The 70,204-nt window shown below is 43.0% G+C and overlaps 7 protein-coding genes across 7 annotated transcripts; 6 read left to right on the top strand and 1 right to left on the bottom strand.

Annotated features, from left to right (window-relative positions):
* Positions 1-20,734: 20,734 nt before the first annotated feature.
* LOC136449968 (respiratory burst oxidase homolog protein B-like) lies at positions 20,735-26,536 on the top strand. Its single transcript, XM_066450208.1, has 14 exons — positions 20,735-21,001; positions 21,141-21,201; positions 22,090-22,665; positions 22,750-22,909; positions 23,144-23,192; positions 23,281-23,394; positions 23,469-23,900; positions 24,102-24,488; positions 24,569-24,661; positions 24,923-25,038; positions 25,130-25,232; positions 25,412-25,491; positions 25,582-26,093; positions 26,226-26,536. The coding sequence occupies exons 3-14, from the start codon at positions 22,128-22,130 to the stop codon at positions 26,333-26,335; spliced, it is 2,694 nt and encodes an 897-aa protein (XP_066306305.1). The 5' UTR covers positions 20,735-21,001; positions 21,141-21,201; positions 22,090-22,127; the 3' UTR covers positions 26,336-26,536.
* Positions 26,537-26,827: 291 nt separating this feature from the next.
* LOC136449970 (uncharacterized) lies at positions 26,828-30,795 on the top strand. The gene is made up of 4 exons (XM_066450211.1): positions 26,828-27,238; positions 28,170-28,286; positions 29,086-29,663; positions 29,768-30,795. The coding sequence occupies exons 1-4, from the start codon at positions 26,864-26,866 to the stop codon at positions 29,781-29,783; spliced, it is 1,086 nt and encodes a 361-aa protein (XP_066306308.1). The 5' UTR covers positions 26,828-26,863; the 3' UTR covers positions 29,784-30,795.
* A 182-nt stretch (positions 30,796-30,977) lies between these two features.
* On the top strand, positions 30,978-34,039 carry LOC136449969 (respiratory burst oxidase homolog protein B). Its single transcript, XM_066450210.1, has 8 exons — positions 30,978-31,448; positions 31,651-32,037; positions 32,118-32,210; positions 32,472-32,587; positions 32,679-32,781; positions 32,961-33,040; positions 33,131-33,642; positions 33,775-34,039. The coding sequence occupies exons 1-8, from the start codon at positions 31,110-31,112 to the stop codon at positions 33,882-33,884; spliced, it is 1,740 nt and encodes a 579-aa protein (XP_066306307.1). The 5' UTR covers positions 30,978-31,109; the 3' UTR covers positions 33,885-34,039.
* A 442-nt stretch (positions 34,040-34,481) lies between these two features.
* Positions 34,482-39,588, top strand: LOC136452174 (uncharacterized). The gene is made up of 6 exons (XM_066452815.1): positions 34,482-34,816; positions 35,748-35,864; positions 36,664-37,250; positions 37,355-37,936; positions 39,147-39,254; positions 39,345-39,588. The coding sequence occupies exons 1-4, from the start codon at positions 34,685-34,687 to the stop codon at positions 37,368-37,370; spliced, it is 852 nt and encodes a 283-aa protein (XP_066308912.1). The 5' UTR covers positions 34,482-34,684; the 3' UTR covers positions 37,371-37,936; positions 39,147-39,254; positions 39,345-39,588.
* A 640-nt stretch (positions 39,589-40,228) lies between these two features.
* On the bottom strand, positions 40,229-43,131 carry LOC136452173 (small ribosomal subunit protein eS4). Its single transcript, XM_066452814.1, has 5 exons — positions 43,015-43,131; positions 41,674-41,751; positions 41,392-41,572; positions 41,205-41,302; positions 40,229-40,824 (listed from the first exon to the last, which is right to left on the bottom strand). The coding sequence occupies exons 1-5, from the start codon at positions 43,015-43,017 to the stop codon at positions 40,387-40,389; spliced, it is 798 nt and encodes a 265-aa protein (XP_066308911.1). The 5' UTR covers positions 43,018-43,131; the 3' UTR covers positions 40,229-40,386.
* A 2,795-nt stretch (positions 43,132-45,926) lies between these two features.
* LOC136452172 (protein LOW PSII ACCUMULATION 1, chloroplastic-like) lies at positions 45,927-50,192 on the top strand. The gene is made up of 9 exons (XM_066452813.1): positions 45,927-46,237; positions 46,983-47,086; positions 47,375-47,510; positions 47,659-47,890; positions 48,191-48,348; positions 48,466-48,651; positions 48,770-48,870; positions 49,589-49,685; positions 49,887-50,192. The coding sequence occupies exons 1-9, from the start codon at positions 45,974-45,976 to the stop codon at positions 49,959-49,961; spliced, it is 1,353 nt and encodes a 450-aa protein (XP_066308910.1). The 5' UTR covers positions 45,927-45,973; the 3' UTR covers positions 49,962-50,192.
* A 6,261-nt stretch (positions 50,193-56,453) lies between these two features.
* Positions 56,454-57,889, top strand: LOC136452171 (rapid alkalinization factor-like). Its single transcript, XM_066452812.1, has one exon. The coding sequence runs from the start codon at positions 56,598-56,600 to the stop codon at positions 56,925-56,927; it is 330 nt and encodes a 109-aa protein (XP_066308909.1). The 5' UTR covers positions 56,454-56,597; the 3' UTR covers positions 56,928-57,889.
* Positions 57,890-70,204: the final 12,315 nt, after the last annotated feature.

Here is a 70,204-nt window from a genome sequence, read left to right as displayed (position 1 = left end):
CATGTGTCTTTGTGCTGATCGACAAACTTTCTAAGTGGATAGAGTACATGCCCCTAGTACAGGCATCCTCAGAAAAGGCTATTACGTTCCTCGACTAGGTCATCCACCGCTTCGGCATACCTAACAGCATCATCACTGATCTGGGTACTCAGTTCACTGGAAACGCTTTTTGGGACTTCTGCGATGAAAGGAGCATAGTAGTAAAATACATTTCGGTGGCGCACCCTAGAACTAACGGACAGGTCGAGTGGGCGAACGGTATGATTTTGGACACATTGAAGAAGAGGATGTACAGAGAAAATGACAAAGCTCCTGGGAGATGGCTCAAAGAGTTACCAGCCATGGTCTGGGGCCTCAGAACTCAGCCCAGTCGTAACACCGGCGTCTCACCATACTTTATGGTTTACGGTGCTGAGGCAGTCCTCCCAGCAGATATAGCTTTCAGATCAACACGGGTAGAGAACTTTGACGAAGGCAAGGTCAATGAAGTACGGGAGCTAGAAGTGAATAGTGCAGAAGAGAAGCGGCTCGATTCTTGCGTACATACAGCCAAATACCTTACTGTTTTGCGCAGGTACTACAACAAGAACGTTAAAGAGCGGTTCTTCATGGTCGAGGACCTGGTCCTGAAGTGGAAGACGAATCAGGCTGGTGTCCATAAACTCGCAACTCCATGGGAGGGGCCCTTCATGATCAAGGAAGTCACACGACCAACGTCTTATAGGTTAGCTCACCTGGACGGCACGGACGTACCAAATTCATGGCACATCGACAAGCTTAGGTGTTTCTATGCTTAACTACTGAGATATGTACTCCTCTTGTACTTTCGATTTAATTCAATAAAGCTATTATGATTTCTCCGACCACTTTGATTGTGTCACTTCGAATTTTACGGTTATTCTAACTTAGCCAGTCAAAGCCGACCACCATTCCTTCATGGGTTTTTGGAGCAGGACCTGTCTCCAGTTCCTCTCAACGTGTGCATGGGATCCACTCTCTACGCTATGGGTGATCGATAGGCCCCCCCTAGTTTGACTTGTTCGCGTCTACGTGTGCACAGGTCACGCACCTCACACTCCGACCACATGCCAAATCAGGGCCATACAAACTTTTTAGGATGACGTGTCGAGTAAACTGGTACAACTAAATAGAACGCTAACATGTTCTCACTTAGTTACGCCAACACAAGTTTCAAGCTTAAATATGTTTTATACAAAACAAATAAGCTTATAATGATATACAGTTACGTTATTACAAGCTTGTCTGAAGAGGCACAAGTTTACAATAACACAACTACATCCTTCTTCTACAGCTCTAGCCTATCCTGTTGGCTGGTCGGGGCATGCGGCACCTGCTGCTCGCTACTTCCGACATCCCGCTCGAGTCTCGGGGACTCTTGTACTGGTCGAGCTGAAGAGGATGGCCCCGCCGATGCCTGGCTGGTCGAGACCGCAGGCTTCACTGGTTAGCTCACAACTGATGGCGTTTCTAGCTGGCTTATTAATGGCGTACCCTGTATAGGTGCTGCCCCACCTCCACACAGGTTAATGTCGCCAATTATCTTTGAAGACAGGTCTAGCTAGATCATCCGAAGCTCCTCAGCCTTGTCTGGATTTACCTCCTTCGGGTACCTAGCCTCCAGGCGCTTGAGATCGATCAGGGGGTAGTGGGCACGCACCATGCTTAGCACATGTGCACCTGTGTACTCACCCGCCTCCTTCATGAACTCTTGGAACCATTCCCATGCCTTTCGGCATCTCTCGACCGGTCCGAGCTATGGCGTCCTTGGCGTTTCCTCTGTAAGCGCTGGGTCGATAAGGTTGAGGACGGGCAAAATGCTAGTTGCCACTTCCTGGCACCGGTTCTTCCATGTGTCCCAATCCTCAGTGATCTCTAGGCATCGTGCCTTCCAGCCATCATGATCTTTCATCATGGTTTCTAGATGCTTCTTGGCATTGACTTTCAAAACTGCAAACCGCACAAGATATTAAAATGTCACGCCACGACAAGATAACGCGGGCAACAGAATGAGCAAGGTGGTCTGGAACACTTACTTTTCAGTTCCTCCTTCATCTTGGTTGTGCGGTCTCGGAGTTACGACTAGTCGTGCGCTAGTTTCTTGTTATCCTCCTTCAGGCGACCACACTCTATGGCCACACGGCTATTCTCCTCTTGGAGACGGACTACTTCAGCTTCTAAGCCTACACTACAGCTGTTATTACCAACAATGCAACAACACGTGTCATGCACTTGCTGTGATAAAGTGACAACTTACTTGTTTTTTCCTGCTCTTTGTTACTGAGCTGGACGACCAGGTTCTGGTTCTGTGTCTCTTGCTCCGTCCTCTCTTGGTTGGTGGCTTTAAGTTGGTGGCGTAAGCATTCCACCTCGGCCGCCAGTTCTCTATTGCTTGCTGTGATCCCCTCAATCTGGTCGAAGCACTTCTTTCGGTACCTTGCGGTCTTCATCAAGTCCTGCATGTAAAAAAGTTAAGTCAGATAGTGTGACTGGATAGCAGGATCAAGTGGTCAAGCAAAACATACCTGGACTTCTGTCACCAGACGTTTTGCCGCTCGTTCAACTTTCATGGTCTCTTCGACCTCTGGGATTTCCTCATGCATAACCCATTGGTCGTTCTGCCAGCGCGACACATATACATGTTGTCGCTTGTCCTAGGGGATGGCCCAGGACCTCTTCTACTTCGTCCTCTTCAGCCTCTTGTTCGAGTAGCGGCGCTGGTCTAGAGGTTGCAGTCTCTGTGATCACTATGGCTTTCCCATGGGCTGTAGCATCGGCAACGTGCTCTGTGCCACCTCCGGCTGCTGCTCCTTGGTTTGGTCTGACACCCTTGGCACCGAAGTATCCCCCCCAGTAGGGTTAGTGCTCGGAGCACTTGTACTTGGCTTGGCTCTCCCCTCGACCAGCTACTCGGGGACTGTCGTTTGGCCGCTCATCTGCTGAGGCTCCGGCGGACTTTCTACTACAGGTTCCTCCATAGCCGGCTGCTGGGCAGTTTTCTCCACCATTGCTGGCGGAGCCATGCCGCACCTGGCTAGTTGGTCAGGATTTTCGGTGGATGCCGACCTAATATATCAGAGATAAGTTCAGAAGACAACAGTATTCAATATAAATTGTAAGCTTACATCAAGGTTACAAATACTTACAGCTTGGAAGCACGAAATGAGGTGGCGAAGGCACGTCTCTTCATCCATGCTTGCTCCACGTGCTCTGCAGGTGCCACCGGATCTCTTTCCACGACCAGTGCCAACGCCGGGGCTTGATGCTCAACCCCTTTGCCACTTGTCCTCTGCATTGCAGTGGTCGGTGATGCGAGTCCCACTGGCACGGAGGAGCCACCCTGCTCCATCAACTCCAGTTGTCTCCTCTTTCGAGGGATGAGTCGAAAGATGTCTGCATCTTCTGTTTCATCATCTATCAGTGTAAAGATGGCCTGACGACGCTTGCTGGCCGCCGGCTGCTTGCTAGCAGCCCTGGCTGTTGCCTCCTCCCCAACCCCGAGTATGGCCCAGTCGATGTCTTCGATCCTGGCGCTGGTCTAGGTGGTTGAGCCAGCAACTTGCGGCCAATCCACACCAGGGGGTGGAGACACGAACACTGCTGCTCTATCATGACCATTACTCTGGGAAACATAAAGGCGACAACACAGTAAGGTTCTGTTACAACACAACTTTATGGGTACAAGGCAGCATAATTTACCTTTGGGGGAGGTCGGGGCAGCTTGAAAGCGTGCTCGATGTCGCTCAACCTAACATAATTTGGATCAGAAAGGTTGAATAGCTCTCCAATCCTAGCTTTGACTTCTATCTTGTCAAGCGCCTCTTGCCTGGTCCTAGTTGGGTCTACGCTACCTTGGTACTCGTAGCCGGGATGTACCCTCCTCTGGCAAGGCTAGATCCTTCGGCTGATGAAGTTCCCGACCACGCTCGGACCATCCAATTTCTTCCATGGGATCATCTCAAGAAGTTCTAAGATTTGTTCCAGGTGCTCGGGCTTCTCCGACCAGCTGTTCTTCTTCTCCAAAATGAACCCCATGTCACACAATGTGATCGTGTTTGGCTCTTCGTGGATGTAGAACCACTTCTTGTACTAGTCGTCCAACGATGTGTTCCAAGGGCAGTGCAAGTACTAGGCCTTCATCCCGTCACGCAGATTGAGGTACACACCTCCGGCTATCTTCGAGCCACCGCTTCCTTTCTTCCGCAGATAGAAAAGGTGGCGAAAGAAGTGGAAATGGGGCTGGAAGCCACCATACGCTTCGCAAAGATGGATGAAGGTGGAGACAAGAAGAATCAAGTTGGGATGCAGATTGCAAATCCCAATCTCGTAATACAAACAGAGCCCCTGAAGGAAAGGGTGCACTGGAACCCCAAAACCCTGCTTGAAGAAATCTTTGAAAACCACAATCTCACCTGGTTGTGGATCGGGGTACCCTTCTCCTTCCGGCGCGCGCCATCCTATGAGTGCCTTGTTGTGGAGTACTCCCATATTGACGAGGTCTTCGATGGTCTGCTCGTTGCTTCTTGACTTCCACCACTCCTTCGCCATGACTCCGGCTTTCTTCTGAGCGTCACTCTTCGCCATGAATCCGCCCTTGATTGATGGAGGTGGATATGGTGGAGGGTGATTGGAGATGATTTCAGAGGTATTAGGGTTGGCAAGAGGAAGAAGAAGGCTGCGGCGGCGAATGGTAATGGGGATCGGTAAAAAGTAACTTACCAGTTCTATATTATAAATAACCAAGAGTTCCGTCATTTCGTCCGCCCAAGATTCTTGGGAGACGTGCGCACGCGCCGCAGATGGTTGTTTTCACAACCTTGAGATCTATGCCAATATACGCGCCCCTTCGTTACCAGTGTACGCGCCTCTTCGTTGCTAGTGTGAGAGGGCCCACACTAACACACCTCTTTATAGGTGCCAAGCGACTGTTTGCTTGAAAGGACAAGAAGGCAGTATGACGTGCTATACCCGTCCACTTTTTTGACCAGACATGTCAGATTGGACTTGATAGATTAAGAAGATAAATAAATACACCAAATAATAGTACAAGCGGCGTTCGTTTCATCGCTGCATGTCTCGTGCTCAGGGACTGCTCCGACCACTACCGTGCTCAGGGACTGCCCCGACCACTACCGTGCTCGGGGACTGCCCCGACCACTACCGTGCTTGGGGACTGCTCCGACCACTACCGTGCTCGGGAACTGTCCCGACCACTGCTCGGAGACCGCTCTCCTCGGCTACATGTGATTTGTACTCACATATAGCTGAGAGACTTTTATTAAGACCTTGCTACAAGGCTTATACTTTCCCTTCCAGCAAGCTCGAGGGCTACATCGGTACGATGCACCTGCCGGTGCATCTCGTATTGATTATACGACGATTGGATTCTTAACTACAGTAGAAATTCTTTTTAGACCCTGGCACCATGTGCCTGCGTCACCTACTACCAGGCTCGAGGACTAAGTGGGCACACTTCACCTTGCGGTGAATGTGTTTATTTAATCGACCTCTATGCTTTGACTGATTGTCAGGATTACTATCGTGCTCGGGAACTATCCCGACCACTGCTCGGAGACCGCTCTCCTTGGCTACATGTGATTTGTACTCACATATAGCTGAGAGACTTTTATTAAGACCTTGCTACAAGGCTTATACTTTGCCTTTTGGCAAGCTCGGGGACTACATCGGTATGATGCACCTGCCAGTGCATCTCGTATGGCTTACATTATGATTGGATTTTCGACTTGACTAGGAATTCTTTTTAGACCCTGGCACCACGTGCCTGTGTCACCTACTACCAGGCTCGGGGACTAAGTGGGCACACTTCACCTTGCGGTGAATGTGTTTGTTTTTCGACCCCTACGCCTCTGGTGATCAAGGATGCTATGCTTCAAGACGCACTTACATTTCTTTTCAGAAATACAAGTGGGCACACTTCCTAGGACGGAAATCTTTTTCTTTTTTCTTAAGAGCACCATACATTCTTTGGACAACCTACTTCTCTGGTTACAACGATGGTCAGAGATGTCAAGAACTCAAGCCTCACTGTTCGGAGAAGGTTAAAATGGCACGTCGTAGCATAATACATGGTGCTCGGGGACTAGCTGTGGGGATATTAACCCCTATACCCTTACGGCTAGGCTTGGGCCGGCCCAGATCAGAGGGTCTGGTCCACCAAAAGACGACGTGCGGCCCGACCAACCTGTTCGGAGTCCCGCGCAAGGAGTCAAGACAGATTTGGCGATCAAGCAAGATCCTGGTTGGTTAGAATAGGAATCCTTATCCGGCCACCTATGGCAATTGTAACTGGCTAGGATTAGTTTCTAGATCTATAACCCTACCCCCCGGACTATATAAGGCGGGTAGAGGACCCCTCTAAAAAACATCTCTCATTGACATACAGCAATACAATCAGACACAGGACGTAGGTATTACGCCTTCTTGGCGGCCGAACCTGGATAAAATCTTATGTCTGTCTTGCGTCACCATCTTGTTTGTGGCTTGCGCATCTATCTACCAACAATCTACTACCTTGGGCATACCCCTAGGTAGACTACCGACCATATTTCATCGACAAAGATCAATGGCAAAAGATGGGGCAAGAGAAGATATGAAAGAGAAATGAAGAAGCAAGAACAAGAGAAGCTCTCTCATTTTATGTGCTTCAAGTGCCATGAAGTGGGACATCTTGCAAATGGTTGCCCTAATGAAGAAAAGCTCAAGTTGAAGAAAGAAGAAGAGAGGCTAAGGCATGTGAAGTGCTTCAAGTGCCGTACTTGGGGTCATCTTACCTCAATGTGCCCAACCAAGCAATTAGTGAAGCAACAAGTGAAGCCTCAACCAAAGCCATAAGTTGAGCAAGCGAAGACACCCCAAGTTCAAATCAAGATCAACCATGAAGATGGTGGTGATTTGATGATAAATAAGAAGAAAACAAGAAGGGGTGGAAAGGCAAGGCATCCAATGCAAACTCAAGATGCCAAGATGATGAGCAAGAATGAAGATGAGAAGAAAGATTATGCTCACATCAAGTGCTTCAAGTGTGGAAGTGTGGGACACTTTGCCTCTAAGTGTCCTACCAAGCTTGAGAAGAAGGCTCAAGCAATCCATGAGAGGCAAGGCAATGAGAAGCACCATATGAGCAAGGAAGAGAAGGCTCAAGCAAAGAGAAAGTGCTACTCATGCCGGGAAAGGGGACACATGGCACATTCATGTCCCCTAGGTGATATTTCTAAGCCTATTTCAATTAATGATCATGATATGCTTAGAAAGGATGGTGATGGTACCTCTATGGTTGCTATTGCAAAATATCCCGCTACTCATACTAAGGCATCGCCTAAGTATATCGCTCCTAACTTGAGAGGACCCAAAATTGTTTGGGTACCATTAAAAAGTGGATGAATGTATGCAGGTACCATCGGCATTGGAGACTTGATTCAATTGATCTCACATTGTTCATCATATGTTGAATCAAGTTATGAAGCTTAGTGCACATCCGAACCCAATGCCAAGAGAAAATTGAGTGAAGTCCAAGCGTTATCAATGTACAAGTGCTATAATTCAAGTTGTTGGTAATTCATTGGATATATTTGATGACTTGCAAATATTTGAGTTGAAGCTTGCTAATTGGATGATCATGAGCTAACCAAGGTATATTTCTTGTTGATCATTTCATTTGGGTGCATATGAGTTGATTGAATTGGATAAATATGCAATGTTGCTTGCTATGAGATGATTAAATGGATAATTGATTAGTAGTCAAGTTTGGATTGATTTGTATTGGATAAGTTCATAAGATGACTTTTAATAAGTGGTTTGAATGGATATATGTCTTATGGAAGTATTCAAACAAGTTAGTTTCAAGTTTGATTCATATTTGATGAAGTATAGCTCAATTATTGAAATCTGTCCTATATTGTAAAATCTGAGCTAGCTGTGATCTTAGCCATGTTTGAGTGATCAAAACTTATTGGATTAGCATAAAAATTTGTGTACATGCTCTAGACTTATGGTATAAGATGCTGTAAAATTTTCATGAGAATTGGATAAGAAATGCTTTAGTTTTGGAGTGGATCTTATCAGATATAGTGCAGCAGTTTTCAGCATGTAGCTGTGGTGGAAGAATTGATATATGGCAGCAATCTAGAAGTCAAATAAAGCTCAAATTTTACAACTGCTAGATAACTTAGTAAAGAACATCTCCACCAAATTTCGTGGTATTTGGATTTGTACTTTGGGAGATAGGCTTATTTCTTTGAAGGGTACAAAATCTGTCAGAAAAGTAACAAATGTTGGATTGATCTAGAGTCACTTTGATTGAAAGGTCCTCAAGTTGGAAACATGTTTACAAGTGTTTGAGGTACCTAAGTTTGGTTTTTGAGATGATCTAAAAGCATGACAAACAAAGAGTACAAGGCCATTTGATTGTGGAGTGTACTTTGCATACATTTGGTACTCAAATTGGAAGATCAAGATCAAACTCAAGATGAAGTTAAAGGTTAAGTTCTAGTGATTATTGGAGATCATTTGGTAGAAAGAAAAGAACTTAAACAAGAAGAAAGAAAAGGACTTAAAGAAGGAATCAAGGTTACTCATCAAGTTAAGTCCATCACTTGGATCAATCAATCAAGTTATTTCAAGTGAGGATCAAGAATGATTCTTGAAGAGAGGTCACTTCTCCCTAGTGTAGGGGCTTGCCGCCTATGTGTAGGTAAACCAAGTGTGGTACTTGGAAGGCTAACATGGAAGTGGTGATCCGAGGAACATTTGAGATGCTTAGTTGAAGCAATCAAATGGGTTGATCAAGAAAAGCAAGCAACACCCAAAAGAGAGCTAATCATGATATTTCAAGTGGTATTCTAAAACTGATACTCTCATGCAAGCAAAGATCAAAAGATAAAGCAAGCCAACCACAACAAGAAAGTGCACTTGATCATAAGTGGTTTCATTTCATATGGGTGAAGAATGGAATTCAAAATGGTATCTATTGGTCTTCACCAAGCTTATAATTGGACTTCGTATTGCTATTGGAGTAATGAATTGGAATCTATGTGACTATCCTCTACTCCAACATAGCAAAGGTATCATTGTAATGTGCATGATCATTTCATCCCTTACTAGTATGCGATTAGTGCATATAGTACATACTTCATAGGATCATGCATAACAAATGAAATGTTTAAATTCATATCCTACCACTATTGCTTGAATGATTAATTGATCTAGTGGTTAGTATATGAATTTGTTCATGAGCTAGTAAACCCAAGTACTTGATTTAATTTGGATTGCCAATAAGTGACAAGTACAACATTGCCAAGATAACCCTTGCAAGAGGTGTGAAGAAGCTTGTCATTGGTTCAAACCGGACTTGGAAGCTTAGGCAAATCAATTTAGTTCAAGTCAATCATAGAAGCTCATGATAGTGATAAGAGTACAAGCACAAGACAACAATGCAAATGGATATCTAGTTCATTTGTTTTAAATAGTATCTAGACTCAAATATTTCATCAAGAATCTACAAGTTATGTCTAGATCAACTCACAAGTGATATCCTATAAGTGGTACTCATGAAGATAGCAAATGTTCAAGAAGTGGTTTATATTGAAAAATTCAACAAGTGGTTCCATACTAGAAGATTCTTTCAAGTGATATCACATCTACACATAATATCAATCATGCAAGAAAATGATTCCACAAGTGATCCTCAACTTTAAGTGATCATCAAATGAAGAATACATCCCTCACCTACAAGAGCTCAAGTGTATCAAATGGATGACCTATGCTATCATATAGGGGGAGGTGTCCCACAAATTGATATCAAGATCAAAGATCCTATGTGTGGTATCTCAAGAAGCCCTACACAAGATACAAGGGGTACAAGTTACAAGTGGTATCTACAAATGGTGTCATTCCAACAAACAAGTGATGTCCATAAAAAATGCAAGATTCAAGCCTCAACCATCTACCCCAAAATGCATACCCTTGCATCAATGAGAAACTCACCTTTTATGGAAATGATGACAAAGGGGGAGAGATTGTACAAAGATATGAAAGCTTTTATAAGGGGGAGAGATAAATTGTGTAAGGGGAGAGATAAGATATGAAAGCTTAAGAGGTTGTACATGGACATGGACAAAGAGGGAGCAACATTGAAGAAAAGAGATGGATCAAAATTCTTGGACAAGAGAAGCACACAAGTAGGGGAAGCAAGCTCATGAACTTTGATTGATTGCATTTGATATGTGCATATTCATGTGCTTGCTTGCATTGCATAAACTTTCAAATTTAATATGCATGCTTGTGTGGTGTATGCTAGTTGTAGAACTTTAATGATGATTTGACAACTAGCATGCATAGGATGATAGCTAGACACTTGGTATGTTTTTCAAGTAATGCTAGTACCTTGCTTTTAATGTTGATCTCACAAGGTATCTAGTGCTTTTATTGTCAAGTGATATCTAGCTAACCATGGTGCTAAGGATGAACTTCAAGGTGCAACTCCGATTGGTACACGCTTCAAAGGTTTATTCTATACACCTTAGCATCATTTGGTAGGAATTACTCTTCCATAATTTTAATCTATGCATATATGCGAGCTTCAAAATAAAACACTCTAGCACATATGTAGGGAGAGCTAATACTACCATTTCAGATTTATGGTACTTGTCCAAAATCATTTTCACATGGTAAAATTGCTTGGGCAAGCAACATGAATCCAAAAGAGCTTAATTTTCATATCTTTGTAGAGTTGTCATCAATTACCAAAAAGGGGGAGATTGAAAGATCCTTATGTGGTTTTGGTAATTGAGTGACAACCTAGGTGGACTAATTGTATTTATGTGAGATACACAGGTGATTAGTCCATAGGTACATATGTGTGAGCAACATATGCCATGAAGGTGAAAATGGCTTGGAGATGTTGCAAAGCTCACATATGTGATAATGAAGGAGCTCATTCCATATGAGACATGACATTGAGTCATGTGATCAAGGTGGAGAAGATCAAGACAAGACTTGGCTTGATGGACCGGTTGCAAGCATGAAGGGCAAGTTGGAGGCTTTGGAGTGATGGACCGCGTGGCAGAGCAAGACTTGGCACCAATGGACGAAGGCAACGGTGAAAAGCAAGTGAAGTCAAGATCAATGAACCAATATAATCACGTGATGATATGAAGTGGATCATATCATTGTTGATATTGTTGGTGCATGTGTTGCACCAACATTGGAGGAGATGGAATGGAATGCGCAAGGCAAAGGTATAACCTAGGGCATTTCATTTCACCGGTCATAGGTGTGTAGAGAAGTTTATGACCGGATTTAGGATAGATGGCCGTACTATCAAGAGGGGCAAACTTGTTTGCATATCGGTCATCTAGTGCCACTCGAGTGATCTAACTTTGCATCGTCGCTAGGATCGAGTGGCGTGGCAAGTTGAGTGGCTAACACCCTTGAAAATGTTTGTGAAAATATGCTAACACATGTGCACAAGGTGATACACTTGGTGGTTGGCACATTTGAGCAAGGGTGAAGAAGATAGAGTTGAAAACGAGTGAGTCGCGCTGGTTACAGAGTGACCGGACACGTCCGGTATGGTGACCGGACACGTTCGGTATTTGGCGACGTACTCAACGACCGGACACATCCGGACGTGTTCGGTGTGAATCAGCAAGACGGTGTTTGGTGGAACAGTTGATCGGATGCTGGCAGCGTCCGGTCCGGTGTGACCGGACGCATCCGGTCATCTGTGGGGGCTTACTGTACTCGACCGGACGCTAAGGCTCAGCGTCCGGTCAGTTTCTAATAGATGCATCTGGCTAGCCCTGGAGGCTTACTGGATTCAACCGGACACAGCGGCTGTGCATCCGGTCGTTTCGTGCTGAGTGTCCGGTCGTCTTGTCAGAGAGCCATTGGAGGCAATGGTAGGACACGTGGCGGTCAGACAGCTACCGGACACGTCCGGTATAGCGACCGGACACGTCTGGTATTCGCGTCCGGTGCGTCCGGTGCAGCGTCCGGTGCTGTGTCCGGTCGACCCAAAAATGTCCAGTGAAGGGGTAACGGCTAGTTTAGCCCTTGGGGCTATAAATAGAAGTAGCCTTCGGCCATGGCTGGTGCTGAGCACCTCGGGGGACTTTGTGTCCATGCTTGAGAGTGCTTAGGAGCCCTCCATCTCACACATACTTGATAGTGATCATCCGATTGTGTGAGTGAGCGATTCTAGTGCGATTGCATTGTGAGGTTGCATCGAGTGGCACTAGGTGATCGAGTTGCAAGCCAGTGGTGCTTGTTACTCTTGGAGGTTGCCACCTCCTAGACGGCTTGGTGGTGGTCTCCGTCGAAGCCCGCAAGAAGCTTGTGCGGTGCTCCAGAGAAGAGCTTGTGAGGGGCATTGTGCTCGCCCCGCGGGAGTCACGAAGAGCAACTTTAGTAAAGCGTGTCATTGAGCTACCCTCACCTTCGGGGTAGGTTCTTGCGACGCCCGACGTGCGGGCTTGGCGGGTGATGCCAATTTGCCGCCGAACCACCAAGTGAGAGGTCGACACAATGGGGACTAGCGTGTTGGCAAACACGTGAACCTCGGGAGAAAAATCATCGTGTCAACCTTGTTCTTCCCATTGGTTTGCATTCCCGTAACACAAGCTTGCGATTACTTTCATATATATTGAGCTTGTGTTGTTGCTTTTGTAATTAGTTAGCTTGTGTAGCTTGCTAGTTACCTTCTTGCTTGTGTAGCATAGAAGTAGCTCCCTTTGCGTGGCTAATTTGGTTTGTATAACCTTGTTAGTCACATTGCTTAGTTTGTGTAGCTAAGTAATTATGTTCTCTAATTTGGCATTGGTTGCCTTGTTATTGAGCATTGCTAGTGAGCTTAATTGGCTTTATGCTTTTGCTTACTAGCATGTGTAGGAGCTCCCTTGTTGCTTAAAGTACTAGTGGCATAGGTTTGTGTGACCTTGCTCCTAGAATTGGTTAGGTGAGCTCTAGCTAGCTCGGCACCTTTGTTGCTTGATTAGTATCTTTGGAAGGTGCTAGAGAACATAGATAGAGGGGTGTAGTCTTGGCTAGACCGATCGTCTTAATTCCGCAATTGTTTCGGTTAGCCAACATGATTAAGTTTTAAAAAAGACTATTCACCCCCCCTCTAGTCACCATCTCGACCCTTTCAGTAGGGCGTAACAACTGCTTTCGGCTCAGTCTGCCAAAACTGCCTTGGTCGCTTTCCAAAACTAGCCAGGCCGATTTCTCTTTAGGTCGCCCAGTCGGCCTGCTCAGGACCCAAAAAAACAAGTCAGGTCAGTTTTGGAACCGACTAGGCTGGTTTTTTGTTGATCTGAGTCCGGTTAGAGTCCAACTCGGTTCTGGCTCACATGTTTTAACGTTGGAAACTTGCAAAGCACATTTGAGATATGTTTCCTACCAGGATAAGACCACCCCTCCATATATATCGGATGATCACGACTGGTTAAGAGATCCAACATTCAAACTATCAAAATTACAATTCCTACCCTTTTGCCTAACTTTTTCAATCGATCTCCTATGGTTTGTCACATCTCTTTGTGAGATTCAACGATGTTCTAGGTGGCCTTGCGACCCTAGGACAACCTCGGCATGCATCTTCCCGATAGGTCTTCCCCGAAGGTGTTCTCGAGCTCTATCAACGAAGGACGAGATTCAAATTGGCCTAACCGATCTATTGATCGGTCTTGCTAATCTTGGAGTTGCTCGCTGCATATGATAGGTTGTATGTGACCTTGGATGTTTTAGCCCTTGCTGGTGTGATCCAATAACCAATTCGGTGTCAACACACTTTTTGGCGATTCTGCTGGGGACAAAAGATCTCAATCTTAGTTCAGGATGCCTGAAGATCATGGTAACAATGGGAAGGGTGATCTCATAAATCCATCTAATGAGAACATCATCCACCCTACAACTATTGATCAACTCCTGAGGAACTACGCAAGATGGAGGAGAAGAACGCTGCTAATCTAGCGGTCGCTTTATCGAGTTGCTCGATGGATCGATGATCAAGCAGCGTGGCAACACAATTCAAGACTTTGAATATCACCACCTTCACCTCTCCAACCACCGCTGCACCCAAGGTAATACCATCCATAAGTGTCATCTTCTATGATTACTTTGGAACAAGTGAAACAAATGATGGAGGAATAGGAAGTGAAGTTGATATATGGGTTTTATACTATGTAAAATAATGTTAATCTTAAAACATATAGATTCTACACTTGTTGCACCTAGTGGCCCTACACCGGTGACATTGGCTCCTAAGACCATGTATTTTCCTTATGGCATGCCGATGACCTATATCCTAAGGGTCAAGTAGGTCCTTCTACGGGTGTTGTGGGACTAATATTGTAGTTTTTCACCCTACGTACACTAACCCCATTATAAGTGTTTCGCAAGCATATAATGTGCACAATCCGGTTGACAATGACCAAATTAGTGAGTTGGCAAGTTTTGAGGCTCCATTTACTACCATGTCTTACGGGCCTGGCGTGCCACTTGAAGGCACATGTAAGCCAATTGGTCCTCCCTCCTATGTTTTCGTCAACGATTGCAAAGCTGACAGGCAGAACAAAATCATGGAAGGCTAGTTGAAGAAATCAGCCAACCTAATGTGGGATCATCGGCTAGATCAGCTTTTCAAGTCGGACATGCCGATAATCACCAAGGTAAAGTGATCTTGCCAAAGGTAAAAGAAAATCTTGCCAAGCACGAAGCCTCAGTGGCTAGGAGAACCAAAGAAAATCTCAGCTTTGATATTAGGGGCAACACTTCTATTTATCAAAAGCCCTATTCCATTCATTTTGATTGGGAACAGTCCCCTCCTAATTTTGACTTTCCGTTTTTGTTAAGTTTAAATGGGAGGACAATAAAAGTACCTAGGAGAATATTAGTCAGTATTTAGCTCAATTGGGCGAAGTTGGTTCGGTTGATGCGATTAAAGTTCATTTGTTTTAATTGTCTTTAATTAGAACCATTTTTTCTTAGTTTGCATCGTTGGCTCCTGGTTCAATTAGTTCATGGCATGATTTAAGAGAAAAAATTTCATGAACACTTCTTTTCTGGTACAAATGAGCTTAAACTTTCACACTTGACGTCGGTTAAGCAACAATGTGATGATTCCATTGTTGACTAAATTAAAAGGTTTACAGAAACCAAAAATCAATGCTTCAATAATTTTATTGTTCAAAAGGATTCTGCTATTAATGGTTTGTGTTCTCACTTGAAAGAAAGACTTGAATGATTTGATTTCTTTATTGTAAACCAAGTTTTTCAGCGAGCTACGGCCATTGAAAGCCAAAGTAAAGAATCTAGGGAACATCATAAGACACATCGTCCTAATATGCATGCCACTGAATATTGTTCGGATAGTTTGGATGATGATTCTATTGAATGTTATCTTGCTGAATTTGCATGGCCACCTACATCTAAAAATGTTACATGTCCATTTCTTAAGCCAATTCAAAAGAATCAAAAAGATGATATGAAGTTTACTTTTGACTCGGTTAAGTGTGATCATATTTTTGATGAATTTCTTAGAAATGGGTATATTAAATTGAGTCATTCTTTGCCATCACATGAGGCATTGAAAGGGAGAGCTTATTGTAAATAGCATAATTCTGGTTCGCATGCCACTAATGATTGCAATGTTTCTCGTTGACAAGTCCAATTGGCTCTCAACATGGGACGATTGAGTCTAGGTGAAATGTAGGTTCTAGGTGAAATGTAGGTTGATAAAGCTCCTTTTTCTGGTGAATGTGCTTGAGTGCAATAAACCAACCATCTTACTTCGACTAGATCATGCTAGGACTACTTCCTAGAAGAATGTTATTGTTGGTGAACCCAGAAAGGATGAGCCAAATACCAAGATTGTGAGCCACAAAGTTGCACTTGGGAAGGATGAAGCTGGCAAGAACAAGCTCAAGATCATTGTTGGGTCCTTCTCACGCAAGGGACCAATAGGAACATGAACACAACGCCAAAGAAGCAATGAAGCGACAATGGTTTGTTCAACCCCATCAGGCCGGTTTTGTAGAGGTGGCAGCCAGACCAGTTTAGGTAGTTCCAATGGCTCCAGGGGGCATGTCGTGTGCACTTTTAGACCACGTCGTCCAGAGATTGGTACCTGAAAGTCCAATGAGATGAAAGATGTAGGAAGGTGGTGAAATATCAATGCACCTTTGACAAGCTCATGTCTAAGTACAAGAAGGAAAAGCTACCACAAGTTTGACAAGTTCATGCCCAAGTACAATAAGGAAAAGTCCACCACGAGCGACTCGTTATCAGTGGGCACACTGCCTACCGTTTAAAAGAACCACACCATCAAAATCTAAAAAAAATACAAGCACTGCATCGAATCGAGGACTTGAACTCACCTGAGCAAATTCCACCAAAAGCAGCCCAACCAGCTAAAGTGTGCTCTTACGTATAATAACTTTGAAGGGACCATGACATCCAAGGAGGGGGGGAATTAGGCAACTTAAAATTACTTCTAAAACTATGGCCTTTAATTTTTACCTAGTCAAAACATATGCAATGAATAAGCTATCTACATGTGTAACTAAGGTTTTTCTAGAAGTGTTGCTATCTCTAATGCAAAAGAGTTATGCAACCTAGGTTCAACCCTATCACCAGCCTATAGAAATAAGCTAAGAATGTAAAACACACAACCAAGGTACATAATGTAAATGCGAAAGGTAAAAGGGCAATAGAGATGCAAACTCTCGTTCGACGATTTTAGTATTTTTACCGAGGTATTGAGAAGCTCATGCTTCCCCCTAGTCCTCATTGGAGCCTCTCGCAATGATGCCCTTCAAGGGCCAAGCTCTCAGTCGAGTAACTCCGTGGATAGCTTCGGGCCTTACCCACGTACAAGTGGGTTTCGTGATGGCCTCTCCTGGACTGCTCTCTGTCGTCTTCCCTATCGAGCTTCTAGCCAAAACATCGTGGGTCTTGTTCCCTCCGGTACACGATGACGGCTAGGGCTAGATATCGAGCCAACTACAGTTTTTTTTAGTTTTCTTGAAAATTGACATAATATTATTTACCATACTCTCCTGAATTATTTGAGACCCAACTTCATATTGCGCTCAACGAGCCGACCCAAAGTCGAAAGCCATTCCAAATCAAGTCATTTTTATTTAAAAAAAAAACGAGTCCAATCGGAGCACTTTTATACCGAGCCAGCTCAACGAGCTTTTTGTCCATATTGGCGGCCACACCATAAACGTGGTTTAGTGGTCTCACAAGATTACAAGCCCCTCCGATATACAACAATGGTGCACACAAGTACTGAGTGGTAAAAGGTGTGCAAACCTCACTAAACACTAGGCCTAAACCTAGTACAAGCATATTAGCGGTGGTCTAACAGCCTGAGCACTTCACAAAAGCACATACACTAATCACCTAGTCTAACAGCCTGAGCACTTCACAAAAGCACATACACTAATCACCTAATATTTTCCTAAGTACTTTTGATGGCTTAGAGCATAAATAGCCCCAACTCTAAAAACATGCTAATATATACGCACGTTTGCCATGATTTATGTTCTGCAATTAATCATGAATTTACCAAATTACCCAACAGTATACGGTAGTAGCAGCATACATGCACATATTTTTTCTGACTCTTCTTTTGCCGATAGTTATAAATAATTCTATACAACCTCCACGGACCAATAGTTCATGGTTTTGACTTTTGACCACCAGCCATTCGGTATAAGATCTGTGGTTTTGTGCATATAGTAGCCCCATCAGTCATGAATAGTTTATTAGCAAATATAGATTGCAATCATCTTATTATAATTTTAAGTTTCCATGAATATAAACAGTTTGATCCGCTAAAGAAATTTAAATTAGAACATATTAGACATGCTGCATTTTGGAAGATAAAAATAATGCTTTATCAAGCATACAGGCCTATAGTCAAAGATATCATATATATGTGATCATCAAAATTAGCCGTTGCAACCTTTTCTGTGATCATTGAAATTAGTTTCATGGGCATCAAACTAATTGGTGTGTACCATCGGACTAATAGGTGTCACTGTTCATTCAGTTCAGTGAGCATCGGACCAATCGGTGTCTAGCATTGAACTATATGCTACCTTGCTTTTAGCATGTCACGCTTTCGTATTTTAGGCATAACGTTTAGTTCCGAACTCCGATTTTGATGATCTTAGACTTTTTAGAAAGCTAATAAAAAACTCTATAACTTTGAACTAAAGTCATGTCAATTTGGGCAAAATTACAAGACAGTTCCAATGCATCCACCACTTTGTCTCGGCTTCAATGGCTTCAATTTTGTTTGTCTTACTCCTACTTCTAGATTTCTTAGACATCTAGCATATCTTACAAGTCTTCAATGTGGCTTCTAATATCTTGCTTAATGTGTTGATCATTCGGACCATCACTTTGCCTAAGTCCAAGCCCACCTTACTTCCATTTAAACTATACCTTATATACTAGCAAAAGTTGTTAGTCTAAATGGTCATGTTGATCATCAAACACCAAAATCCAAACTTAATGGCTTATAGGGTCCATTTTCCTTACAAACTTTCGGACTGTTCGTTTGAACTTATCAGCCGGCTTATCAGCTAGAATCTACAGTATTTTCTCTCACAACAAAACAGCTTTAGCCGGCTTTAATACCAGCCGAACATGCCCTTCTTAGAAGGAAGCCCTATTTATCTGCTAGGAAGGAATTGTGAGTTGGCCAATGAGCGCACTAGAAATTAATGTATATGATTTTCCTATTTTTCCATTTGGAAGGTGAAATCAGCCACCATTTATTGTTTTTCATTGAATAAGGTCCTATTTGAATTCATTATCTGCTAATAGGTAGCTGGCTAATAGCTAATATCTAATATATTAGCTAGCTAACTGTTAGCTACCTATTAGCTGGAGGGTGTTTGATCTACATCTAATGAAAAATGCTACTAAGATAATTATTAGCTGTTATTATCTGATTTGGTTCAACTAGTGAGATAGTTATTATCTAGAGATGCAGCTAACAATTAGCTATTTTATTAGGTGCACCTTTTTTTTATCCAAAAGAGATACTATTAACAAATAGCTATTATCTATAGCGATCCAAACAGGGCCAAGTGTGAGTTGGCTAATCTTCGCGCATTTTTTGCATACGATTTTTTATTTGGATGTTCTTATATGGAATTTGTGATTTCTTATGAGTTATGAGTTTTGAAATTAGATGCATGAATATTTTATTTGATGTGAACCCCCTAAAACGATTACACCCACTTACAAATAAATGATCTTGGGCCTCTATAACTATTTTTGTCTGTTGTGTTCGGAAATGATAGGGGCAAATTTGTATGAGAGAGTAGCATTGCGAAAATTAGTGATCAGATGTTGTGTCGATGTTCAACACGTTACTGCCTATTCTAAAATATAACCACTTCTAAATTTGTCCTAAATCAAACTCTGTCAGGTTTTACCAAACTTATATAAGAGAAAATATCAACATCTAGAACACCGAATTAGTATCCTTTGATCAATTATGAAATAAATTTTACAATATACTTATTTGGTATAATAGATGTTAATTGAACACGATCAGAATTAAAATAGATTGAATTAGGACAAACGTAAAGGTAGCTAGTAAACTTTTAGAAATGGGTTTATATTTATTCATGATTGGAGGGAGTAACTTGTCACAGGTTGCAAGCGAGATGAGTTTTACTTTCTTAACTAACGCCCCCCATACTTCAATGCGCATGCTTAACAACCCTAACACACTTTGTTTTAAATACTCTCCATAGTTCTCAAACGTTACAGAAAACAGCTAACTCATCCTCTAATTATGAACCCAAGATTTTAGCTGAGTGCATACTCACTCTATACTAAAAAATAAAGTCGTTTTGAAAAAGGTTTGGGTCAAACATTGGGAATATAAGGCCCCGTTCATTTCGCTGAAAAAATAAACCAAAATATTGTTGCGGCTGATTTGTTGTAAAAGAAAAACATTGTTCCGGCTAAAAAAACAAGCTGAAAAAGACGGATTAGAAGAGAAACGAACATGGCCTAAATCATGAATAACTTTTAAGTTGTTGAGTTTGAAAATATGAAAACCATATGTATAGATTTATCTTAAAAAATACTTTCACAAAAATTTACATATATTATTTTTTAATAAATATCTTTATAAAAATAAATAATCAAAGTTATGTCTTAGACAGCGTGTCGCTGACGACTTTATTGAGTAAGGGGGTGTTTAGATCCCACCCAAAATCCAAAATTTCCCAAGATTCCCCGTCACATCGAATTTTGCGGCACATGCATGGAGCATTAAATATAGGTAAAAAAAATAACTAATTACACAGTTTGCCCGTAATTGACGAGACGAATCTTTTAAGCCTAAATAGTCCATAATTGGACAATTTTTGCCAAATAAAAACAAAAGTGCTACAGTGTCCGTTTTCCAAACTGGAATGGATCTAAACACCCCCTAAGGAATGAGTATATATTTTTCACAGGCTTTGAAAGGGTCAGCGCATTCACTCACAGATTCACAGGCTTCAATTGGATAGCAGACAACCCCGTCGAATCCCAAGGTCCAACAGCAGCTGCATTGCACCAGCCCCACCACCGCCAAAAGCACATGCGTTTTTGTAGGTAGTAGCAAGCTGTCCATCCATCCAGCGTTTGTTAGGGAGAAAACGTACAATAAAATGCAACTCGCCACAAACTGACACGAACACCAGCGCCACTCCACTCCGCCCCGCTTCCCTCCTAGCGAGTCCGCACACGCCACACCACCGCTGTAGGCTGTAGCTCCTTCCTCCTAATCGTTGTTCATTCATCGCTTTGAGGAGGAACGGGGTGGTACTGCTTTCTAGTACCTGCCCACCTGCACTTGCTGCATGTGCTGCTGGCTGCTGGCGGCTGGCCTGCGAATCCACCTGCATTTGCTGAGGCTCAGCGCCGCGTGTACTCCTGCTCTGTGGTACCACTTCCCTTCCGTTTCCATCCCTGAAATCTGAAATCCTCTAGCGCGAAGTTACTTCCTCTGTTTCTTCTTTTTTTAACCTGCAATCCGACTGCTCGCTGAAGACTGGATTCCTTGGTTCTTCTTTGTTCTTCAGAGGGGATTCAGGAAATGCTCGGAGTTCCATTCGCCGGCTCAAACTTCTGGGAGGATTTAAGGTAAGAGTTCTTCTCCGGCTTCTCCATGATCCCAGCCTCCCAAATTTCTAAACTTTTTTCTTCTTCTTCTTCTTCTTCTTTTGTTCTTGATTTTCTTCTTCTCTCTCCACTTGGTTCAGTTCTTCCCTCGCTCCTCTTAACCGCGACTCACTCCGAAACGTTTCTCCATTTTTTTTCCATTTTAAAGTTTGCTGTTAATAGTACCGAGAAATGATTGTTCGGTTGAGAAAGGTTGTTGCGGGCGTTCTATTCTATTTTAATATTTGAGAACAGCGCCCACTAGATCTGAGCACGAGGAGGAATTTCTGTGTGGGTGGTGCCAAGCTATTTCAAACCTGTGGGCGGTTTCTTCCTGTATGGGAGGCTTTCCCTGATTTTTGGTTTACTTATGCTGGGGTGCTTTTACTTCCTCGCTTTTCTTTTCTTTTCTTTTCTTTTTTGAAAAAATCTCCTCCCTTTTCAGATGCCATCGAAGTTGTAAATCCGTTGGGGCTATCCCTATCATCTTCTTCTTACTTAAAGTAGCATCATGTTACGCATATTTGTATTCTGTGGTGCAAGTTCTGGATCTGATTGAATTTTACGTCACCTTTACTCCTCTTTGACTTCCCTGTCTTGTGGCCAATGTTTCTTACAAAATATCTGTACCTAAACTACAGGTAGTTTTAATCTTGTTGAAATTTGTTCTTTTTTTCTTTCTTTTTAGAAATGAACACTTCCTTGAAATATTACTCTATCAGGATGTGTACCTCCTCTCGTTTTGCTTTACTTGACTGATTATGGATAGATAAGAAATGTATTTTAGTTGGCAAGTTTTTACTTACTTCGGTACTTGTTGAAGGTTTTCTCCTATTCTCGTCCTGGTTATTAATTTTATCCTTTGACCAGGGACTGAGGAGAACTTGGCCTCAGTGGTACAGAAGAATATGGCAGACACTGAAGCGGCCATGGACACGGGCAGTTCTAGGAGGTCACATGATGACACTGCAACATTAATCCCACACAGCGGCAATCTGGGAGAATCAAGCCGGAAGGGCGTGAAGACCACCAGGTTCAAAGATGATGATGAGGTTGTGGAAATCACCATTGTACAGCGTGATTCAGTGGCAATCGAAGATGTCAGGGCAGTCGATGATGGTGGCTCGGGGCATGGTGGTGGGTTTGATGGCCTGTCACTTGTGTCACCTTCCTCATCAAGGAGCGGCAAGCTATCATCGAAGATTAGGCAGGTGAAAAATGGGCTAAAGATGAACAGCTCAAGCAATAAGGCACCGCAGACACAGTTGGGAAAGAACATGAGGAAGAGATTGGACAGAAGCAAGAGTGGGGCTGCTGTAGCGCTCAAGGGTTTGCAGTTTGTGACTGCAAAAGTTGGTCATGATGGCTGGGCTGCAGTGGAGAAACGGTTCAACCAGCTACAGGTTGATGGCGTGCTGCTACGTTCAAGATTTGGGAAATGCATTGGTAATTTCAGTGGTTCTATTGAATATGTATCTCCATACAGCTATTTGAACAATGCTAATACAAGCATTGCTTTCGATTGTGCAGGGATGGATGGATCTGATGAGTTTGCAGTGCAAGTCTTCGATTCATTAGCAAGGAAGAGAGGGATAACGAAGCAGCTGCTGACTAAGGATGAGCTGAAAGATTTCTGGGAACAACTCAGTGATCAGGGTTTTGACAACCGTCTACAGACATTCTTTGACATGTTAGTAATTTTGATGAATATCTTATTAGTCCTGTTATGGTTTCTTTCTTTTATGCATAACTGTATGTGATGCGTTATCGAAATGCACCTCCACATAAAAAAAAATACTTGGCCTTACTAACATGCTATCTTAAAAAAACTATGAAGCAAAACCATTGTAATAAGTTTACACCAGCTGTTGTGTATTCAACAATTTTATTTGGCACTTACCATGTGTTAGTTTTTTCTGTTCAGGGTTGACAAGAATGCTGATGGAAGGATCACAGCAGAGGAGGTTAAGGAGGTCTGTCAGAAGAATCAAGAATTTAAAATCTAATATGTTCATGCTGTGTGTTGTAAGGTGCTAAGCAAGTGATAATATGCTCTTGCAGATTATTACCCTCAGTGCTTCAGCAAACAAACTTTCCAAGCTCAAGGAACGGGCTGATGAGTACACAGCACTCATTATGGAAGAACTTGACCGCAACAATCTGGGATACATTGAGGTCTGCCCAGTATACTCACAAAAATAACAATTGTGGCACAGTCCATGAACTAACCCATGCTAAAAAATTAACAGCTTGAGGATCTGGAGGCACTTTTGCTGCAATCACCATCTCAAGCTGCTGCAAGATCAACAACACAAAGCTCAAAACTTAGCAAAGCTCTTAGCATGAAGCTTGCATCAAACAAGAACACAGGTCCATTTTACCACTACTGGCAAGAGTTCACGTACTTCCTTGAGGAGAACTGGAAGCGCATTTGGGTTATGACTCTCTGGCTCTCAATCTGCATTGGCCTTTTCATTTGGAAGTTCATCCAATACCGTAATCGAGCTGTATTTCACATCATGGGTTATTGTGTGTGCACTGCAAAAGGTGCTGCAGAGACCCTCAAATTCAATATGGCCCTGGTTCTTTTTCCTGTTTGCCGAAATACAATCACTTGGATTCGATCAAAGACAAAGATCGGAGCTGTTGTGCCCTTCAATGACAACATAAACTTCCATAAGGTAAGACTATATGTACTCAGTTAGTATTGAACACAGGATGAGCCTTTCCATTCTGTGGGAGTATCCATTCCAATTGAAACATAGTTCTCTTTTTTTTATCCTAGAGGACCAATGAGAATGAATTGTTAACGTTCCCATCTGATAGTTACACTTACTAATGTGGAAATTACATTATGTAATATGTATGGAATTATTGTGCAGGTAATAGCAGCAGGTGTTGCAGTTGGTGTTGCTTTGCATGCAGGTGCTCACCTGACATGTGATTTTCCTCGGCTGCTCCATGCAAGTGATGCTGCCTATGAACCAATGAAGTCTTTCTTTGGAGACAAAAGGCCACCAAATTACTGGTGGTTTGTAAAGGGGACTGAAGGGTGGACAGGTGTGGTCATGGTTGTACTTATGACTATAGCTTTCGTATTGGCCCAGCCATGGTTTCGGCGTAATAGGCTCAAGGATTCTAATCCCCTCAAGAAAATGACTGGCTTCAATGCCTTTTGGTTTACGCACCACTTATTTGTTATTGTGTATGCACTGCTCGTTGTCCATGGGATCTGCTTATATCTAAGCAGGAAATGGTACAAGAAAACGGTAAACATCTGTACTCTCATTTGCTAGAGAGCGTCTAATTTCTGAAAGTCATTACTTACAGAGCATTTCTACCATTGCAGACCTGGATGTACCTTGCTGTCCCTGTGCTCTTGTATGTAAGTGAGCGCATTCTTCGGCTATTTAGGAGCCATGATGCTGTTAGGATTCAGAAGGTACCTGCAATTCCGTTCCTTTGGTTTTGCCATGTATTTTTCAACTTGCATATGATGAGAACAAAGCAAAGTTCAGTTAGTAGTAGGTGTGCTACGCACCCTGCCACCCAAATTCTCTGTTCAATTCGAATTTTGGTGTCTATTTTCTTTCATTCTACAAAGATACCTACTTACTCTGTAGTATTTTCATTTTATTTATGAGAAGTCATTTTGAAAATTTTGTTTTCCTTTTTGACTTCTAATTTTGTGCCCTCTCAATAGGTTGCAGTATATCCAGGGAATGTTTTGGCTCTCTATATGTCCAAGCCACCTCGATTCAGGTATCGGAGTGGGCAGTATATCTTCATAAACTGCCGTGCTGTCTCTCCATATGAATGGTAGGCAGTTACACCCTTCCTCAAGTAAAGTGATGTACCTTGATCATATGATCAGCAGATGACTGAAGTGCGTAATTTTCTTCTCTTGCAGGCACCCATTTTCCATTACATCAGCACCAGGAGATGATTATCTTAGTGTCCACATTCGCACAAGGGGTGATTGGACTTCACGTCTTAGGACTGTCTTCTCTGAGGTAATTTGGCTTCTGGATTTTGAGTTTTTTATTGGCCCAATAAGATCCTTCTAGAACAAGACTCAACAACTCTTAGAGGATGGTGAACTGCAGCTTGTGAAATTTGTGATTTGTGAATTGTGATACCTGATGCCATTGCTTTTGTTGTTGGAACTGACAATGATGTAAATATGAACCAGGCATGCCGCCCTCCAACTGATGGAGAAAGTGGACTCCTTAGAGCTGACCTTTCCAAGGGGATCACTGAGAGCAACGCCAGGTAGAATTTGTTTGATTTATTTTGAAATGCAGTGCTGTAAAAATATACATTTCTTAGATTCATCTGATCCTGAATTTTGACATGCTCCAGGTTCCCAAGACTCTTAATTGATGGACCATATGGTGCTCCGGCGCAAGACTATCGGGAATATGATGTTCTCCTGCTCATTGGACTGGGCATTGGAGCCACTCCATTGATTAGCATTGTGAAGGATGTACTTAACCACATTCAGCATGGAGGATCTGTTGCAGGCACCGAGCCTGAGGGCAGTGGCAAGGCCAAGAAGAGGCCATTCATGACAAAGAGAGCCTACTTCTACTGGGTGACCAGAGAAGAGGGATCTTTTGAATGGTTCCGAGGGGTCATGAATGAGGTGGCTGAGAAGGACAAGGATGGAGTCATTGAACTCCACAACCACTGCTCGAGTGTGTACGAGGAAGGGGATGCACGGTCTGCCCTCATTGTCATGCTCCAAGAGCTCCAACATGCGAAGAAGGGAGTCGACATCTTGTCTGGAACTAGTGTCAAGACGCACTTTGCGCGTCCCAATTGGCGAAGCGTCTTCAAACATGTTGCAGTGAACCACGAGAACCAACGCGTCGGTATGTCACATCCTTTGTCATCTCCCTATCATGTCGAAGCACTAGAAACATTCTATGCCATTTTCTCATCACGTCGAAGCACTAGAAACGTCAACTGACTTCATCATCTACTAACATCTGATTACTGTTCAGGAGTTTTCTACTGCGGTGAGCCCGTCCTTGTGCCACAGCTACGGCAGTTTTCAGCAGACTTCACCCACAAGACAAATACAAAGTTTGAGTTCCACAAGGAGAACTTCTGATGGCGTAACTGGAGAAGCTCTGGACGTGGTCCTCTAATGATTTCAGAATGTGAATTACAAGGGTTGTAATAATATATATAAAAGTAGAAGAATAAGACGGTGGGAGTTATTTTGTTGTAGATGTCAAAGTAGATGAAGTGTCTTTGTAAGCATGCAACCTTAAAAGTTTTAACACATGGAAACATGACATTTCGTTTTAAAGCTGGTTTAGACAGGTCTTTTGTGTTATCTGCTCCTGTTGGGGACCACTCCTATAGCGAAGATCCGAGGAAAGTATTTACGGCACAAATGAGTCAGTTTCACTTGTGATCGTGAACTCCTGATGCTGAGTAGTTAGCTACTTGTGCATTTCTTAGGCTGCTTAAAATGGAAGTTGCGGTGCTGGTGCTGCATATTGTTTGATGTCTCGGCATTTCAAAGCTTGCGATAAAAAATGAGCAGTAAGCGTATGCCTGAACTGCTTGATCCATACTGCCATTTCAAACTCGCTGCCAAGCGTCATGATGCCTTTTCCCACGAATCGCCCGAATGAACCACCAGTCTCAAAGGGCATCTTCTCAGCTCAAAGGGCCATTGGTTAGCTCAACCGCCTCGGGCCGAGTCCCGCTGGCCCCTCTGCGCCGCTTCCCCAACGGAGAGAGTAGACCCGCCGCCCACACCAGAAACCAGACAGCCATTACCCCCATCACCTGTCTCTCGAGGAAGGTGGTTCGCGCGCACGGCAGTGGAGGTGGTGGTTCCAGTCCCCTTGCTCGTTTGGTGTTCGACGAAATGTCTGTTACCGCCCGGGAGATGCCAGCAGGGTGGTTGGATTATACATCCAGGACAATGGCGAGTGTAAACAGACTGCTCTCATGGGTCGCAATCATGTCAATGTTCATGACGGAGGTGGTGCCAAAGCAGGTAATAATCTCGCTCCTACGTGGTGAATTAGTATAATTCTTGATTCTTGTTTATACCTCTCTTCTTTATTTTTATTTTTTTGCGAATTTTGTTTATACCTCATTTGCTAGAACTTGGAGTCCCTAGTTGTTCCATTGCCACTAGTGGCAGGCTTGATATCTCCAGTTTGTATTGGCAGACTGGGTACAACAAATTCTTTTAGCGGAATGGCCAGGTGTTCTGCCGTTTCATTAAGTTGAAAGCAAGTGCAATACTTGCATGGATCTGAGAACTGTTGACTGCAACACTACCCTTCTAAAACGAAGAAGAAAAGGAAACTGCAGTACCCTACTAAAACAAAGATGAAAAGAAAAGGACTGAATATAGCCGCTCTAACTCACATCCAGCCTTGGTTTTCTTTTTCTCCATTTCCAAAGATCAGAGGCTAATTGAGACCCAGCTTCTCCAGCTTCAATCTAACCCGCCCAACCAGCAAAACCACTCTCTGCAAAGCCACCTTACCCAGCAGGCAGCAGCACCACGACCTCCTTGCCAAAGATGAGATTTACCACCTTCAGAGAGCTAAAAAGGATTGGGCTGTCAATGGAGACCGCAATACTACTTTCTTCCACCACTCCATAATTAAAAGAAATAGACGTAACCGTATAACCTACCTCCACAATCCTGACGGCTCTTTATCCACCACTCCTGACCAGCTAGCTAATACCCTCAATCACTACTTCCAATCCATCTTCACTTCCCAGAATCAGCCTACCAATCAACCGACCAGTACCCAGCAGCCCCCTCCCTCCCCTGTTCCTTTACCTATCCATGCACCCAATGCTACCTACAACCATCACAGCCTGCCCGTGATGTCACTGCTGCCTTCTCCACAGGTTCTATGGTTTGCCCAGCTGATGGCACTTACACTAACTCCATTCCAAATATGCAGGAATTATATGAAATTGTCAAACAGATGAGGAACAATGCCAACCCAGGACCCGATGGCCTCACTGCAGCCTTCTACAAATTGGCGTGGCCGTGGATCAAACAGGACGTCAGTAAACTGGTAACAGATTTCTACTCCTCCTGACATTTCAGTGATGACATCAATAAAACCTATATTGCCCTCATTCTTAAAAAAGATCAACCTCAAACTCCGCAAGATTTTAGACCCATAAGCCTTTGTAATGTCAATTACAAAATTATAGCTAAGTCTCTAGCTAATAGAATAAAGCCTCACCTTCCTAATACAATTAATCATGCTCAAGCGGCTTTTATTACTGACAGGCATATCTCTTCTAATGTCATCATCGCCTAGGAAATAATTCACTCCTTCAACCTTAAAAACTGGAATCAGAAAGCTTTTCTCTTAAAATTAGACCTTGCTAAAGCTTTTGATAGGCCTTCCCATGAGTTGATGTGTTCTGCATTTCTTTGTAAGCGAGCTTGGCAGAGAGACTACTAACTTTTAATCTTACTATAACAAATATTCGTTGTCAAAAGTAAAAATCTTTTACTTAGGAAAACTTTAAATAGACTCTCAACAGAATATATTAGAATTTTGTAGATGAACAAAGTTCTATTAAGGTGACATCTAGATTTCAAGCTCTAACTACCATGGAAGTTCAATTTTCATATTTTAAACCTTTGTTTTGAAACCACTAGCTGACATATCAAAACCGCTCCACGCAAGCGGCATGTGTGACGAAATCAACGCAAAATTGCTACGAGGTTGTATGTTTTACCTAGTTTCTATGGTAAGGGAGTGTCTAGTGTCTGGCTTTATAGTTTAGGACTGAATGGGACTACCATGATCATCTCCGCGTGCTTCAGTAGGAATCCTAACCCGCCATGGTCATGAGCAGTGGCTCTCCGGTCGCGTCTTCGCCAGGCGTCGGAGGCTCGGAGCGGAGTTGCTTCAGTTCAGCCACCGTCGACGGCACCGGCAGTCCGGCGCTGCAGGTCCGCAAGTGCAGAGCGTGGAGGGGCAGGCCGAGGTGGTGGCGCCTTCTACGCGCGCGAATCCTTCACCTTCTGCGCTGATTAGTCGAGGACATCCACGGGTGTCTCGACGGGCGACAGCGTTCTCCTCCGCCACGCCCTCCCGGCGAGGCCGGTGGGGTCGTCTCCGGCGTAGCTGGTGGGCGGACGGTCGTGTGGCGAAGGGAGGGGGATTCCGCGGGGCTCGACGGAGCGAGGGGAGCTCGACGCTGCGGTGGCTGAAGGTCCCCCGCACGGCCCTCGGTGGGTCTAGGCACCGCCGGCCGGACCTTCGGCGGAGGGCGGCTTCTGGAGGCGGAGGGCCGTTCGTGGAGCTAAGAGGGGCCGCTGCGGGGAGGTTTCGCAGAAGGTCCCTCTGTGGTCGCTTACCCGGGCCGGGTGGGGCGAGAAGAGGGGAGGTTGCACGCCAGCTGCTCGACGTTTTGCGGCCCCGGTACTGCAGGTACGAATTTCTTGCACACAGGTTGGTTGATTCGGCTTGTCTGGTGCCGGAGCCTCTGTCCTTGTCATCGTTATTAACCCGCCATGGTCATGACTCATGAGCAGTAACCATCGACCTTAAGAGACCTGTTCACTCATGCACGACCTCATTGGAGTCTTCAACGTGCCCGCATCTCTCAAGACAATGAAGGTTCGGGGGTGTCCTAAACTTGAGTCCATATTCGGCAAGCAACAGGACAAGCCGTCATTGAATCAAGGGCCTAGCACTGACGTCATGGAATCCACAGCTGCTGTACCACAGCTGTCTTCATCGACCATGGATCGCTTCCTTCCATGCCTTCGATCTCTAAAGATATTCGAGCGTGGCAGCTTGTCAGAGGTTGTCAACCTTCCCCCATCCCTCAGGAAAATAGATATTTCGAAATGCGACAAACTACAACTCCTCTCGGGCCAGCTGGATGCACTCCGAATACTGGATATTGATAGGTGCCCAGAGTTGAGATCACTGGAATCTAGCTCTGGAGAGCTCCAAACGCTGGAATGCGTCTATCTTCAAAGATTGCGAAAGCCTAGCACCAATCTTGCCCAATGGGCCACAAGCATACTCATCTCTCCGTAAGCTTGTAATTAGACGCTGCCCAGGTATCAAGTTGCTCCCTTCGTCCCTGCAGCAGCTACTGGACAGCCTCGACTGGAAAAATCTGGATGCTCACTACGAAGGTATCCACTAAACTATAACTTTGCCGTTTCACCATCAATTGTGTAAATTCATCTGCTCATGTGTATTGTCTTCGTCAAGCTTCTACTCGCTATCTAAAAATAAGAGTCTGATCATTTACCTTAAGCATGCATGCAGTGGCCCCGTTCGCTGGTCTGAAACTGAAACTGGCTGAAAAACACTGTTCTGGCTGAATTGTTATGAGAGAAAAACACTGTTCTGGCTGAAAAAAACAAGCCGAACAAGCCGAATATAAGGTAAGCCAAATGGGGCCAGTATCTCGTTTACGTCCTGAGATATATTTATCATTTAAATATACATGTGCGGTCGAATGTTCACTGATCAACTGCGAAGTCACCAGTGTGCTACTTTTGCTTTGCTCCTAATAGAACCGTTAAACGATATAATGAGCTGAATGTTTTTTCATTGGAGAAAAGTGCAGCACACCACACATGATTGTGGTGCCTTTCTGTTCATGTCATTAATCCCTGAATTTCCATTAACTGTGCCACTTTGACTTTCTACATAACAAGTGTCACAGAACCGACCAATTTATAAGATCACAAGTACAAAAACAATCGCCGAAACGATCAAATTCTTGAACTTGAGCCCATATAAACCCGGTAGTCAACTGAAATCTCGAAGGATTTCAAACCAACTTGCATACAACCAAGATCACAGTAATTCAACATAACATATCGTACGTTACAACATTTCGCAGACGTTAGCATGAAGCTTGCATCAAACAAGAACACAGGTCCATTTTACCACTACTGGCAAGAGTTCACATACTTCCTTGAGGAGAACTGGAAGCGCATTTGGGTTATGACTCTCTGGCTCTCAATCTGCATTGGCCTTTTCATTTGGAAGTTCATCCAATACCGTAATCGAGCTGTATTTCACATCATGGGTTATTGTGTGTGCACTGCAAAAGGTGCTGCAGAGACCCTCAAATTCAATATGGCCCTGGTTCTTTTTCCTGTTTGCCGAAATACAATCACTTGGATTCGATCAAAGACAAAGATCGGAGCTGTTGTGCCCTTCAATGACAACATAAACTTCCATAAGGTAAGACTATATGTACTCAGTTAGTATTGAACACAGGATGAGCCTTTCCATTCTGTGGGAGTATCCATTCCAATTGAAACATAGTTCTCTTTTTTTTTATCCTAGAGGACCAATGAGAATGAATTGTTAACGTTCCCATCTGATAGTTACACTTACTAATGTGGAAATTACATTATGTAATATGTATGGAATTATTGTGCAGGTAATAGCAGCAGGTGTTGCAGTTGGTGTTGCTTTGCATGCAGGTGCTCACCTGACATGTGATTTTCCTCGGCTGCTCCATGCAAGTGATGCTGCCTATGAACCAATGAAGTCTTTCTTTGGAGACAAAAGGCCACCAAATTACTGGTGGTTTGTAAAGGGGACTGAAGGGTGGACAGGTGTGGTCATGGTTGTACTTATGACTATAGCTTTCGTATTGGCCCAGCCATGGTTTCGGCGTAATAGGCTCAAGGATTCTAATCCCCTCAAGAAAATGACTGGCTTCAATGCCTTTTGGTTTACGCACCACTTATTTGTTATTGTGTATGCACTGCTCGTTGTCCATGGGATCTGCTTATATCTAAGCAGGAAATGGTACAAGAAAACGGTAAACATCTGTACTCTCATTTGCTAGAGAGCGTCTAATTTCTGAAAGTCATTACTTACAGAGCATTTCTACCATTGCAGACCTGGATGTACCTTGCTGTCCCTGTGCTCTTGTATGTAAGTGAGCGCATTCTTCGGCTATTTAGGAGCCATGATGCTGTTAGGATTCAGAAGGTACCTGCAATTCCGTTCCTTTGGTTTTGCCATGTATTTTTCAACTTGCATATGATGAGAACAAAGCAAAGTTCAGTTAGTAGTAGGTGTGCTACGCACCCTGCCACCCAAATTCTCTGTTCAATTCGAATTTTGGTGTCTCTTTTCTTTCATTCTACAAAGATACCTACTTACTCTGTAGTATTTTCATTTTATTTATGAGAAGTCATTTTGAAAATTTTGTTTTCCTTTTTGACTTCTAATTTTGTGCCCTCTCAATAGGTTGCAGTATATCCAGGGAATGTTTTGGCTCTCTATATGTCCAAGCCACCTGGATTCAGGTATCGGAGTGGGCAGTATATCTTCATAAACTGCCGTGCTGTCTCTCCATATGAATGGTAGGCAGTTACACCCTTCCTCAAGTAAAGTGATGTACCTTGATCATATGATCAGCAGATGACTGAAGTGCGTAATTTTCTTCTCTTGCAGGCACCCATTTTCCATTACATCAGCACCAGGAGATGATTATCTTAGTGTCCACATTCGCACAAGGGGTGATTGGACTTCACGTCTTAGGACTGTCTTCTCTGAGGTAATTTGGCTTCTGGATTTTGAGTTTTTTATTGGCCCAATAAGATCCTTCTAGAACAAGACTCAACAACTCTTAGAGGATGGTGAACTGCAGCTTGTGAAATTTGTGATTTGTGAATTGTGATACCTGATGCCATTGCTTTTGTTGTTGGAACTGACAATGATGTAAATATGAACCAGGCATGCCGCCCTCCAACTGATGGAGAAAGTGGACTCCTTAGAGCTGACCTTTCCAAGGGGATCACTGAGAGCAACGCCAGGTAGAATTTGTTTGATTTATTTTGAAATGCAGTGCTGTAAAAATATACATTTCTTAGATTCATCTGATCCTGAATTTTGACATGCTCCAGGTTCCCAAGACTCTTAATTGATGGACCATATGGTGCTCCGGCGCAAGACTATCGGGAATATGATGTTCTCCTGCTCATTGGACTGGGCATTGGAGCCACTCCATTGATTAGCATTGTGAAGGATGTACTTAACCACATTCAGCATGGAGGATCTGTTGCAGGCACCGAGCCTGAGGGCAGTGGCAAGGCCAAGAAGAGGCCATTCATGACAAAGAGAGCCTACTTCTACTGGGTGACCAGAGAAGAGGGATCTTTTGAATGGTTCCGAGGGGTCATGAATGAGGTGGCTGAGAAGGACAAGGATGGAGTCATTGAACTCCACAACCACTGCTCGAGTGTGTACGAGGAAGGGGATGCACGGTCTGCCCTCATTGTCATGCTCCAAGAGCTCCAACATGCGAAGAAGGGAGTCGACATCTTGTCTGGAACTAGTGTCAAGACGCACTTTGCGCGTCCCAATTGGCGAAGCGTCTTCAAACATGTTGCAGTGAACCACGAGAACCAACGCGTCGGTATGTCACATCCTTTGTCATCGCCCTATCATGTCGAAGCACTAGAAACATTCTATGCCATTTTCTCATCACGTCGAAGTGCTAGAAACGTCAACTGACTTCTTCATCTACTAACATCTGATTACTGTTCAGGAGTTTTCTACTGCGGTGAGCCCGTCCTTGTGCCACAGCTACGGCAGTTTTCAGCAGACTTCACCCACAAGACAAATACGAAGTTTGAGTTCCACAAGGAGAACTTCTGATGGCGTAACTGGAGAAGCTCTGGACGTGGTCCTCTAATGATTTCAGAAAGTGAATTACAAGGGTTGTAATATATATAAAAGTAGAAGAATAAGACGGTGGGAGTTATTTTGTTGTAGATGTCAAAGTAGATGAAGTGTCTTTGTAAGCATGCAACCTTAAAAGTTTTAATACATGGAAGGAACATGACATTTCGTTTTAAAGCTGGTTTAGACAGGTCTTTTGTGTTGTCTGCTCCTGTTGGGACCACCTCTATAGCGAAGATCCGAGGAAAGTATTTACGGCACAAATGAGCCAGTTTCACTTGTGATCGTGAACTCCTGATGCTGAGTAGTTAGCTACTTGTGCATTTCTTAGGCTGCTTAAAATGGAAGTTGCGGTGCTGGTGCTTCATATTGTTTGATGTCTCGGCGTTTCAAAGCTTGCGATAAAAAATGAGCAGTAAGCGTATGCCTGAACTGCTTGATCCATACTGCCATTTCAAACTCGCTGCCAAGCGTCATGATGCCTTTTCCCACGAATCGCCCGAATGAACCGAGGCCCACCAGTGGTCCGGACGCATAGCTCAGACGGAGACGGGCATCTTCTCAGCTCAAAGGGCCATTGGTTAGCTCAACCGCCTCGGGCCGAGTCCCGCTGGCCCCTCTGCGCCGCTTCCCCCAACGGAGAGAGTAGACCCGCCGCCCACACCAGAAACCAGACAGCCATTAGCCCCATCAGCTGTCTCTCGAGGAAGGTGGTTCGCGCGCACGGCAGTGGAGGTGGTGGTTCCAGTCCCCTTGCTCGTTTGGTGTTCGACGAAATGTCTGTTACCACCCGGGAGATGCCAGCAGGGTGGTTGGATTATACATCCAGGACAATGGCGAGTGTAAACAGACTGCTCTCATGGGTCGCAATCATGTCAATGTTCATGACGGAGGTGGTGCCAAAGCAGGTAATAATCTCGCTCCTACGTGGTGAAGTAGTATAATTCTTGATTCTTGTTTATACCTCTCTTCTTTATTTTTATTTTTTTGCGAATTTTGTTTATACCTCATTTGCTAGAACTTGGAGTCCCTAGTTGTTCCATTGCCACTAGTGGCAGGCTTGATATCTCCAGTTTGTATTGGCAGACTGGGTACAACAAATTCTTTTAGCGGAATGGCCAGGTGTTCTGCCGTTTCATTAAGTTGAAAGCAAGTGCAATACTTGCATGGATCTGAGAACTGTTGACTGCAACACTACCCTTCTAAAACGAAGAAGAAAAGGAAACTGCAGTACCCTACTAAAACAAAGATGAAAAGAAAAGGACTGAATATAGCCGCTCTAACTCACATCCAGCCTTGGTTTTCTTTTTCTCCATTTCCAAAGATCAGAGGCTAATTGAGACCCAGCTTCTCCAGCTTCAATCTAACCCGCCCAACCAGCAAAACCACTCTCTGCAAAGCCACCTTACCCAGCAGGCAGCAGCACCACGACCTCCTTGCCAAAGATGAGATTTACCACCTTCAGAGAGCTAAAAAGGATTGGGCTGTCAATGGAGACCGCAATACTACTTTCTTCCACCACTCCATAATTAAAAGAAATAGACGTAACCGTATAACCTACCTCCACAATCCTGACGGCTCTTTATCCACCACTCCTGACCAGCTAGCTAATACCCTCAATCACTACTTCCAATCCATCTTCACTTCCCAGAATCAGCCTACCAATCAACCGACCAGTACCCAGCAGCCCCCTCCCTCCCCTGTTCCTTTACCTATCCATGCACCCAATGCTACCTACAACCATCACAGCCTGCCCGTGATGTCACTGCTGCCTTCTCCACAGGTTCTATGGTTTGCCCAGCTGATGGCACTTACACTAACTCCATTCCAAATATGCAGGAATTATATGAAATTGTCAAACAGATGAGGAACAATGCCAACCCGGGACCCGATGGCCTCACTGCAGCCTTCTACAAATTGGCGTGGTCGTGGATCAAACAGGACGTCAGTAAACTGGTAACAGATTTCTACTACTCCTGACATTTCAGCGATGACATCAATAAAACCTATATTGCCCTCATTCTTAAAAAAGATCAACCTCAAACTCCGCAAGATTTTAGACCCATAAGCCTTTGTAATGTCAATTACAAAATTATAGCTAAGTCTCTAGCTAATAGAATAAAGCCTCACCTTCCTGATACAATTAATCATGCTCAAGCGGCTTTTATTACTGACAGGCATATCTCTTCTAATGTCATCATCGCCCAGGAAATAATTCACTCCTTCAACCTTAAAAACTGGAACCAGAAAGCTTTTCTCTTAAAATTAGACCTTGCTAAAGCTTTTGATAGGCTTTCCCATGAGTTGATGTATTCTGCATTTCTTTGTAAGCGAGCTTGGCAGAGAGACTACTAGCTTTTAATCTTACTACAACAAATATTCGTTGTCAAAAGTAAAAATCTTTTACTTAGGAAAACTTTAAATAGACTCTCAAAAGAATATATTAGAATTTTGTAGATGAACAAAGTTCTATTAAGGTGACATCTAGATTTCAAGCTCTAACTACCATGGAAGTTCAATTTTCATATTTCAAACCTTTGTTTTGAAACCACTAGCTGACATATCAAAACCGCTCCACGCAAGCGGCATGTGTGACGAAATCAACGCAAAATTGCTACGAGGTTGTATGTTTTACCTAGTTTCTATGGTAAGGGAGTGTCTAGTGTCTGGCTTTATAGATTAGGACTGAATGGGACTACCATGATCATCTCCGCGTGCTTCAGTAGGAATCCTAACCCGCCATGGTCATGAGCAGTGGCTCTCCGGTCGCGTCTTCGCCAGGCGTCGGAGGCTCGGAGCGGAGTTGCTTCAGTTCAGCCACCGTCGACGGCACCGGCAGTCCGGCGCTGCAGGTCCGCAAGTGCAGAGCGTGGAGGGGCAGGCCGAGGTGGTGGCGCCTTCTACGCGCGCGAATCCTTCACCTTCTGCGCTGATTAGTCGAGGACATCCACGGGTGTCTCGACGGGCGACAGCGTTCTCCTCCGCCACGCCCTCCCGGCGAGGCCGGTGGGGTCGTCTCCGGCGTAGCTGGTGGGCGGACGGTCGTGTGGCGAAGGGAGGGGGATTCCGCGGGGCTCGACGGAGCGAGGGGAGCTCGACGCTGCGGTGGCTGAAGGTCCCCCGCACGGCCCTCGGTGGGTCTAGGCACCGCCGGCCGGACCTTCGGCGGAGGGCGGCTTCTGGAGGCGGAGGGCCGTTCGTGGAGCTAAGAGGGGCCGCTGCGGGGAGGTTTCGCAGAAGCTCCCTCTGTGGTCGCTTACCCGGGCCGGGTGGGGCGAGAAGATGGCGTGCAGGGGAGGTTGCACGACAGCTGCTCGACGTTTTGCGGCCCCGGTACTGCAGGTACGAATTTCTTGCACACAGGTTGGTTGATTCGGCTTGTCTGGTGCCGGAGCCTCTGTCCTTGTCATCGTTATTAACCCGCCATGGTCATGACTCATGAGCAGTAACCATCGACCTTAAGAGACCTGTTCACTCATGCACGACCTCATTGGAGTCTTCAACGTGCCCGCATCTCTCAAGACAATGAAGGTTCGGGGGTGTCCTAAACTTGAGTCCATATTAGGCAAGCAACAGGACAAGCCGGCATCCACAGCTGCTGTACCACAGCTGTCTTCATCGACCATGGATCGCTTCCTTCCATGCCTTCAATCTCTAAAGATATTCGAGTGTGGCGACTTGTCAGAGGTTGTCAACCTGCCCCCATCCCTCAGGAAAATAGATATTTCGAAATGCGACAAACTACAACTCCTCTCGGGCCAGCTGGATGCACTCCGAATACTGGATATTGATAGGTGCCCAGAGTTGAGATCACTGGAATCTAGCTCTGGAGAGCTCCAAACGCTGGAATGCGTCTATCTTCAAAGATTGCGAAAGCCTAGCACCAATCTTGCCCAATGGGCCACAAGCATACTCATCTCTCCGTAAGCTTGTAATTAGACGCTGCCCAGGTATCAAGTCGCTCCCTTCGTCCCTGCAGCAGCGACTGGACAGCCTCGACTGGAAAAATCTGGATGCTCACTATGAAGGTATCCACTAAACTATAACTTTGCCGTTTCACCATCAACTGTGTAAATTCATCTGCTCATGTGTATTGTCTTCGTCAAGCTGCTACTCGCTATCTAAAAATAAGAGTCTGATCATTTACCTTAAGCATGCATGTAGTATCTCGTTTACGTCCTGAGATATATTTATCATTTGAATATACATGTGCGGTCGAATGTTCACTGATCAACTGCGAAGTCACCAGTGTGCTACTTTTGCTTTGCTCCTAATAGAACCGTTAAACGATATAATGAGCTTAATGTTTTTTCATTGGAGAAAAGTGCAGCACACCACACATGATTGTGGTGCCTTTCTGTTCATGTCATTAATCCCTGAATTTCCATTAACTGTGCCACTTTGACTTTCTACATAACAAGTACTCCCTCTGTCCCAAAATAAGTCTTGATCTCAAATTTCGAAGAGTCAAACAATCTCAACTTTGACCAAATATATACGAAAAAAATACTTTGTGATACCAAATAAACATCATTAGATTAATTACATCATATATTTTCATAGTAGATGTATTTGGATATACAAATGTTGATTGGAGAAAAGTGCAGCACACACACATGATTGTGGTGCCTTTCTATTCATGTCGTTAATCCCTGAATTTCCATTGAAGCTCATACGAGATCCTATACTTGCAAGTTTTTTGTCACTTAATTATGCCACTTTGAGAAGGGCGGGCCTGGTGCAAGCGGTAGTGTCTTACCGCCTGTGACCGGAAGGTCCTGGGTTCGAGTCGCGGTCTCCTCGCATTGCATAGGAGAGGGTAAGGCTTGTCACTGACACCCTTCCACAGACCCCGCACAGAGCGGGAGCTCTCTGCACTGGGTACGTCATTTTAATTATGCCACTTTGACTTTCTAAATAGCAAACACTACTAAAGAGGTAGTTTTACACAAGACTGATGTTACCTTTCCAACAGAGATGCCAACGAAGATTTGTACTTGTCAGTTTAATTGATATTTCTCCTATCTGGCTGATGAAATTTGACTAACTGAAGTTCACTAATAGGATGCACAAAAGTGTAATATGTCTGTTTTTTTTCACATAGAATTGGGCAATTACTCTGTACAATTCATGTAGCAATATACTTTTGAGATGCTATATACTCGAATCTTCTTGCTGTAAGCTTTTTCATGTCACTATAAATTTGTATGGACAAACCCTAACATAAGCTATCACCAGGTGCAAAGCTAGAGCTACTGAAGCCAAAGACATGGAAATATGCGACCTTTAGAAATTAGTGAGCTGGAATTGGAAAAACGCAAAGCACAAGAAAGGTTAATAAAACAGGTTAGTACCATCAACGTTTCTTAAATTCTTGGGTTTTGATTACAATGGCTCGAGTTATTAGTGCTGATCACATAAACACATCTATTGCAGGGACTGATGTGCCTTGTTTACTGTCGGCAGCCAAACCGTCATGTGGATAATGTTACTTTTCCTCCTATATATGGTGTTCAGTCCAGTGCCTAAATTTTTCTTTGACAAGCATAAGATGCAACAGTATTTATTCTCGCATTTCTCTTTGACAGGCATGAGATGTAACACTATTTATTCTCGCATCAAATGGATGCAGAGACTGGATATTGGAACTATTTCCCATGGAATACATATACATCTTGGCTGTTAGTATCTCCCCATGATGAGTTCTGCATTTCACAAATGAACTGCAAGTATGGTATTACTTTTTAAGTGAGCTCGGCTTTGTAATGGCTCTGATGTTTATGAAAAATATTGCTAGTTGTTATTGACTTATTGTCAATTGTTGATACTACTACATGCCAAAAGCCCAACTTCATGGTGCAGGCGCTCAAACTGCTATAACTACCTGACCGATTCCACAGTGAGCCCCTAATGCTATTGGCACCAAAAAATAGTCGGTTTGAAATCCAACCACAAGAAAACAAACTAAAGAATAATACAATCAAACGATGCTAACTTGGGGTTTGAAATGATTACAGCTTTTGTGCAGAGAAGATGACTAACTTCCATGTTAAATGAGATTCTACAAATACGTTTCAAGTTACAAGCAGTTCAGGCTTATTTCGTGCTCGCAGCCAAATTGACAGTGCACGGCGATACATACTTGTGTGAGCATTGTTAGTGCATAATCATTGGGTTCTTTTCAACAACAAACAAAGCTGCATAAACAGATAAATTCATTCCTTCACCACGAAATGAACTGTCAAGAACAGAAACCAAACCTTTAACTCATTCATCCAAGTTGCAAGTTGAACGAGAATGGAACCAAATTAAAATTTCTGAAACGACTTGACCATGAGATGATGTAAACCTGGTAGATCGATGTCTACAGTATTTAAAAAAAAAACTAATAACTACTAGCCTAAAAGAGTAACATTCCAGCCGTATAAACTCAGATGCGCGGCATGTTTTCATTGAAGTCAATGTTTCAGCAAACCACTTAAGCATTTGCAGCAACCTGAGCAGCGGCATCCCGCTTTCTCTGCTCCTCAATGATGCTGAGCTTAATACCCTTGCCCTTGGGGAGACTCACCCATGGTTTGTTGCCCTTGCCAATTGTGAACACATTGCCCATACGGGTGGCAAAGGCATGGCCCAAGGCATCCTCCACATGAATGGTCTCAAAGCTTTCCTTGTGCTTCTCCCTGTTCTTTATCACACCAACACGACCAGTGTTCCTCCCTCCAGTGACCATAACGACATTGCCCACGTCAAACTTGATGAAATCAACGATCTTATTTGTCTCCAGATCAATCTTGATTGTGTCATTTGCCTTAATAAGAGGATCAGGATAGCGGATGGTGCGCCCATCATATGTGTTCAGATACGGAATGCCCTTCTGACCAAACTGGACAGAACGGACCTTGCAAAGCTTGAACTGCAGTAAGAGACAAAATTTTAACAATACAATTTCGGTAATACAAAATTCTGCACGAAAATAAGAGGTAGAAACATAAGAATCACGATTATTGGTAGAATAGCAACAGTTGATACATCACATTGAGTTCTAACTAAAAGTGCAATTCAGAATACACATTGTCAAACTACATATCAGAGTTACGTTTCTAAAGGAGTAATATTGCCTATCCTTACAAAAGTGAACTCTAGAGAATGTAAGGAAAATAAAACTGTTCAAATAACCAAGCCACCACAATGAACCATCAACTGACAAAGCACAGCATTCAAACTTATATTCCCATCTGCATTACTTGTCAAGGATTAGTGTGAGATTACGTTATGGCCTCAGCTAGTGCTCACCTTTGCGTCCTCATCCCTAACAGAGTGAAGGCGGAAGCGACCCTTGGTGTCATAGAGAAGCCTGTAATTCTCACCAGTCTTTGGAATGGAGATGACATCTGCAAATAGACAACATAACTGCATATAAGGCGAGAGTAAATGAGAAATGTTAAATTGCCATATCCAAGAAAGAAACATTTGTGCATACCCATGAAGCCAGCAGGGTAGGTCTTGTCAGTCCTGACCTTGCCATCAACCAACACATGGCGCTGCATCAAGATGGATATCACCTCACGGTATGTCAAGGCATACTTGAGCCGGTTCCTGATGATCAGAATCAGGGGCAGGCACTCCCTGGACTTGTGAGGCCCAGATGATGGCTTGGGAGCCTGACAAGCACATAGCACAATTTGAATTTGAAGCATCACAAAACTGAAAACAAAACCACAGTAGACCATTTAAAGCACACAAGAAAAATACATCAACTTACAAAGGCTCCACCGAGCTTGTCTAGCATCCAGTGCTTGGGCGCATTGAGCCTCTTCAGATGCTTCTTCAATCCCCTCGCCTGTTCAGAAAATAACAGCATATGTAAATATAGAGTAGTGTTCAGCACAAAGCCACATAAACTATGGCATACAAACAGAGAAAGCTGTAAAAACGGAGTACATGGCTTGAAATTAAGAACCAAGGAATAAATGATAAAGATATAAAAGTAGTCGTTGAAGCCAAATCGATGACGAACACCAACACTCCAAGCCTAATTCAATTCCTACAGTGTCATTTCAGTCTTTCAGACAACGTTACAGCTTATAGGCAGGGGTGGATGGCCCTAGACACGGCCCAAAAATCATGAATATGCCCTTTAGATTTTTTTTGGCCCAAGTCGATCTGGCCCTATGTGTGGCCCAGCCGCCCAGCTAAAACTTGTCTGCGCCTTACCCACAGCCTGGTAAATACTCTTCTTTGCCTGTTTTTTATCTCCCACATCTGATGCCACAATCCATCCCCTTCCCTGCGCCTCTCTTCCTCTCCTTTGGCTCTGACACTCTACCTCTCTCATCCTTGCCCTGAAACCCTAGGGATCGCTCTACTGCCAATATGGCATTCAGCTACGAATAAGTAGATGTGGGAGCTAACAAAATAGCAGTCCTTTATCGTTTTTATTGTCTCTCTTTAAACAACCAGGAGCTGAAAACTATGGTGTTACATTTATCAAATTTGTTCGCTAAGTTGATGAAATTTGAGGCGAAGATGGCCAAATAAAAAAAAATGTTAGATACTTATAAAGTACCCCTTCCGTTCCAAATTATAACTCACTGACTTTTTTGGTACATCGAATTTGTTATGTATCTAGACATAGAGTATGTATAATTTTCATATGTTTTAAACTACACATTTTTATCCTTCACTTCTGTTACATCTCTATATGCGGGCTTATATAATTTAATACTGTATGTTCTAAACTTCTGTGATCCCATAGTGGCCCAAGACGTCAATATTCACCAGCTCTGCCACTGCTCATGGGCCATATTGATTGCGTAATTCTCAAATCCTCCACAGGCATCTACAGGACACGCCACATAATTTTCCTAGAAAAAATCAACTAGATGGCCCTTTTGCGTTAGATCATTAACCACTAAACACAAACGATCCCACCTGCTGTCTACTGCTTGCAGCAGGCTACATTATTAATCAACTAACAATAGGCAGAGGACTAGTGTGTGGAAAACAAAAGCAAAGAAATACTAAGGCGGATTGTCGGGTAGGGAAAACGGTAGGACTTAGGAGAGAGCCGAAAAGTTAACGGGCGGTAGGGAGCTGCTCTCACCATGGTTGCGAGCTCGGGCTAGGGCGCCGGAGCTCTCGCCGTCCACCGCACCGCATGCTGAGGCCTGGTGGTTCGCTCTGCTTCGTGCCGCCGCTGGAAGAAGGGAGCCGAAAGGAGCACAGCGACAGGTTATAAGCTGCGGCAGTAGGGTTTTCGTTTCGAATATATGCCCTTTCAAAAAACAACGAATATATGTCATTTTTTTGCAACTATAAGGATAGCTCAAATTAAACTTTAGTCGTACTCGTATACTCATGTCTCCATCACGACACTACAATGTTGTGGGTGTTATGTTTGTATAATTGAAGTCTAATTAGTTTGATCCAATTAAATAATGCATGTACACAATAATAGTTCGAAAAAAGAGAAATAACATATATTCCCCTCAAAAAGAAGTAGGATCGAACCGAGGTGAGCAGTCTAGATAAGCTCGTGAATGACAAATGACAAATAATAATTGTGTATCTTCGTATGAATTGTCGGGTGAACTGAAAAATTGATCTATCTCTGGAAATTCTTATCAACATGATATTTAGGTCCACTAGTGGAGATTTGAGGAAGGATCTGAACTCTCTAGTCATTTTGCAGCACAGAAATAATTGTGTTTGTAATAGCGCAACCCCAAATGTTAATATGGTGCTGACTTTGGAAAGGGAATAGGCGCATTGGCCCTGGCAGGAGCCAAGGGGATCTCCCTGCTCACTGCTGGGGGACAAGAGGAGCAGTCTAGAGGACTGCTATAGTGGTCGGGTCGTCCTTGTATTTTTAAACAGACGATTTAGTTCCGCTGTAGTAGTGGATGTTTGTATGTGGATCTAGGTCTATGAATGACTCTCTCTCTTCTTTTTATTAATACAAAGATACGCTGCGTGTTCGGGAGAAAAAAACATGATGTTAAGGGCCACTCATGCTACCCATTATTCCTAAAATCAGCCCATGATACTAAAGAAATTTTAGGATTTTTTATGGGTACAGATAACCTAACATCAAATGTTGTTCTCTTCTTTACTCTCAGAATATTTACCAAAGTGCGTGGTCGGCAGTCCGCATATGCCAATTGGAAATTGGACGCCACCACCGTTTATCAACATAGATGGCGCCTACATCAACGAAACAAGGCAAGGGGCATGGGGGTCTGATGAGGACATCACTTCTTTAGAGGTACCTGCTGATCCTCCAACCGTCATACAAGGTTCAATGACCCGGGCTCGAAAGCGACAACTCAATTTAGAGGTGAGCTCGTTCTTAAGCTATACTTTTTATACTTTTGATAATAGACTACTACCTAATGATGTTATCTTGCTTAGGAACATTGGAGAGGGTCATGAAGGACTTAGAGAAAGTGGTGGAGGTGATGATGACCAGCAAGGACATCCAACACAAGCCAGAGGCTCAGTCCAACAAGAATTCGAGTCTGTCTCGGTCTTCAGGACCAGTCTGCCTTAAACTGGTCACCCAGGACGCATCCAGACTCCGTTTTCGATGATCCACATATGGATAGAAATCTAATTTGATAAGGAAGCCAATCCAAGTGGTTTCACGTCAAAAGCTGTTCGGAATCAACGGGAATCGTCGAAACAAGTCAGTGTTCAGAATCTACCAGGGTGCTGCGACACCGTCTTTTGGTCCGTTGGACCATGTATCGAGTTTGGGCCCATTAGGGGCGCGTCCAGGGGTCTTGCACGACCCTAGAGTCTTCATAAACAGCCGCCGCCCCTCCATTAAGGTTCGGGTTTTGCTTAGATTAATCTGTCAAGAACAGTTTCGCCGTTCATCGGTTTATAAGACCCCAACTCGTGAGATTAATCATTCATCTTCAATTTGGTTGTGTTCTTTCTTGTTCTTGCTTGTGTTCTTCGTTGCGCAGGCATGGATTAGCCTTCTTGGCGAGGTCAACCTGGTCCGAGACTCGGTTGATAACCAGAGGAGTTGTGGTGCTAAGATTGTAGGGTTCGATCTTTCGATCTGAAGCCGGATCGGTGTGTCATTCTCCGCCACAACGATAGTTACCGTCACCTGACGGAAGATCGGGATACCCATCTTCATTAGGTTCATTATAAGAGATCACTATGGATGTCCAATTCTCGTAGGAAGTGGTAACGCGGGACAAGTGCATAACGCAATGATGGCGGAGGCTTGGCTTCCACGAAGGCTTTGGAATCGGCCGACGAACATGGCGCGCGTCCAGCTGGAGATGGACTCAAGTCTATTGAAGGAAGCAATTTGCACAAAAAACCCTCTTTGATAACATTCGAACGCTCTTGCATAAGCGCTTTGTTTGTTCAAATGTGTTTTTTATTGAACGTACCAAAATCTCGTCTGGGCAATCGGCATGTCTTTGGAGCCAGGTCATGAACACGTGTGGACTAGCCCCTCCCTGTCTTTGGAAATGTTCATGTGACCCGCGACTTAAGGGATATTTGGTTGCCCCTCTAAAATTTTAGTCGCTGTCCCATCAGATATTTAACATATGTATGAAGTATTAAATATAGACTAATTACGAAACTAATTATATAGTTTGCGACTAATTTACGAGACGAATCTTTTGAGCCTAATTAGTCCATGATTTGACAATGTTGCTACAGTATATGTGCTAATGACGGATTAATCAGACTTAAAAATTTGTCTCCTGAAGTACTGATGGATTGTGTAATTTATTTTTTTATTAGTATCCGAACATCCCATATAATATCCTCTCGACACACCTCCTAAATTTTAGTAGCTGAATTCAAACACCTGTGTATGTTAATAGAAGGCCACAGAGCCATCATTGCATAAAAAAAATCTTATATTTTGCACACGCATGCCTCTTTCTCCCACATATATTCCGTGCACAAATTAATTGCGTTTTCTTTTTGTTTTTGTGACAGACAGTCACGGTCGAGAACGAAAGCGATGAAAAACTCCCGTCAGGATAACGAGAAAAACGATAACCTCATACTTCCCTTCTCTCTCGGCAATGGCGGCCGTAGCGGCGGCTCCACGGCCCCAGCTCTCCCCCCTATCTGGCGGCGGTGGCGCCGCAATCTCCAGTCTCACCCTCCAAACACCGGCCTTCATTTCCCCCCTCCCCACCCGCCGCCGTCGCCGCTGTGTGCTCCGCTCCAACGCCTCGTCGTCCCCGTCTCCGCCGCCGTCGCAGGAGAAGGAGGCGGCGGCAGAGGTGGTGCCAACAGCTGAGTCCTGCGTCAACATCGGCCTCCAGCTCTTCTCCAGGGGCAGGGTAAGTGAAGCCCGACGCCGAGGCGCTGTAGTGCAACCTTCGAGCGATACGCCACGCTTAGCGTTAGATTCAGTCATTTTTAATGATGAAGAGGGCCATTCAACTAATAAAACTTCTTTCAGTTTTTGTGGGAACGTTTCAGTTCGGGTGCACAAGCAACTCCCAGGAAGACTTGTCCATGCTAGCATATAGCTCGTGAATTCAACTACAGGAGTTGTAGGATAGATTACTACCATGTATATGTCGAGCTTAATTGAGTTTGGGACTGATTTTTCTAAGTTTATCGAGGCTGAGTGCTTAATAGGAGTGCCTGCTTTATTGCATCGAACAAATGTTTTACCATGTACCTTTATGGAAACGGTGGAACCAAATTAAGTGATTGGTTTTTAAGCAAGAAAGTAAGTGATTCTTGGTAGTATCGATTGATTTCACTATTCGCCTGCCTTAGGATAAAATGTATTGGCAGATTATGCCAGCCTCCAACTTGAAAACTATTGGCAATCAGTGCCTTGGTGTTTGGCTGGCATTAAGCTGGAATTAGTACACTGGTGAAGAGAGAATCAGTAATCTGGTAAACATAAAGGCCAGTAGTATCGTGATTATGCTGCTAGATGCTTAAAGGGCTCAATCAAGAGGCTGCACGTTTGATCACAGTCTTCATAGGTTCACTTTTTTTATCATTCATTGAAGGGACGTCTACAATCATTACATGCATTCTGTTGTCATTTTATTTGCACTTGTTTAGGTGAAGGATGCTCTTGAACAATTTGAGAATGCCTTAGAGCTGAATCCAACACCTATTGAGGCCCAAGCAGCGCTGTATAACAAGGCATGCTGCCATGCGTATAGGTGAGGACACTTGGACTTGGATTTGCACTATGCATGCACCATGCTTACTTAGGCTACTCATTAGAAGTTTCATCTATTTGGCAGTGAGATCATGTGTAGTAATGCTTCAAATTAATGTATCTAACTATGAATAAATACTAAAAACCATTAACAAAACTAAAAAAACCAGAAATCAAGGTCTTTAGAGATTTTTTTTTTGTGGAGTCATTTGGAATCTCTTGTTCCACAATCAGAACATTTAAAGGTTTTTTTTATTGTTCATTTATTTTCTGCATCTGTTTGGACCAGAGAAGAAAGCAAAAAAGCTGCAGAATGTTTAAGGGAAGCTTTGCGAGACTACAATCTCAAATTTGGTACCATACTTAACGATCCAGACTTGGCGCCATTCAGAGCATCACCAGAATTCAAGGAACTTCAAGAAGAGGTTTGTGACTTTGAACTTCACTGCATTACTGCATGCTGGATAAGAAGTAATCTGCGGATCATAGTTGAAGATTGGGCGATCTGAGTTTTGATTTTGACCAATTTAATGTCCACAATAAGATCTTCTATATCCTGTAATTTCATTTCAGGCTTTGCGTGGTGGAGAAGATATTGGTTCTGGTTTCCGAAGAGACCTGAAACTCATTAGTGAAGTACAAGCACCATTTCGTGGTGTCCGAAGATTCTTCTATGTAGCTTTGACAGCAGCAGCTGGAATTTCAACATTCTTTACCATTCCCCGACTTGTACTAGCAGTTCGAGGGGGTGATGGCGCCCCTGATCTTCTGGAAACTGCTGGAAATGCTGCCATCAATATTGGAGGTAAATTGACATGCTCCATGCCCTTAAAGATAGTTCTTGCATGGTCGCATGGAGTTAAACAGTTGGGCCACATGTCTTTTTGCTCCACTGTGACATGGCAACAATGTTTTCTTATGTTGAAATATCTTGAATAACTATTTCTTTGTGGGATGCTTCAACAGCAACTTCCACAAGTAAATAAATGTACCCCTTATATTTTACTAGTTCATTGATCCTGATTAGAGTATCAACTTTATGCCATCTGTCTCACACTTTCAATTAAACTAAAAATAATTAAACTTTTGAATCAGTATGCCGCAGGTATTGTTGTGCTGGTAGCTTTGTATTTCTGGGAAAACAAGAAAGAAGAGAAGCAGATCACGCAAATTTCTCGTAATGAAACCCTTTCAAGATTACCTGTGCGCCTGTCAACCAATCGCATTATTGAACTTGTTCAACTCCGGGACATCACTAGGCCTGTTAGTATAACTTTCTTCATTTTTAATGTCCACTGTATGTTTGCTGAAATGAATTTCCTTTTCTCATTTATTTCCGAAATCTTTATTCAGTCACTTGTCATTTGAGGTGTATTTTAGGTGATATTGGCAGGTTCAAAAGTATCTGTTACTCGGGCATTGCAAAGAGCTGAGAGGTACCGGACTGAACTACTCAAACGAGGTGTTCTTCTAATTCCTGTGATCTTTGGTGCTTCTCAGAAAGACCAAACCAAACCAAGGGGTTTTGGTACAAGAAGAGCTGCTGCATCAGTTCCTTCTGTTGGGGTTAGACCAACCTTACATATTGGCTAAATACCAAAAACCTCACCTGCCTTTTAGTTTGTTTTGTACCAAAAACTTGGTCCCTTTCTTTGATAGTTTAATGCAATGTTGTTTTTGACAGGGTGACTTTGAAAAGCGTACTGAATCTATTGCAGCAAAGTCACGGTTGAAGTCTGAGGTTCGATTTAAGGCTGATATTGTCTCCCCTGAACAATGGGAAAGGTGCATTTCCTTTGATGTATATGCATTTTGTCCTATACTGTATATCTAACTTCAATAAGTAGCAAGACTGTTTTTCACAAATACATTTTTAATTTCTAACATAGCACAATAACATAATTAAGGTACAAGATTGTGTAGCAGCACAAAAAGGGAAATTATTATACAGATATATAAACTTACAATCCATCCTACATGTAAAGGATTCTGATCTTCCCCTCTAGTACACACCATATTTGAAACTTGAAAGCCATATTGCCCACTCAGGTAAAGAAGTAGGGTTTTTTGGGGCAAATGACATTGTTAGCTGTAAAACCACAAACTATTGAAAAGATACGGTGTTCTTTGTTTCTTCTCTTGCCATAGGCCATAGGTATGATTGCAGAAAAAGCATATCCATATGTTTAGGTTCTGATATGGCATTTATCCCTTCTACTGCATCCACATATTGATAGCGCCTAAGGTAAGAAATAATCTGTCTCAAGTTTGGAGAGTTTGACACTGAAAGATACCATAGTTTTTCTAAATTTCAAGATATATTTACTTGTTTAACTCCCTTTTCTAGTCTGTACGTTTACATCTTTTTTCTATGTGCCGCTACAGAAATACTTCAAGTGCAGTCCTGTTCCTTTTGTGTTATTCTTAGCATGGTTCTAGATGCTTGAATGTGGTAATTTACTATCCTGAGTTTTGACATCTACTCGTACTTATTATGGTTCAGTTGGATACGGGACCAGCAAGAGTCCGAAGGTGTCACTCCTGGTGAGGATGTCTACATAATCCTTCGTCTGGATGGCCGTGTCAGAAGATCTGGAATAGTAATTATTCTCTGTTCTCAGTTTCACTTTGGTACAAGGAAAATTATTACTTGATATCGTATATGTAATTGAAGTACTGAAGTAGGGCAATATAATTCCATAACTGAACCAGACAAAGAGGGTCCAAATGACATTGAATCTAATCTACCATAATAGTAGAAATAATAATAACTGACTGTGCACATGTGATATTTGTTATAGGGTATGCCAAACTGGAATGACATATTACAGGAACTGCCACGACTTGAAGATCTGATGAGCAAACTTGAACGGTGAAAAAGTTGTGCGTGGAGCTAAAATTTTACCATTACTCTTCTCTATTCCATTCTCCTTGCCCGTATCTGTTGAAACTTGAAACTGGACCATTGTAGTTCTTGTACAAGATATTGAAATTAGTTTGTTTATAGCTTGCCGAAGGTCTTCTGTAATTTGCTAACCGCAATATAGAGATTTATGTGTCAGATGAAATAAGAACCAAAATGTTAAGAGCAGTAGGAAAAAAAAAGTACGAAATTTATTGCAACTAGCACTATTCATTTTCAGATGGTTTACAATAATGCACTAAACGAATTTCTTAAGTGATGTTATAAAACATACTGCCGACATGAATATCTGTGGATCACTATAGCCTTGTAACCTCCCTAACTCTGAAATTGAGTCTTAATAGTTATAGTAGCACCGCCAAAGGGCGCCTAGTCCAAGCGGTTAGGTGGCCCGACGGCACTCCTCAAGTCCTGAGTTCGACTCCCCGTGGGAGTGAATTTTCAAGCTGAGGTTAAAAAAATTCCCTCGCCCGCCCCTAGGTGCCAAAGCGCAGTTAGGCCTCGGCCCGGTTCTCACAGGGTTACGGTACCACTGTCAGGATGGGGGCGGGGGTTTGGAGGTTTTCTCGATCTGTGTGAGAAGATCTTCTTCTTAAGAGAAAAACCCGGGGCCGTCATCCCCCCGCAGGTCGAGTTTTTTTAATAGTTATAGTAGCACCTCTCAAACAACATCTGTCATACTAATCTTAGGTCTTGTTTGGATATTGTCTGATTCACTTCAATCTACATGTGTTAGGGCTTTGGTTAGACATCTTTTAGTTGAAATGGTGGAAGTGCGGGAACCATGTCATGTTTTCGTGCAAAGAATTGTCCCTAAAACATGGCACATTTGTATGTAATCGACATCACTGAACAAAGTGCAGGTACTATACGTGTAAATGATCTAAAATGTTTAGAATTGTTAGGGGGAAAATTCGAGCTTTTTTTGTGTGAAATTTTCAGTTATTTGCCCGGTGCCCTAGTCTCCCAAGTTTTTGTGAGCATAATATCCCGTATGCTTTAATGTGAGCTAGACAAGTTATTGCTTTTGGCTTACAGTTTTTTTCCTCTCTTATTAGAATACAAACAGTTTACTATGATGGACCGTGTGCAAGCGTGGTTGCCTAGGGGTTTGATTATGCTCTCCTGTTTCTGGAATTTCAGCGCAGATCGTAGCTTGAAGTTGTTGGAACTACTATAGCACTCCATCTATTTTGAGAAGAGCTTTTCACAAAACGTCTTACCCTATCTCTCCACATTACAAAGTTCACATTTCTCTCCACTTCCATCAATTTGTATGTTTCAATTGCGCTTGGTCTTGTGCCGGTCCACATGCGGCTTAAAAAAACCGTGAACTGCTGGTCTGTGTAAGCAATGCGCAAGCCGGCGAAAATGGTACTAGAAATCTGGAATTGAAATGCAGAGGCCTGGAATTTTGCTACAGGTCGCTGACAAGAGTCTGGCAGGGCAGAGCAGAGCAGCAGAGATTGATGGCGTTGCAACAGAGAAAGATCTGTCTGGCACCATGGATGTGCCAAGGGATCGCCGCAGCTCACGGGAACGGAGCCTGTTCGTTTGTGCTTGGCTTGGTCGGATCACCGGTTTCAGAGTGCCCAAGTGGGCGCATGAAAGAGACTGGCCTGATCCCCTGCACTCGTATGCAAGCAAAGCATGCGAGCATTGGATCGGGTCTGTTGATTTATCACTGTCAATCCCAGATTAGTCCCGTCTATTTTTTTGTTTGCAGGTCAGTTTGGCGTTCATCGACGTCGTTAAATATACGGGCCACTCCCATCGCACTTTGCCTTTTGTTTTTGGAAGAATATAGTATTGCAACGGTCCCATATTGAGCTTTCAAATTGGACACAATGACCTGAACAAAATTGGGGTAAAAAGAACGGCTTGCTCGAGGGCAGAGCACGTATACTCGATAATAAGGAGATGACGCCAGTAGCTAAAGAGTCTCAGAGTTCAGAAACATGCCTTCCTCGAGACAGCCATGAATGGACCCCAGGAGTTAAAGAATACGGAGTGGATATATATCCAATTATCCAGGCGGCGGCGGCTGATGATGAGGCAACTTTTCAAAAAAAAAAAAAACGATACGCATTCTGACGCTGATGGTGCAGTGGCGAAACTGGAGGTTATTAGCTGGGAACCAAACGAGCCACCGGTAGAGTAGGAGTTCGTTGTTCTCTTCTGAAGAACTGAAGGCAGAGAATTGTTTTTTTTAGCAGTTGCGTTTATTAGCGACTGACCAAGAGGACGTTACAAACTCATGGAATGGAACACAGCTAAGCTTTGGGAAGCCGACGGCTCGGGGTTGGGACGTACTAGTACGCGGACCAACTCGATCGGAAGCGCCCAACGGGACGCTTGGTTTACGTGTTGATAAGGCCGAGCGGTGTTGATTTATTGTGAGAGAAAAATACTGTTGGTTGATTAATAAGCCTTAAGTAAAACCAACAATGGAACGTGTCGTTGGAGTGCAAATCGTAGCCGTGGACGGTCGCCAATGCAACTCACTCCCAGCTTTCGTCGCCGCACCAACTTTTTTATGCCGCCATTTTTTATCATCATCATCAATACGCGGACCGCGACTAGGAGTACATACGTAGCTGAGCCCTGTTCGTTGATTGATTTCTGGACTGATAAATTTGACTGGTGCTGATTTGTTGTAAGAGAAAAACACTAATAATTGGTTGATAAGTCGTGGCTAAAACAACCAACAAACGACTGATTATAACGTGCGCGCGTACTGTTGCATCCATGGAAATGAAATCAAACAAGCATAGATGTACTAGATGGATTGGGTGGCCAGCCCTGTGGCCTCTAGAGTGAGAAGATGAGTGTCCTACCTATTAATACCTAACCTACTCCAGCCGCCGAGCCCGCGTATCGTTTGCACCGCCGGCCGCCGCGCGCCCATACGGAACACACGGCGCAAATGCTGTGTGCATAGACTTTTAATTACGCGGAGCTGAATGATGAAGCATAATTATTAGTTTGGTGCAACTGCAACGACGTCGCAAATCTTTGCTCAACGAACAAAAAAATATTTAGGAAATACATATTCCATTCTATTCTATACAACAATAATATAAGTTATTACTACCTCCGTCCAGATGTAGTTCTGGATTTAGATCTTGTCAAATTTCTCCAGCTTCAGTAAATTTATGAAGAATATTATTAACATTTATTTATGACTCTACGTAGATATGGTACGGAAATATCTATCACGATGAATCTAAGTAGTACAGTTAATAAAGTATTATAAATAATAATATTTTCATGCATGTGTTAAAATTGAGAAATATTGACTTGATAGAAAGCTATATTTGAATCAATTTTAGTGTGAAAATATATTATAGAATATGTCTTGGGTACTATGTGAATACTCAAAGATAATCATACAATATCTCATTCATACTATATGAACATCCTAAAAATACATTGTAGGACATCATGTTTATACTACATGAACATCATGTGTATACCATATACAATAGAATGTAGGAAAAATAAAAAAACAAACATGAAAATAAAAAGAATTGAAATAGAATAAAAAAATCATAGAACATCACATTTATATCATGTGAACATCACAAAAAATATAATACAACATCACATTTATACTACGTGAACATCAGATAATACATCATAGAACATTATTGTATACTACGTGAACATCACATGTATACTACGCGAACATCACAAAATACATCATAGAACATCAAATGTATCCCATGTGAACATCATAAAAAACATTATAGAACATCACATATAACACCTGAACATTACAAAAAATTATAGAATATCACATGTATACTACATGAACATCACAAAAAAACATCATAGAACATGGCATTATATACCTCGTGAACATCGCAAAAATGTCATAGAACATCACATATATACTATGTGAATAGCATCTCATGGAATATAGAAAATAAAAAATTAAGCATGAAAAAATAATTAAGTAAGGTAAAATAGAAAAAAAAATAAAAAAAATTCTATAGAGAACATAAAGACAAAAGAGAAAAAGGAAAAAAAAGAAATACAAAAAAATAAAATAATAAAATAATTAATTATAGTAAAAATAAATAAGAAATAAAAAATAATAAGAAAAGGAAAGAAAATAAAATAAAAAAAAAGAAACATAAAAATGAAGAATGAAAAGAATAAGAAAAACACATAAAACAAAAAAGAAATATAAATAAAAATGAAGCACGAAAATAAAAAAGAAAAAGAGAAAAGAAAAGAAAAGAAAAATAAAAAGAAAAAGAAAATGAAAAGGAATGAGAAGAATAAGGAAAAATAAAAAAATAAAAGGGAAACTAATGTACCTAGACGCTGATTCCCGCGTGCCGCGGTTTTCCCGCGCGTCTATTCGGCAGGAGACCCGATGAATACCGATGTATACCAACAACTGCATAATATTCTACTAGAAATAATAATGATGCTCTACTTCTACATACATACTACCTTCGGTCAGCGAATTTTGATGTTTCAGACAAGCAAAACAATCAAAATAAACTACTTCCCACAGGTCTGAAAACGTCTGTTTTATTAACCAGAGGTAGCACAACAGAAATAATCTATTTTTTTGACCTGTAAGCTATCATCTAAATCCTTAGCCATCAAACTCCAAAACCGAATACATTAAACATCAAATTAATAAAACCGAACCCTCAGCTGGTTCTAAAGGACGTTTCACCTACTTATATATTTTCTAAAAAATAATAAAAATATGAATAAATCTCTAAAAATCAGTAACATAATTCATTTTGAATATAAATATATGAAACAAGTACCAAAATTATTTTAAAATAGGACCTATTTATTTTTGCCCTATTTGGAGTTAGATGTGGCTTGTTCTTTATTGCTAATGTTTTATCGCTCGTAGTCACAACAATATTTTGTTGCTAGTATCACTATAGGTTGTAGTAACTGATGGTGATAATGGATTGTCACCTTTGGTTTTCAATTTTCAATTTTCTTAGGTACCGTTTAGTTGGCAATTTTTTTGGCGAAATGCGCTGTAGCACTTTCGTTGTTATTTGGTAATTAGTGTCCAATCATAGTCTAATTAGGCTTAAAAGATTCGTCTCGTGAATTTCGTCTAAACTGTGTAATTAGTTTTATTTTTTATTTATATTTAATGCTTCATGTATGTGTCCAAAGATTCGATGTGACGGGAAATCTTAAAAAATTTGGCATTTTGGAGTAGAACTAAACAGAGCCTTAGTTGAAGACGCTCAATGGAGAGAATTCGATTGTCAAAGGACAAGTGAAAACAAAGGTTTAGCAACCAGAGTAGGCGCAGGTTGAATCCGCAGCTGGCGTACATGACCAGGGGGCGTTTAGTTTCTACCAAAATCCAAACTTTGGCACTATGCAAAAAGAAGATTCTCCGTCACGTCAAACTTGCGGTATATGCATGGAGTACTAAATGTTGACGAAATCAAAAACTAATTGCACAGTTTAGTCGTACTTTGCGAGACGAACGTTTTGAGCCTAATTAGTCAATGATTAGACAATAATTCACAAATACAAACGAAACGCTACACTGTGCTACAGTGCTACCACATTATTTTTGGTTGTCCAAAATCGCCAACTAAACAAGGGCCAGAGGAAGCAGGCAGGCAGGAATAAGGTATATTTTGCGAATTGACTTCGCCTCTGAATGCAAGTCGTCGACGTGGCACATGGTGCCATGCGTGCCAGCTAGCTAGCCGCCACTTGTTTGCTCTGTTTATTTGACTTATAAGCTGTATTTTTTTAGTTAACAAATAATATTTTTTTTACGACAAATCAGTTAACGTTACTTTGGATCCTAGCTTATTAGCCCAGCGATCAGGACAATTACTCGTACCATGATGTCATACCACTACAGCAGTAGCAGTAACCTGTAGCCTTTGTCGTTGTTATTGTGAGACACCGTACGGCGCAGAACTAATTGCCTCCATTTTCCAGATCTCCAGTTGCCATGGCCTTCCGTCAGCCGTCACTCTGAAATGGCGACGATGCACGCGGTTCTCAGCTTCTTCTGGTCACGACGGAGTGGACGAGTGTCTTTAATTTCTTTCTTTTTTTTTGCGCAAAGATTGTCTTTAATTTCTGGTTTTGTATACGAGTGTCTTTAATTGCAGAGTGACGGCTGACGGAAGGCCATGGCAACTGCAGATGAGACTCGGCCGCGCAATGAAGCTACTGTCATCAACGGTCATGGCCTTCCCTTCCTCATGCCTCCAAGCGTGAGCGGTGAGCCGGTGTTGGGTGCACCATGCACCGTGGAGCGTGAACCAAACCTGCCGGTCCGGGCGCGTCCTCCTGTAACGGAAACCAGCACACGCAGGGTGCGCCGACCGGCCGTGCAGGTCACGCGCATTCGCATTCGCATTCGCATTCGCATTCCACCCCTCCCCGCTCCTCTTCCCCTTTCTCTCTCCTCTATAAACCCAGCCACGGGAAGGGAAAGGAACACCCGTCGCCATAGCCGCAGCCAGCAGAGCAGAACACCAAACCCCACACGCGCAAAAGCAGAGCACCCCTCTGCTCTCCTTTCCCCTCCTCCATTCCCCATCCCCATTCACCGCCGCCGCTGCCCATGGCGAGGCCGGCGCGCGCGCTCCTGCTCATGCTCCTGGCGCTGATGGCGACGCTGGCCCGCGGGTCGGGCGACGTGCCGGCGGCGTCCCTGGGCTGGGACCTCGGCGTGGTGGGCGCGGGGGAGGACGAGGAGTTCGGCTTCCCCAGCGGCGGCGACTCCGTGGCGCGCCGGGTGCTGCAGGGCGGCGGCTACCTCAGCTACGGCGCGCTGCGCAGGGACAACGTGCCCTGCTCCGTCCGGGGCGCCTCCTACTACAACTGCCGCCCCGGCGGGCAGGCCAACCCCTACTCGCGCGGCTGCTCCGCCATCACGCGCTGCCGCGGCTGATCTCGCCGCCGTCCACCGAGAGGAAGAGGAGGTTCATATCCGTTAATCCCACGCCGCTGTTGATTGTTGATTGAGACAGAAAAACAAAAAAAAAATCGTTCGTCTCCCTCCCTGCCCCTTTAATCGATTATTAGTACCTGTATGTTAGGCCTCGTTTAGATTGCGAAAAAAATGAACCTGATGAATAGTACCATTTTCATCTTATTTGGCAAATATTGTCCAATCGTGGACCAATTAGGCTCAAAAGATTCATCTCGTGATTTTCAACTAAACTGTGTAATTAGTTATTTTTTTTACCTACATTTAATACTCCATGCAAGCGGTTAAAAATTGATGTGATAGAGAGAGAGTGAAAAAACTTGGAATTTGGATGACATCTAAACAAGGCCTTACGCCGTGTTTAGTTCACCCCCAATATCCAAAAAGTTGCTACAGTACCTGTCACATCGAATGTTTGCGGCCCATGCATGGAGCATTAAATGTAGACGAAAAGAAAAACTAATTGCACAGTTTGGTAGGAAATTACGAGACGAACGTTTTGAGCCTAATTAGTCCATGTTTGAATACTATTTGTTAAATAAAAACGAACGTGCTACAGTATCCCCAAAATCCAAATTTCGCGAACTAAACAAGGGCTTAGTATATTTGCTTAGTATATTTCTCTTGTCGTTTAATTTTAACGAGAATGATTGGTGGTGGTTGTGGGTTATGATGGGTTGGCGCCCACGCGATTCCAGCCGGATTCGCCTCCCTCTCGCTCACTCTGGTCCTGTAAATTCAACGATTTGTGAGCAACTGGTGTATACACTACGAACTGATGATTTCCCTATGAACCAGTGTGATTGTGATTGTAATTAAGGTAGCCACGGATACTGATGATTTGTTTTTTCTCACAGTATACTGCTAGCGTAGCGATCCTTTGTTTGGCCTGTTGCAAGTTGCAATTCTTCTGCTTGCGTGTCTGCCAATTTGTTTTCCTCACGGTAATACCTTGCCCAGTTGCCCTGCTTGCGTGTCTGCCAATTTTGCCTTGGTGCTGGGCCGCTGCCGGCCATCAGCCACAGATCGTGCCTCGGAGGAAGCGAGGTCAACTAGAGTTTTTTCTATTACCGAGGCATTTCGAAACGGGCAGAAGAACATTTCTTTTTTCCCTTCTTTCCTCTCGAGGTCAAAGAACATTTCTTTTTTTCCCTTCTTTCCTCTCGAGCCTGTTCGCTTGTTTGTAAACGATCGTAAATTTTTAGCCGGAAACAGTGTTTTTCTCTCACACCAAACCAGCCAACAGTAAATAATCCACGATACGATACGGCCTCCCGAACAAGCTAGTATTAAATCCCAATGATTTTGCAACATATCTGCCGATCATAACTACTTATTTTTTTTAAAAAATAAATCTACTTGGGTTTCCACTGATATTTGCTTCTACTCCCTCTTACGATTTTGTAGAGTGTATCTTGTGAGCCGTGAAAAATTCTACCTCAATTCTAGCGATAGACGCGGGGGGTGGGTGTTCGTTCTACAGCTGCCTCAGCTCATTTGAGCTAGCCTAGTAGCTGCTGCTTGTATGGCAATTGGCAATGCACGGGATGGAGAATTATTGCGTGTTAATTGGCCGGGCCACCAAACGACGTCCGCGATTTGGGGTATCTTCCTTGATCCTTCGCTTCGTCGTCCTTGCTGCTCCTCCCTGCATCCGGCCATTGGTTCACTCCCAGCCCCAGGCGCGCCACATGGGCGGTGGCGCATTCAATAGGATGAAAATCTCGGTGGAGGATGAAATAAAAAAAAACCCTGTCACGCTCACGCAACCGATTTCCCGTTCGTCACACATCAACCGCCGCAGCTGTGCCCTCCAGCGAGGCTACAGGGAGTACTGGATTTTGCTCTTCTCCCGAATATCTTATGCAAAATATATATGAGCTACTTGTTGTTCATGTGCCCATCATAGAATATTCGGTGACAGCTGGGATTAGCGACTAGACACTCAACCAATCCCACGCACACCAGCCGGCTGGCATGATTGGCAGCAGTCGTGACGAAATGGTCAGCGATAAACGCAGCCGGTGATAGTGCCGTTTGTTCGAGAGAGAGAGAAGAATCGGCTTTCCTTCTCCCGCGTTCAGTCAGGCACCAATCGGATAGTAGAATAATAGTGGATTTGCTTTACTGACAGCCGAGCACGGAGGAGTGAGGGCAATGGAAAGCTCAGTCACCGACACCATGTCGCATGAGTAGGACCGTTGGGTCCCTGCCTCGTTTGGGGAAAAAAAAGGGACTCTGCTGTCACAGATAACGAGAAAAGGGTTCCTGCCCGGAGATTAGCAACTGATGGGGGCTCTGATTAGGATGGTCGGTGGTTAGCACAAACGGTTTTTACGGTATGGACCGACCATGGATGGATGGGCGTTGGCGACTTACGGACTTGGGCATGCATAATAGTGGTGGTTGGGAACTAACTACCACTGCTACGGTTTCGTCCGTAGCACTCTTTGGTTGCCGCTTTTGCATGGGGGATAGGAATACGACTCTTCATGGGATGGTGGTTAGCTGCGGGCTTTATGGCTGTCTGCCATTCGTTCTTCCCGGGGCGGCCCCGTTACAGTTTCAGTTTCAGCTCAGCTGCACCTGCACCTGCACGCGCGCGCGGCGATGATGACACTCTCATCAGTTTCAGGCCCCTGACCCTGACCCTGACCCACCGGCACTCGGTGCGTACATGCCGTCAGGTGCAAATCATGTCATGCGGCATTGCTGGCTGCAACAGCCAACAAGGGACTCGGGAACCCAAAGGGCGTTTGATTTTAGATAAGCTTGCTCAGTTCAGTTAAATGGTTTCCTTCCTGCTCGTTGAGCCACATAATTAAGTATCTGAAACTGTCTAGCAAACAAGTCAATGAGCAGCTTCTGCACTAATCGGTCTTCCTGCTTGGGTACCTCTCTCTAAATAAGTCGATCGTTCAAGTCTCACCAAGCAATCTGCCATTTCCTGTCACCCTGCACGGTTTACTCAGACATAGTCATGGACTCATGGTTCTAGAGGTTCCAAATTCATAAACACGACAACTCCTGTAATCCAACAGATGAGCAGTTCTGAGCGGTTGTTTTGCTAACAAAGGGGCTGCAACTAACCTCACTTCCACCCCATTTCTGTTTCGACTCTGCAAATCCATCAATGGAGGTTATTTATTTATTTATTTATTTATTTATTTTAATCTCAGTCCAGCAATGGAGTTGGTGGCACGCAGTGGTGTGTGTGACCACGTCGCCGCTTAACGGCCTTGGTGGACGTTTTGGACGGTGCGGGGCGTGGACGTGTTTGGTGTCGTCGGGTTAGCTTAGGTCATCGTCAGGTGGGCTTTAGGTACGTTCCGGCAAGGCCCAGTTCAGGATAGCGGACCGCTCTCTGCTAGTGCTAATTTCGTGCGTGTCACACTCATCAGCCAACTCTTGTGACAACTGACAATTCCAATTATTCAAATCTACTGTATCAACAAATCATTTGAAAATTACAGAGCTAGGCCTTTCCAAATTATTGAATCTAGTTCTGCAATTTTCTTTTTCGCATATATGCATCTCACCCAAATGGTGGCGCGCACAAACTGTTCAAAATTCTAAGCTCGCCAAAGCCTCGTCAAGTTCGGCAAGATGCTCCAACGTTCTCGAATGGTATAGCTTTGGTGAACGTTTGTACTCCAAAGCAAGGAGGGCTAGGAGTAAAGAACTTAGAACAACAAAACATCAGCATTCTTCTAAAATTTCTCCATAAACATCACACTCAGCCTGGCTCTCCATGGGCTATGTGGATACGAAACTCAATTTATACGAATGGGAAAAGGTTAGGGGACAAAATCAACAAGACCACTCTGGCTTGGAGACAACTCATGCAATTTATAGACATGTACAGAGCTATGACAATAGTAACAATGGGAAAAAGAAACAACACCGCATTTTGGTTAGATAGCTGGCTTAACAAAAAAAAAAACTTAGCTTTCCATTGCCCTAATTTGTTTTCACGTGTTCTAAACCAAAACATATACTCCCCCGTTCCAAAATTAGAGTCGATTTAGAATGGGCACGATAACCAAGGAGCAAGGTAAAAGACAAATATACCCCTATAGTGTCTGCTCCTCCTCTCCTCCCTGTTCACATCTAGATCCGTGCAGTCGCCGGAGTTTGCCAAGCCGAGCCCGCGCTCACTTCATTGCCGCTCCGTTCTGCTTTGAGCGTGAAAGGGACCATGACACCTAAGAGGGGGTTGAATTAGGCAACTAAAAACTCCAACTCTAAACGATGACATCTTTTTTTTTATCCTGAACAAAACATATGCAAAAAGATAAACTATCTAAATGTGCAACCACGGTTTTCCTAGTGTGTTACTATCTCTACCGCAAAAAAAGTTATGCAAACAATATAAATGCGGAAGCTAAAGAGTAAGGTAGAGATATGCAAACTCTCGTCAACGACTCCGGTATTTTTACCGAGGTATCGAGAAGCGCGTAAGCTCCCCCCTAGTCCTTGCTGGAGCCCCTCGCAAGGAATCCCTCGTAAGGGTGAAAGGTCCTAATATGGCTAGAGGGGGGGTGTATAGCCTATTTAAAAATCTACAAATCAACTAGAGCAATTTAATTAGTATGACAAATAGCGTAATGCAAACTTGCACTAGCTCTACAAGGGTTGCAAGCCACCTATTCAACAATTCTAGTTGCAATGATTACTTAGGCACACAAACTTGCTATGTAATCACTCACTAAGAGCTCTCAATCTTGCTACTCTAAAGAGCTCAACCAGATGAATATAAATAATAAAGCAAGCTCTCAATTCTAATTACACTAAAGAGCTTGTATCAACTAGTTTGCAAGAATATAAATAAATAAGTAAGGTGATTATACCGATGTGTAGGGGATGAACCAATCACAAGATAAATATATAGCCAATCACCGGGAGAATGCCAAAGACAAGAGACAATCGATTTTCTCCTGAGGTTCACGTGCTTGCCAACACGCTACGTCCCCATTGTGTCGACCAATACTTGGTGGTTCGGCGGATAAGAGGTGTTTCACAAACCTCATCCACACTATAGGACACCGCAAGAACCAACCCACAAGTGAGGTAACTCAATGACACGAGCAATTTACTAGAGTTACCTTTCGACGCTCCACCGGGGATGGTACAACTCCCCTCACAATCACCGGAGACGGCCACGAACAATCACCAACTTGTGCTGATCCTCCACCGCTGCACCGAGCCATCTAGGTGGTGGCAACCCCCAAGAGTAACAAGCAAAATCCGCAGCGCAACACGAATACCAAGTGCCTCTAGATGCAATCACTCAATCAATGCACTTGGATTCTCTCCCAATCTCACAATGATGATGGATCAATGATGGAGATGAGTGGGAGTGCTTTGGCTAAGCTCACAAGGTTGCTATGTCAATGAAAATATGCAAGAGTTAGAGCTTCAGCCGGCCAAGGGGCTTTAAATAGAAGCCCCCATCAAATAGAGCCGTTATACCCCTTCACTGGGCAAAAACGCGCTCTGACCGGACCCTGAACTCAGCGTCCGGTCCACTGATTTATGCCACTTGTCACTCTGAGTTAAAACTAAACCGTCAGATCACAACGGCTAAGTGCTGACCGGACGCTCCGGCTAAACTGACCGGACGCTGGAGCTTCAGCGTCCGGTCGAGTACAGTAAGGGTCCAAATCCGTTTTTCCTCGACCGGACGCGTCCGGTCCACCTCGACCGGACACAGCCCAGCGTCCGGTGGTATACCCTAGCTACTGTACCGCCAGGTCAGCGCGACCAGACGCAGGCAGTCAGCGTCTGGTGCATTTAGATCCAGCGTCCGGTCACTTGATTGACGCTGGCATCTCCTCTGTCTTCTTCTCCCTTGCTCAAAAGTGCTAACTACCAAGTGTATCACCTTGTGTACATGTGTTAGCATATTTTCACAAACATTTTCAAGGGTGTTAGTACTCCACTAGATCCTAAATGCATATGCAATGAATTAGAGCATCTAGTGGCACTTTGATAACCACATTTCGATACGAGTTTCACTCCTCTTAATAATACGGCTATCTATCTTAAATGTGATCACACTCACTAAGTGTCTTGATCACTAAAACAAAATGGCTCCTACATTTTATACCTTTGCCTTGAGCCTTTTGTTTTTCTTTCTTCTTTTCCAAGTTTGAGCATTTGATCATCACCATGCCATCACCATTGTCACGATCTTCGTCATTGCTTCATCACTCGGAGTAGTGCTACCTATCTCATAATCACTTTGATAAACTAGGTTAGCACTTAGGGTTTCATCAATTATCTAAAACCAAACTAGAGCTTTCAATCTCCCCCTTTTTGGTAATTGATGACAACCCTTATACAAAGATATGAATTTAAGTTCATTTGAATCCATGTTGCTTACCCAAGCATATTTACCATGTGTAAAGGATATGGGCAAGTTTCATGAACTCCATATGATAGCAATTGCTCCCCCTACATATGTGCTAAGAGTTTGGATTGAAGCTTTGCACATATGATTAGATAGGAAGTATCAGAGTCAATTTCTACCAAATGATGCTAAGGTATAAGAGATGGACCTTTGAAGCGTGATACCTATCGGAGTGCACCAATATACCATCCTTAGCACCATTAGTAACTAGACATATACAAGAACTAGAATACCTCGTGAGATCAACATTACATGCAAGGGTCTAGTTTCCATAGAATGAACATAAGTCTAGTTACTTAGCCTATGCATGCTAGTTTTTCATTTCAACATTCAGACCTACAACTAGCATACACCATATAAGCATGGATATTTGAAATTAAAACTTATGCCATGCAAGCAAACATTTGTAATACTCATTCAAATGCACCATACAAGTTTATGAGCTTGCTCCCCCTATTTGTATGCTCAAAATTTTATTGATCCCCTTCTTTTGTCATATATTATCTCTCCCCCTTTGTTTCACTATCTTTGTACACTATTTCTCCCCCTTTGTTATCAATGACCACAAAGGCTTAAAGTATAGATAGGGTAGGATTATTGATGTCAACAATTTGCACAAAAGGTGACCTCAAATTATAGATATGTTGGGGTGAAACCATGTGAAATGAGGATCATTTTCCCAATTTGGTTCAATCTAGATTACTTGCAAAAGATATTTAACTCGGTTTGATCCAAGGACAAGCTTCTTCACACCTCCAAATAAGGGTTATCTTGTATCATATTGAGTTAAATACTTATAGCTCATTTTCCAAATTAAACACTAGGTTTACAAGCCCACAAACGTGTCATATGCTACCACTAGATCATTTCAAACATACAAGCAATAGTGGTACCATACAAGCATCCAATTCATTTGATTTTCATGAATGAGCCTATTTAAATGTGAAATATGTCTAGATGTACTAATCATGTCCTTAGTAAGGATGTATGCTATGCCAATCAACTTTTACCTTGGATTACTTGAAGGAGAGGCATGCCCTATAATGGGGGTGCATCAACACATATTGGAGAAGTCAAGTATGTTCAATTCATTCCTTAGCTTGCAAAACCTCTTCTCATCAAGTGGCTTGGTGAATATGTCGGCAAGTTGATCTTCGGTGCCCACACTCTCTATGCAAATGTCCCCTTTTTGTTGGTGATCTCTTATGAAGTGATGACGAACATCTATATGCTTTGTTCTTGAGTGTTGAACCGGGTTGTTGGTGAGCTTTACGGCACTTTCATTGTCACATAGCAATGGCACTTGCTTGAACTTGATTCCAAAGTCACTCAAAGTAGCCTTCATCCAAAGTAATTGAGCACAACAACTACCGGCTGAAATGTACTCTGCTTCGGCGGTTGAAAGTGCTACACTATTTTGCTTCTTTGATGACCAAGATACAAGTGATCTTCCCAATAGTTGACATGTGCCCAATGTGCTCTTTCTCTCAACTTTGCATCCCACATAATCTGAATCTAAATATCCAATCAACTCAAATCTTGCTCCTTTGGGATACCATAATCCAACATATTGTGTATGCTTCAAGTATCTCAATATTCTCTTAGTTGCCTTCAAATGACTTTCTCTTGGTGAGGCTTGAAATCTAGCACACATGCATACACTAAACATCACATCCGGCCTTGATGCGGTCACATAGAGTAGGCTTCTAATCATAGACCGATACATCTTTTGATCCACCATGTTGCCACTAGTATCACTATCCAAGCTTCCACTTGTCCCCATTGGTGTACTAATAGCTTTACAATCATCCATTCCAAACTTCTTGAGCATGTCCTTGATATACTTGCCTTGACTTACAAATGTGCCATTCTTCATTTGCTTGATTTGAAGACCAAGGAAGTAACTAAGCTCTCCAATCATAGACATCTCAAACTCACTTGCCATCATCTTGCCAAACTCCTCACAAAATTCTTGATTTGTTGATCCAAAGATGATATCATCAACATAGATTTGCATTACAAACAAGTCATTTCCAAGCTTCTTGGTGAAGAGAGTGGTGTCAACCTTTCCCATCTTGAATCCCTTAGAGAGTAGGAAATCCCTCAATCTCTCATACCATGCTCTAGGTGCTTGTTTCAATCCATACAAAGCCTTTCTCAACTTGTAAACATGGTTGGATTTCTTCTCATCTTCAAAACTGGGAGGTTGCTCAACATACACAAGCTCATTGATGTATCCATTGAGAAATGCACTCTTCATATCCATTTGGTACAACTTGATGTAGTGGGCACAAGCATAGGCTAATAAGATCCTAATTGCTTCTAATCTTGCAACCGGGGCATATGTTTCTCCAAAGTCAAGACATTCAACTTTAGTGTAACCTTGAGCCACTAATCTTACTTTGTTCCTTATTACTATCCCATCTTGATCTTGCTTGTTCCGAAAGACCCACTTGGTTCCAATCACATTATGATCCTTAGGCCTCTCAACTAACTCCCATACTTGGTTTCTTATAAAGTTGTTTAGCTCTTCATGTATAACATTGACCCAATCAATATCCTTCAAAGCTTCATCTATCTTCTTAGGTTCAATGGATGACATAAATGAGAAATGCTCACAAAATGAAGCCAATCTTGATATAGTTTGCACACCTCTTGAAATATAACCAATGATAGTGTCCAAGGGATGATCTCTTGCAATATTGGTAGGTTGAAGCACTTGCATTTGATTGCTTGCATTTGATAGATCACTTGGTTGAGATGATGAACTAGCCACTTGTTGTTGATCTTGCACTTTGTCATCACTAGTTCTTGCTTGAACTTGATCATGAGAACCACTAGCTTGCACATTTGAGTTAGAGAGCACTTGATTCTTGTCATCTTCAACATCAATCTCCTCTCTAGGTCTTATATCACCAATGTCCATGGTCTTCATTTCATTGACCAATTGAGTGCCTCTTACATCATCTATATTCTCATCTTTCTCTTGGGGACCATTTGTTTCATCAAACTCCACATCATGAACCTCCTCAAGAATACCACTAGACAAATTCCAAACTCTATAAGCCTTGCTAGTAGTAGAGTAACCAAGCAAGAAACCTTCATCACATTTCTTTTCAAACTTGCTCAATCTAGTGCCTTTCTTCAATATATAGCATTTACAACCAAAAACCGGGAAGTATGCTATGTTGGGCTTTCTTCCATTCAATAGCTCATAAGGTGTCTTTTCCATCATGGGGTGACAATAGAGTCGGTTGCTATAGTAGGAAGCCATGTTGATTGCTTCGGCCCAAAATGAATGGCTCACATTGTACTCACTCAACATTGATCTTGCCATATCAATCAAGGTTCTATTCTTTCTTTCAACTAGTCCATTTGATTGAGGAGTATACTTGGCCGAGAATTGATGTCTAATTCCAAACTCATCACGTAACTCATCAATTCTAATGTTCTTAAATTCACTACCATTGTCACTTCTAACTTTCTTGATGGTTGTTTTAAACTCATTGTGAATACCTTTGACAAATGATTTGAATACAACAAACACATCACTCTTGTCACCAAGAAAGAATACCCATGTGTATCTAGTGAAATCATCCACAATCACAAATCCATATTTGTTTCCACCAATGCTAGTGTATGTGGTTGGTCCAAACAAGTCCATGTGCATCAACTCAAATGCCTTGTGCTCATCATGCTCTTCTTAGGATGTGTATTACCAACTTGCTTTCCAGCTTGACATGCACTACACAACTTATCCTTCTCAAATGTGACATCTTTCAAGCCTCTAACTAAGTCATGCTTAATTAACTTGTTCAATTGTTTCATTCCAACATGACCAAGCCTTCTATGCCATAACCAACCCATGCTAGACTTAGTGATCAAACATGTTGACAATTGAGCTTCTCTAGCATTGAAATCAACCAAGTATAGATTCTCATATCTAAATCCTTTGAATATCAAGTTAGATCCATCTACACTTATGATCTCTACATCATCCACACCAAATATGCATTTGAAACCAAGATCACACAATTGAGCTACCGACAATAGGTTGAAATTCAAGCTCTCTACTAGTAGCACATTGGAAATTCTCAAGTCATTAGATATTGCAATCTTACCAAGTCCTTTGACCTTGCCTTTGCCATTGTCACCAAATGTGATACTATCAATCCCATTGCTCTTGCTTTCATTGATTGAATTAAACATTCTTGAATCACCGGTCATGTGTTATGTGCACCCACTATCAAGCACCCAATGCCTTCCTCTGTCTTTATAATTTACCTACAAAAGAAGATCAATTCTTTTTAGGTACCCAAACTTGCTTGGGTCCTTGTAGGTTAGTCACCAAGGACTTTGGTACCCAAATGGCCTTCTTCTTTGGGCCCACAATTGGTGCACCAATGAACTTAGCCTTCACACCATTGGCACCCTTATAAAGCATGTAACAAGAATCAAATTTGATTGATGATACATTAGGTAGCTTGTTCTTGTTAGTCTTGCAATTTTGCTCTATATGCCCAACTTGCTTGCATCTATTGCAAAACCGACCATTGCCCTTCACAAAGCTAGCTTTGGGAGTGACAAAGGTCGCCTTGCCTTTCTTGGGGGTATAGCCTAATCCCTCTTTGTTGAGAGAAAACCTTTGGCTACCCAAGCACTTTAGTAAGTGGTCATCTCCACCATAGGCATTGCCTAAGGCACAAGTGAGCTCATTCACCTCCTTCTTGAGGGTTTCATTTTCCACCATTAGTGATGTATCATTCATTGGTGGAGTGGTAATGGTTGTGCTACAAGAAGTGTTAGTAGGAGCAACAATGATGGGTTCATGAAAAGATTCATTAATAAGATCACATGTTAGTCCCACATCACATATTACTATCACTTGCTCCTTCTTGGCTTCCTCCTTCTTGACTTGCTCAATGAGAGAGGAGTGAGCCTTTTTAAGCTTAGAGTGAGCTTTGCCAAGCTTCTCATGGGCATCCATTAGCCCCTCATGAGTGACATTGAGCTCATTAAAGGATTGCTCAAGAAATTTTACTTTCTTGCGCAATGCTTTGCACTCCTTTCTTTTCATCTCATTGCAAGCGTGCACTTGCTCACACATGTCCAAGAGCTCCTCCTTGGAGTATTCCTCATCATCATCATTATCATTCCTACAAGAGTCACTTTCACATTCATCATCATCACTCTCATCATATTTTACCTTGGTAGGCTTTGCCATGAGACATGTCGATGGAGTGTCGAAGATGGAGGGCTTGTTGTTGATGGCGATACTTGCTAGTGCTTTCTTGATAGATTTCTTGCCATCATCACTAGAGTCATCACTATCCGATGAGCCATCACTATCCCAAGTGACTACATAGCCTCCACCCTTCTTCTTCTTTTGAAAGGTCATTCTCTTCTCCTTCTTCTCCTTCTTTTCTTTCTTATCCTTCTTGTGTTTGTTCTTCTCATCTTCATCATTGTCACTATTGTAAGGACAATTCGCTACAACATGATCGGGGCTCTTGCAATTGTAGCATCTTCTCACATATTCTTTGCTCTTGGTGTGATCTCTTCTCTTTCTTGCACCATAGGCCTTCTTCTTCATGAATTTTCCCATCTTGCGCACAAATAGGGCCATGGCTTCATCATCAATGTCACTAAGATCATCATCGTCACTTGATTCTTTCTTGGACTTGCCCTTGTTCTTAGATGATGATGAGCTAGCTTTGAATGCTATACTCTTCTTCTTCTTCTTGTCCTCTTCTTCCTTCATGTCATCCTTGTCATCCCCCTCCCTTTCCACATGGTATGTCTCTTGTGTCATGACATCACCTAGTACTTGGTTAGGGGTAATATCCTTCAATCCTCCTCTTATGATGAGCAATCTCAACATCTCAAATCTTGGAGGTAAGCACATCAAGAATCGATGGGAGACATCATCATCCTTGATCTTTTCTCCTAAAGCCTTCAAGTCATTGACAATTACTTGTAGATAATGGAACATCTCCGGAATGCTCTCATCATCCTTCATCTTGAAACTTGTCAACTTGTCCTTGGGGATGTATAACTTGGCACTCTTCACCACCGGTGTGCCCTCATATGTTTCCTCCAATCTCTTCCACACCTCATTTGCTCTTTCACAATCCTTGATTTGCTCAAACACCATGGAATCAATGGCATTGTATATGGTGTTGAGAGCCATTGTATTGCATTGCTTGTTGATCTTATCTTGGTTGGTTGGCTCATCGGGATCAATGATAGCATAGTCATTCTCGGTCACCTCCCATACTTGATCATTGATTGAACCAAGATACATTCTCATCTTTCTCTTCCAATAATCATAGCATGTGCCATCAAAGAACGGTGGTTTGCCCTCCACATGGTTGAACACAACTTGAGCCATAATTTGACACCAAGGTTGTTAAGCCTTCAATCAAACTGTGACCACGTCTCTGATACTACTTGAAAGGTCCTAATATGGCTAGAGGGGGGGGGGGTGAATAGCCTATTTAAAAATCTACAAATCAACTAGAGCAATTTGATTAGTATGATAAATAGCGTAATGCAAACTTGCTCTAGCTCTACAAGGGTTGCAAGCCACCTATCCAACAATTCTAGTTGCAATGATTACTTAGGCACACAAACTTGCTATGTAATCACTCACTAAGAGCTCTCAATCTTGCTACTCTAAAGAGCTCAACTAGATGAATGTAAATAATAAAGCAAGCTCACAATTCTAATTACACTAAAGAGCTTGTATCAACTAGTTTGCAAGAATGTAAATAAGTGAGTAAGGTGATTATACCGACGTGTAGGGGATGAACCAATCACAAGATGA

This window comes from Miscanthus floridulus, chromosome 5, assembly GCF_019320115.1.
Source record: "Miscanthus floridulus cultivar M001 chromosome 5, ASM1932011v1, whole genome shotgun sequence".
NCBI classification, from domain to species: Eukaryota; Viridiplantae; Streptophyta; class Magnoliopsida; order Poales; family Poaceae; genus Miscanthus; species Miscanthus floridulus.
The sequence above is the reverse complement of the archived record's forward strand: the minus strand, read 5'-3'. Positions and strand labels throughout refer to the sequence as shown.

Coding starts and splice junctions, on each gene's coding strand:
- LOC136449968 (XM_066450208.1), top strand. CDS start 22,128: ATGGCAGACACTGAAGCGGCCATGGACACGGGCAGTTCTAGGAGGTCA. Junction 24,662..24,922: donor ATGCTGTTAGGATTCAGAAG/GTACCTGCAATT, acceptor CCCTCTCAATAG/GTTGCAGTATATCCAGGGAA. Junction 25,039..25,129: donor GCTGTCTCTCCATATGAATG/GTAGGCAGTTAC, acceptor CTTCTCTTGCAG/GCACCCATTTTCCATTACAT.
- LOC136449970 (XM_066450211.1), top strand. CDS start 26,864: ATGAACCACCAGTCTCAAAGGGCATCTTCTCAGCTCAAAGGGCCATTG. Junction 27,239..28,169: donor CGGAGGTGGTGCCAAAGCAG/GTAATAATCTCG, acceptor CCAAATATGCAG/GAATTATATGAAATTGTCAA. Junction 28,287..29,085: donor AACAGGACGTCAGTAAACTG/GTAACAGATTTC, acceptor GGTCATGAGCAG/TGGCTCTCCGGTCGCGTCTT.
- LOC136449969 (XM_066450210.1), top strand. CDS start 31,110: ATGAAGCTTGCATCAAACAAGAACACAGGTCCATTTTACCACTACTGG. Junction 32,038..32,117: donor GGAAATGGTACAAGAAAACG/GTAAACATCTGT, acceptor CTACCATTGCAG/ACCTGGATGTACCTTGCTGT. Junction 32,211..32,471: donor ATGCTGTTAGGATTCAGAAG/GTACCTGCAATT, acceptor CCCTCTCAATAG/GTTGCAGTATATCCAGGGAA.
- LOC136452174 (XM_066452815.1), top strand. CDS start 34,685: ATGTCTGTTACCACCCGGGAGATGCCAGCAGGGTGGTTGGATTATACA. Junction 34,817..35,747: donor CGGAGGTGGTGCCAAAGCAG/GTAATAATCTCG, acceptor CCAAATATGCAG/GAATTATATGAAATTGTCAA. Junction 35,865..36,663: donor AACAGGACGTCAGTAAACTG/GTAACAGATTTC, acceptor GGTCATGAGCAG/TGGCTCTCCGGTCGCGTCTT.
- LOC136452173 (XM_066452814.1), bottom strand. Junction 41,573..41,673: donor ACAAGCTCGGTGGAGCCTTT/GTAAGTTGATGT, acceptor TGTGCTTGTCAG/GCTCCCAAGCCATCATCTGG. Junction 41,303..41,391: donor CTACCCTGCTGGCTTCATGG/GTATGCACAAAT, acceptor GTCTATTTGCAG/ATGTCATCTCCATTCCAAAG.
- LOC136452172 (XM_066452813.1), top strand. CDS start 45,974: ATGGCGGCCGTAGCGGCGGCTCCACGGCCCCAGCTCTCCCCCCTATCT. Junction 47,511..47,658: donor TCAAGGAACTTCAAGAAGAG/GTTTGTGACTTT, acceptor ATTTCATTTCAG/GCTTTGCGTGGTGGAGAAGA. Junction 47,891..48,190: donor TGCTGCCATCAATATTGGAG/GTAAATTGACAT, acceptor AGTATGCCGCAG/GTATTGTTGTGCTGGTAGCT.
- LOC136452171 (XM_066452812.1), top strand. CDS start 56,598: ATGGCGAGGCCGGCGCGCGCGCTCCTGCTCATGCTCCTGGCGCTGATG.